This window comes from Salvelinus fontinalis, chromosome 3 (assembly GCF_029448725.1).
Source record: "Salvelinus fontinalis isolate EN_2023a chromosome 3, ASM2944872v1, whole genome shotgun sequence".
NCBI classification, from domain to species: Eukaryota; Metazoa; Chordata; class Actinopteri; order Salmoniformes; family Salmonidae; genus Salvelinus; species Salvelinus fontinalis.
Genome location: NC_074667.1, coordinates 8,564,149 through 8,636,237, shown reverse-complemented (window position 1 = coordinate 8,636,237; position 72,089 = coordinate 8,564,149). Strand labels below are relative to the sequence as shown.

The 72,089-nt window shown below is 43.0% G+C and overlaps 3 protein-coding genes across 3 annotated transcripts in view; 1 reads left to right on the top strand and 2 right to left on the bottom strand.

Annotated features, from left to right (window-relative positions):
- LOC129837912 (phosphoribosyl pyrophosphate synthase-associated protein 1-like) overlaps positions 1-18,217 on the top strand; it is a 28,559-nt gene extending 10,342 nt beyond the window's left edge. Inside the window, exons 3-10 of the mRNA XM_055904440.1 lie at positions 2,758-2,824; positions 6,510-6,682; positions 11,908-12,023; positions 12,163-12,218; positions 12,347-12,501; positions 15,536-15,606; positions 17,437-17,583; positions 17,912-18,217. Of these exons, the coding sequence (XP_055760415.1) occupies positions 2,758-2,824; positions 6,510-6,682; positions 11,908-12,023; positions 12,163-12,218; positions 12,347-12,501; positions 15,536-15,606; positions 17,437-17,583; positions 17,912-18,070 (944 nt within the window). The 3' untranslated portion in view covers positions 18,071-18,217. The remainder of the gene's footprint in view (positions 1-2,757; positions 2,825-6,509; positions 6,683-11,907; positions 12,024-12,162; positions 12,219-12,346; positions 12,502-15,535; positions 15,607-17,436; positions 17,584-17,911) is intronic.
- A 3,313-nt stretch (positions 18,218-21,530) lies between these two features.
- LOC129837927 (GTP-binding protein Rhes-like) lies at positions 21,531-23,303 on the bottom strand. Its single transcript, XM_055904463.1, has one exon. The coding sequence runs from the start codon at positions 23,013-23,015 to the stop codon at positions 22,380-22,382; it is 636 nt and encodes a 211-aa protein (XP_055760438.1). The 5' UTR covers positions 23,016-23,303; the 3' UTR covers positions 21,531-22,379.
- A 22,120-nt stretch (positions 23,304-45,423) lies between these two features.
- Positions 45,424-47,193, bottom strand: LOC129837887 (E3 ubiquitin-protein ligase TRIM39-like). Its single transcript, XM_055904391.1, has one exon. The coding sequence runs from the start codon at positions 47,175-47,177 to the stop codon at positions 45,495-45,497; it is 1,683 nt and encodes a 560-aa protein (XP_055760366.1). The 5' UTR covers positions 47,178-47,193; the 3' UTR covers positions 45,424-45,494.
- Between the last annotated feature and the right edge of the window lie 24,896 nt (positions 47,194-72,089).

The following is a 72,089-nucleotide window of genomic DNA, read 5'->3' as shown; positions in this document are numbered from 1 at the left end:
AACGTTAGCTAGCCAGCCAGCTAACGTTAGCTAGCCAGCCAGCTAACGTTAGCTAGCCAGCTAACGTTAGCTAGCCAGCTAACGTTAGCTAGCCAGCTAACGTTAGCTAGCCAGCTAACGTTAGCTAGCCAGCTAACGTTAGCTAGCCAGCTAACTAACAGTACGCTTTAACTTCCAATGAAAATTATTTTCTGCCAATTAGAAACGGATAATATTGGAAAATGTAGCTAGCTAGGCTCTCTTACCCATATTCATAGATTAACATTTCTCCCTCACGGATGCCGTGGTTCACCTTATTTTGAAGATGTAATCCGGAGACAGGTGTTTTTTTACAACAGCCTTCTGTGCGTTCTCTTTTTGACTCCCTCTGCATATTTGCAGTCAAACGTCAGAATTTTCTCCATTTCCTTAGCTATCATACTCTGCTTCCACTGGGCATTCCACCGATTTCCAAACTGTCCTCACGAAAGTGGAAAACATTAGCAACACTTTTGCAGTCTTTGTGATATCTTTCAAAAAAGGAGCGTTTGAAAGGATTACCTATACATACTGAGCAGCTCATGTTATAGAAACAAGCGTGTCCAGCCCATCCATTATCTCAGCTAATCATGGCTAGCAGAAAGGTTCCTGTCTTTTTCCATAGCTTAACCAACAAGGCTCGTAATTTAACTATTTTATTTGTATTTACAGATGGAATACAATTTTGTTATTAAGGCACTTGAGAGTTCACATTACAGAAATAAGCATTTTGATTAAAAAAAATATCTTTACATACTGAGCAGCTCATGTTATAGAAACAAGCGTGTCCAGCCCATCCATTATCTCAGCTAATCATGGCTAGCAGAAAGGTTCCTGTCTTTTTCCATAGCTTAACCAACAAGGCTCGTAATTTAACTATTTTATTTGTATTTACAGATGGAATACAATTTTGTTATTAAGGCACTTGAGAGTTCACATTACAGAAATAAGCATTTTGATTAAAAAAAATATCTTTACATTCAAATACCTCATGTGAGTAGTGACGCGGCAGGAGTTTTCCTGAAACGAGTCACATTGAGTTGCACCCCCCCCCCCCCCCCCCACACTTTTGCCCTCAGAACAGCCTCAATTCGTGGGCCATGGACTCTACAAGGGGTCGAAAGCGTTCCACAGGGATGCTGGCCCATGTTGATTCCAATGCTTCCCAGAGATGTCAAGTTGGCTGGATGTTCTTTGGGTGGTGGACCATTCTTGACACACACAGGGAAACTCTTCAGTGTGAAAAACCCAGCAACGTTGTACTTCTTGACACAAACCAGTGCACCTGGCACCTGCTACCATACCTCGTTCAAAGGCACTTAAATATTTTGTTTTGCTCATTCACCCTCTGAATGGCGCACATACACAATCCATGTTTCAGTTGTCTTAGGTAAAGAAGGGTTTTTAAGCCTTGTCTCCTCCCCTTCATCTACACTGATTATGAAGTGGATTTAACAACTGACATCAATAAGGGATCATAGTTTTCATCTGGTCAGCCTGTCATGGAAAGTCCTTTAATGTTTTGTACACTCAGTGTATATAAAGTCCACAGGCTTACTATAGAACTATAGTATAGATCCCTTAAACTCAAATCTGGACCTCGAAGCCAGTTCCACTGCATCTTTTCATTGTTCCCCTTTAACCAGGGACTGATTTAGACCTGGGACACCAGGTGTGCAAGTAATTATCAGGTAGAACAGAAAACCAGCAGGCTCTGGACCTCGTAGTGTAAGAGTTAAATGTCCCTAGTATAAATCAAGTTTATTTATTTTTATTTTTATACAGTGTATACAGTGCATTCGGAAAGTATTCAGACCCTTTGACTTTTTCCACATGTTGTTACATTACAGCCCTATTCTAAAATTGATTAAATAGTTTTCTTTCATCATCAATCTATACACAATACCACAATGACAAAGCAAAAACAGGTTTAGACATTTTTGCAAATGTATTACATTTACATAAGTATTCAGACCCTTTACTCAGTAGTTTGTTGAAGCACCTTTGGCAGCGATTACAGCCTCAAGTCTTCTTAGGTATGACGCTACAAGCTTGGCACACCTGTATTTGGGGAGTTTCTTCAATGTTTCTCTGCAGATCGGCTATAGCTCTGTCAGATTGGATGGGGAGCGTCGCTGCACAGTTATTTTCAGGTCTCTCCAGAGAAGTTCGATCAGGTTTAAGTCCGGGCTCTGGCTGGGCCACTCAATGATATTCAGAGGCTTGTCCCAAAGCCACTCTTGCGTTGTCTTGGCTGTGTGCTTAGGGTCGATGTCCTGAGCACTCTGGAGCAGGTTTTCATCAATGATACTTTGGTCAGTTCAGCTTTCCCTCAATCCTGCCGCTGAAAAACATCCCCACAGCATGATACTGCCACCACCATGCTTCACTGTAGGGATGGTGCCAGGGTTCCTCCAGACGAGATGCTTGGCATTCTGGCCAAAGATCAATCTTGGTTTCATCACACCAAAGACTCTTCTATCACATAGTCTGAAAGTCTTTAGGTGCCTTTTGGCAAACTCCAAGCAGGCTGTCAACGTGCATTTTACTGAGGAGTGGCTTCCATCTGGCCACTGTACCATAAAGGCTTGATTTAATACATTTTAGAATAAGGCTTTAACATGAAGAAAATCAAGGGGTCTGAATACCTTCCGAATGCACCGTAGATGATGGTCGGCATACTGTATGTTGGGTTACTTGCTCCTGAAACTGATTTGCTTCTTTTTTTTATATTTACAGAAACCAGGGTGGACGTGAAGGAGTCTGTTCGTGGTCAAGACATCTTTATCATCCAGACCATTCCAAGGTGAGAGGATCCGGGTGTCTTTTCTTCTACACCATCTGAAATGAGTGTGTCTATTCTAGTTGGTTGGATAGGCCGTATCGCCACAGAACCAAATGGATCATTAGAAACTAGGTGAGAGGAAAGTAAATGTATTCCCTTGTGAAATCAGGCAGACGTTGTTGATCCATCGCTGATCAGTCAGAATGGCCCCCGTGGGGCTCTGTCTCCACCAACATCTTTTCATCCAGTGGTTATGTCATTCATTGGTTGGCAGGAGCTGCCTGGTGAAGTGAGAGAGCAATATTAACAGCCAGCTAGGGGGCACTGACCTGTGAAGAGTAACTTTCCTGAACTTTTTATGTATCTTAATCGAAAACCAGATGTTTTTGGCTTATTTATAGTGAAACGCATCAATTCCGGTCTTCATTTTGACAGTTCATTGCAAAAGTGATATTTAGGTATTTTAGTAGTAAATCTAGCTCTTTTTGTATCTAGCGGTTAAATTCAACCATTTGAAATCATAATGTAAAGAAGGCACCTTAATATAGTGCCTCTTCAGCATCTCAAGGGTGGGGTATGAAATCCACTCCCTTCTAGATGTGCTGGGTGGTACCACCTCAAGGCTCACTATTAAAGCAGGTGACAGCACGCCTTATTTGCAATGGTCTTGGTAAGTGGAGTGTGCTAATTTAGTGTGCCAGTTTTTTTTATCCTGACTAAACTACTGACGTTACACAACTCAAAAGGCAGTAAGGCACATTTCCACATATGACCAAATTCAATGTTTTTGATTACCGTTTCATACCTTTCTGTGCTTTTACGAAGAATAAAAACGTGGGCTATGAGGATTTTACGTTTTATATTCGTAGGTATGTCCATCATAACGAGAAATAGATGACAATGGTGGCCATGTCAACTCATATTTTCTCCCAACTGCTATGACTAATTGGTGGCTCATAGTTCAATGGTTGGGAGTTCTAATCCCACATGAGCAAGATATACATTTTTATTTCAAACCCTTAATTTACAAATTTTATCCCTGGTAGTAGTTGTAGGGTTTTACTCGCCTGTGCTGCACCCTTAGGTGAGACAAAAAAATTGCTGCCCCTTCAAGAATACTCCCAGTAAGCACAAATGTTGGAAAGACGTCTAAAATACATTTTTCCAGACGTTGGGTTCAATTTAGGTTCTGAATGAAAGGTAAAAAGACATCTATTCCGGACGTTGAAATAATGTTCGTTTTCGGTTCTGAATGAAAGTTGACAAGATGTAATTCATAGATGTCTGTTTGTTCCAAATAAAGGCTGGTCCAGACCGGACAAAAAAATACGTCCAAAAGGCGTCAGCATCGGTCTGTGCTTACTGAGGTATAGCCTACTGCAGGGATGGGGAACTCCAGTCCTTGGGGGTGGGAGGGGAGTCAAACTTTTTCCACATCCCTAGTCAACACAGCTGCTGAAACTAATTCCATTCTAAACTGAAGATAATGATTAGTTGATTATTGGTGTCAGATGTGTTATCTAGGGCAGAAGTGTGACACGAATCATCCCTGGCCTACAGTATTGTCTAAAATGTAATTTTATGAATGCCCATCTGTGTGGTAGGCCTACCATTGGTAAAAAACAAAAAAAGACGACCGGACCAAAAAAAGACGTCCAAAAGACGGTGTCGGTCCGTGCTTGCTGGGGTGTAGCCTACCATGTCAGCCCACAATGGTGTAGGCCCATCATTTGTGAAACAGGCCGTTGCATTGGCGTTATTAGTCCTTAGTCCTGATTCCTGTGACTAATAAATGTTGCTATTTAAGCTGTATCACCTATCCAATTTTATCAGTAGGAGTTATTCTGAGCCTATTTGCAATGTGTTTACACAGCGGGAAATACAGAATTTTATTTTTCACTATCAGCTTGTAAAAAATGTACGCATACAAACTTGAAACCACTGATCATGAAATTTAGCCCACGGGATGAATGTCCTGGAGAGCAATTCTGAGTAGCCTGATTGTCTATTTTACTTTGACCTGTCCTGTTTTTAGGATATGTTTGTTAATGTCAGTGCATTCTTTATTTGATTGGAATGCTGTTTAGGTTAGGCTATTTGATTGGGATAAACCTGTATGATGTAAAAAGCGTCCGTCTCATTACATTGTCATACATTTTATCTCCAGCCTGTAGGCTACAGAAAAGGCCACATACTCGTTCTACCATATGCTACATGATTTATGTCATTTCCGTTGATGGTATGTTGGTGGAACGCCGCAGCGCTGTCTCTCTCCAACAGCGCCCTGGAGAGGTGCGCTTGGAATGGACAAGATAAATATTTTGCGTCCCTGCCTTTGACAAAGTTTGCACTGCTTATCATAGGGCAGCATCAGCGCTCACTTTAAAAGCCCATATGCCACAGGTTGAGAGAAGTTGTCATTGTTTTTGGGCAGAATTATGTGATGTGTTGTTGGAGGTGAATCTTGGTCAATTTAGCTCAGAAAATAGCACCCTAGTCAATCTGACACCATAGGTGTTCACCTAATCCTACCTAATGAGCGGGCCGGCCCTGGTACCCAAGACTAATCTGTGAGTTAATTTGACAATTGGGAAAAGAGCTACTGTGTAAATAATGTAATACAGGTTGGATTGAATTGAGCCCCTAATCTTCATTTTCAAGCTGACGAATGCATTTGATTCCCAACACAATACTGCAATAAATGTGAGTCCACATTTTAAAATATATATTTGTTTGCATCCCAAGGGGGATTCGATCTTAAACCGCAAGTGGCAATAGATGTCAGGAACTTGGTGACTAACCACTGTGAGCTGACTGTCCAGAGATGTATTTGCTTACAATGCACATCACTTTATTAGATGATGCTTTAGTGAGAAAGTGTTGGGAGCAGGTATAACTGTTTACCCACCCCCGAAATGAATATTTATGAGTAATTCCCCCCCAACCACAACTTCTCCCCCGAATGCATTTTTAGAACATATGAAGGGTTGGGCAAAGGGTGAAATTGGGGTTGAGTTACTCTTTAATGATTGTGGTTGGCTCTGCTGTTTTCAGGATGCTGCCTAGGCCAAATCTACTCTGGCACTACCTCATTGCACTCTTTGTATGAGTTAAGCTTCAAATTATAGTGTTTGTAACAGTGCATCAAGTCCCCAACAAAGTTTGCCTCTGCTTCTCTCATGAACCGGCTGAATCCCCTACAACAATGGAGTCGTTCTTCGATATGATCTTGCGGGGCTTAATTATTTAGAAATGCCCCAAAAGCTTTCAAGGTTATACTTCAGGGTTTAGGGAACGACTATTAGTGTGGCGCTCAAGTAAGTTAACATTGTAGGATACTGACTAGCGTCATAGACTCACTCAAATGTGTAGTGGATGTGTTTCAACAAAGACGAGTGTTCACTCTGTGAGCATAAACATTCTGTGGGGCCAATGTGGTCTTGAGACGCGCCGACATCTTGAATTCTGTACCACGTCAGTTACTACGACATGCACATTTTAAAACCATAACACAGCAGCCAGTTTTATTCAACAGTTTACTGAAATATCTACAATAACTACTCTTGACTCTATCTTACTTATCTTATCTCTATCCAAATATCTACACATACTACTCTTTATCTCACTCTTGCTTATCTTATTACATTATCTTATCTCTGTCCGTCTGTCTCCATCGCCTTTTGAACGGTTCTTTTGTCCTGCCCAGAGATGTGAACACGGCCATCATGGAGCTGCTGGTCATGGCCTACGCTCTCAAGACTAACTGTGCCAAGAACATCATTGGGGTCATCCCCTACTTCCCTTACAGCAAGCAGTGCAAGATGAGGAAAAGGGGCTCCATTGTCTGCAAGTTGCTGGCCTCCATGCTCGCCAAAGCCGGTATGATACTATATGGCTACTGCATGCATCATGTGGTTTTCTTGTTGTTGTGATACCAATATAAACCAAAAATGGTTGCATAAATGGTTACAATGTTTTAGGAAGATGGTTAAAACACTGCTAAGATAAGTTGTACACAAAGGAATCATTTGGTAGGAGTTATACACATAGTTATTATGAAAAAGAATGCTTTACCACGTACTGTGAGGTAACGCAGCCTGGTCTCAAATCAACTTTTATTAGTCACATACACGTGTTTAGCAGATCTTATTGCGGGTGTAGCAAAATACTTGTGTTTCTAGCTCCAGCAGTGCAGTAATATCTAACACGTAAATATTAACAATTTCACAATACACACAAATAAGTAAAGGAATGGAATTAAGAATATATAAATATATGGACGAACAATGTCAGAGTGGCATAGACTTAAGATACAGTATATACATATGAGAAGAGTAATGCAAAATATGTAAACAATATTAAAGTAACTAATGTTCCAATTACTAGTGCCCAATGATTTCAAGTATATTTATTTAGGCAGCAGTCTCTAATGTGCTAGTGATGGCTATTTAACAGTCTGATGGCCTTGAGATAGAAGCTGTTTTTCAGTCTCTCGGTCCCAGCTTTGATGCACCTGTACTGACCTCGCCTTCTGGATGATAGCGGGGTGACCAGGCAGTGGCTCAGGTGGTTGTTGTCCTTGATGATCTACTAGACGTAACATAGGAAATGTAAATCCCGGGACACAGAAGTTGTATGATATGTTACATAAGACAGATGGTCTAAGGCAAAAATTTGATGTCGGGTGGGTGGGCGGGCTTACACGGAATCCAAACCGGCTGCGCGCGTGTGCCATCGTGCATAAATGTATTTTGCCCCCCCACACCAAACGCGATCACGACACGCAGGTTAAAATATCAAAACAAACTCTGAACCAATGACATTAATTTGGGGACAGGTCGAAAAGCATTAAACATGTATGGCAATTTAGCTAGTTAGCTTGCACTTGCTAGCTTACCTTAATTTGTCCTATTTAGCTAGCTTGCTGTTGCTAGCTAATTTGTCCTGGGATATTAACATTGAGTTGTTATTTTACCTGAAATGCACAAGGACCTCTACTCCGACAATGAATCCACACATAAAATGGCCAACTGAATCGTTTCTAGCCATCTCTCCTCCTTCCAGGCTTTTTCATCTTTGAACTTATATGGTGATCGCATCTAAACTTTCATTGTACACTGTTCAAAAAAATAAAGGGAACACTTAAACAACACAATGTAACTCCAAGTCAATCACACTTCTGTGAAATCAAACTTTCCACTTAGGAAGCAACACTGATTGACAATAGATTTCACATGCTGTTGTGCAAATGGAATAGACAAAAGGTGGAAATTATAGGCAATTAGCAAGACACCCCCCAAAACAGGAGTGATTCTGCAGGTGGTGACCACAGACCACTTCTCAGTTCCTATGCTTCCTGGCTGATGTTTTGGTCACATTTGAATGCTGGCGGTGCTCTCACTCTAGTGGTAGCATGAGACGGAGTCTACAACCCACACAAGTGGCTCAGGTAGTGCAGTTCATCCAGGATGGCACATCAATGCGAACTGTGGCAAAAAGGTTTGCTGTGTCTGTCAGCGTAGTGTCCAGAGCATGGAGGCGCTACCAGGAGACAGGCCAGTACATCAGGAGACGTGGAGGAGGCCGTAGGAGGGCAACAACCCAGAAGCAGGACCGGTACCTCCGCCTTTGTGCAAGGAGGTGCACTGCCAGCGCCCTGCAAAATGACCTCCAGCAGGCCACAAATGTGCCTGTCTCCTGGTAGCGCCTGCATGCTCTGGACACTACGCTGACAGACACAGCAAACCTTTTTGCCACAGTTCGCATTGATGTGCCATCCTGGATGAACTGCACTACCTGAGCCCCTTGTGTGGGTTGTAGACTCCGTCTCATGCTACCACTAGAGTGAGAGCACCGCCAGCATTCAAAAGTGACCAAAACATCAGCCAGGAAGCATAGGAACTGATAAGTGGTCTGTGGTCACCACCTGCAGAATCACTCCTGTTTTGGGGGGAGTCTTGCTAATTGCCTATAATTTCCACCTTTTGTCTATTCCATTTGCACAACAGCATGTGAAATGTATTGTCAATCAGTGTTGCTTCCTAAGTGGACAGTTTGATTTCACAGAAGTGTGATTGACTTGGAGTTACATTGTGTTGTTTAAGTGTTCCCTTTATTTTTTTGAGCAGTGTATTACCACGACAACCGGCAACACAGTTCGTCTTTCAATCACCCAGGTGGGTATAACCAATGAGAAGATGGCACGTGGGTAGCTGCTTCTATAAACCAATGAGGAGATGGGAGAGGCAGGACTTTACGCGCGATCTGCGTCAGAAATAGGAATTACTTCTATTTTAGCCCTTGACGTCGCAGACGCTCGTTGGCACGCGTGAGCAGTGTGGGTGCAATAATTGTATAACATGGATTTCTACATTTATTTTGCGACGCTCGTGCACACAACGTGTCCGGTCGGGTCAGCATGTTATAAGGCGAATGTCTAGCATCCCAAAGGTTGCGAGTTCGAATTTCATCACGGATAACTTCAGCATTTAAGCTACTTTTCAACTACTTAGCATGTTAGCTAACCCTAACCCTTTTAGCTAACCTTAACCGCATCATACGTTTTGTAACTTTATAGTACGTTTTGGAAATTCTGAACATATTGTACGTTTTGAAAAATTGTAGTTTATTTTTATTCAACCTTTAATTTAGCTAGGCAAGTCACTTAAGAACAATTTATTATTTACTATGACGGCCTACCAAAAGGCCTCCTACGGGGGCTGGGATTGTAAAATAAAATGTAGGACAAAACACAGCATGGCAGCAACACATCATGACAACAACATAGCAGCAAAGCAACATGGTAGCAGCACAAAACAGTACAAACATTATTGGGTACAGAGGGCAAGAAGGTAGAGACAACAATACATCACACGAAGCAGCCACAACTGTCAGTAAGAGTGTCCATGATTGAGTCTTTGAATGAAGAGATGGAGAGAAAACGGTCCAGTTTGAGTGTTGTAGAGCATTTAACACACAATCCGGGGAAGGGCCAGCTGAGAATAAGACTGTATTGTCTGCATATAATTGGATGAGAGCGCTTCCTATTGCTTGAGCTATGTTGACATATAAACTCAGCAAAAAAAGAAACGTCCTCTCACTGTCAACTGCCAACTAACGTGTAAATATTTGTATGAACATACGAATCAACAACAGACATAAACTGAACAAGTTCCATAGACATGTAACTAAAATCAAATCAAAAGTAAGTCAGTATCTGGTGTGGCCACCAGCTACACTAAGTACTGCAGTCCATCGGGCAGTTGTTGATGCCATCCTGTACCTGTCCTGCAGGTGTAATGTTCGAATGTACCGATCTTGTGCAGGTGTTGTTACACGTGGTCTGCCACTGCGAGGACGATCAGCTGTCTGTCCTGTCTCCCTGTAGCGCTGTCTTAGGCGTCTTAGGCACGTTCACATAGATGAGCAGGGACCCTGGGCATCTTTCTTTTGGTGTTTTTCAGAGTCAGTAGAAAGGCCTCTTTAGTGTCCTAAGTTTTCATATCTGTGAACTTAATTGCCTACCGGCTGTAAGCTGTTATTGTCTTAACGACCGTTCCATAGGTGCATGTTATTAATTGTTTGTGGTTCATTGAACAAGCATGGGAAACATTGTTTAAACCCTTTACAATGAAGATCTTTGAGGTTAATTCGTAAAAATCCAAATAACTTTGAAAGACAGGGTCCTGAAAAAGGGATGTTTATTTTTTTCCCCTGAATTTATAATACAAATTGTAATTCATAACATATCATACGAAATGGGTGATGTACATCCACAAATAAATAAATACCATACGAAACATAACATATTAGATGGAGTGTCTTCGATTTACGAACAGAATAATACGAAATGCTCTGAGACCGGGTAACGTTACACCATAGCAAGTAAACTCTCACCACATACAGCTAGCAGAAAAGCTAACGGTCATATTATGGTATTTTAGTAGGGAAACACTTATTGCATCACCCTGTAAAAGCTAACACCCTGACTAGACCGGGCACATTGCATGCGCAAGCATGTGTACAAAGAAAATGTACACATGAATATTATTCAATCATTTTATCCACATTGCTCTTGTGTGTTAACGAGCGTCTGTGTTGCCGAATGCTAAAATAGAACTTGTTTTGGTTTTCACAAGATACAAACCCACGTGGGTGCTTGAAAGTCTAAACGAGGAGAGAATAATAAAAGGGAAACAGTTATCTTTGATCTGTGGATTAATCGTCAGAGTAGAGAAACACCATTTTGTATTACCGGGCTCTAACATCTAAAAAGAGGACCATATGCATGTCAGGTTAAATTACAATCCAATGTTCATCTCCCAGGCAAACCGAAAAATGTCTGTAAATGTTTTTGTTTCGATCTGCCCCGAAATTAATAGAATTGATTCACACTTGGTTTTCACACACGTGTCTGAGGGGATGGACAAAATTATAATTTGCATGCGGACATGCGCAAGCCAGTCTAGCCGGGGTGTTGCTTTACCCAGTGGTGGATAAAGTACCCAATTGTCATACTTGAGTAAAAGTAAAGATACCTTAATAGGAAATTACTCAAGTGAAAGTCACGCAGGAAAATACTACTTGAGTAAAAGTCTAAAAGTATTTGGTTATAAATATACTTAGCTATCAAAAGTAAATGTAATTTCAAAAATATACTTATGTATCAAAAGTAAAATTATAAATTGTTTCAAATTGCTTATTAAGCAAACCAGACGGCACAATTCTTTTTTTTTTAATGTAAGGATAACCAGGGTCACACTACAACATGCAGGCATAATTTACAAGCGAAGCATTTATGTTTAGTGAGTCTGCCAGATCAGAGGCAGTAGGGATGTTATCTTGAAATTTGCGTGAATTGGACCATTTTCCTGTCCTGCTAAGCATTCAAAATGTAACGAGTAATTTTGGGTGTCAGGGAAATGTATGAAGTAAAATATACAGACATTTTATTTAGGAATGTAGTGAAGTAAAAGTTGTCATATAAATAGTAAAGTACAGATACCCCCCCCCCCCCTCCCCCAAAAAACTACTTAAGTAGTACTTTAAAGTATTTTTGCTTAAGTATTTTACACCACTGGCTTGACCCACTGGTGTTATCACAGGGCTGACTCACATCATCACCATGGACCTACACCAGAAGGAGATCCAGGGCTTCTTCAGTTTCCCTGTTGATAACCTGCGTGCCTCGCCCTTCCTGCTACAGTACATCCAGGAGGAAGTAAGACTACCCAGAATCCTCTCCAGTCACTTGTATCATTATATCATGTATTTGTTGACTAAAGTTTAGTTTTAATCTGGCGTTGAACTGTGAAATCATGTTGGATAATGTTTATTTGTTACTGTTTATTTGTTTCTAGATTCCAGACTACAGAAATGCCATTATCGTTGCAAAGTCTCCTTCGGCGGCCAAGAGGTAACATAAAGGTTGGGAGTTTTCCAGCAAGATGGATAGTGAATGATCTGAAGTGTGTTTTGTGGCTGCAGATTTGTGGGTGATTGTGTTTGCTCTGTATGTATTTAAATCCTTTGTGTGCGTTCCAGAGCTCAATCCTATGCTGAGAGGCTGCGGCTGGGCCTGGCGGTGATGCACGGGGAGGCCCAGTGTTCAGAGTCTGACATGGCCGACGGAAGACACTCTCCCCCTCCAATGTCTTCAGGACGCACCACCTCTGGTCACCCTGGTCTGGAGCTGCCATGTAAGACACTCCCCGACACGCACATGCGTGTGCACACACACACACACACACACACACACACTAGAAAATACTCCTGCCTTTGATCCTAACACACAAAAATCACTGTTGCGTTGCTCTCATGTATATAATCAGCCTAATCAGCAGACAGTGCTGGTTTATGTAACCACTAGTGTCAGGACAGGATGAGTTGAGCCCTGACTGCTGTCTATCTGAGGAATCCATAGAAAGGTAATGAGTCTGAACAGCAGGGTTAAACACCCACTGCTTATGGGGAGTAGACGGCACTGGGATGGGCCTCCCATGTAGCATGCATACACTTGTGAACGGACGTACACCCAGACTCTGATCCTATCCATTGTAGAGCCACTGTAAAACATGGCATTTGGGTCAAAGTGCGGCTTTACAGAGATCGAATGGAACAGTATTTACAGAAAAGAGAACAAACTATTTTACATTTATGGACTGGAAAAGTGGTAATCTGTCCGAATAACAACCCATAGCCGAGAGAGAGTTATTTTTTACAAATCCAATTGTCACAGACATGCTGTAAAAATATCTAGCCCTGAATTCCATAAGGTACCAGTAGCAAAGAGGACCTCCACACATTGTCCTCATGCTGACAGTGTACAACTGGAGTGTTCAGCCAGACAGGGCTGTAGTATGTGTTGGTTCAGCAACAAAGCACTCCTTCTCAGCAGCCTGACACTACTGCAGATGCCTGTGAAATACTGCAGGCAATAACAGGCGTCCGTTCCCCTCTACCCTCCTCGTTTCTCTCCTCCACACAGCCTCTGGATTTCTCTTCTCGCCCTCTTTTTCTTATTTTTTCTCCTCCCTTTTTATACGCCGACTGTATTTATTTTCTCTCATACTTCTCTCCATTTCCTCCCTCCTTTATACAGGAACAGGGTACGGACATTACCAAAACAGCAGCTAAATTCAGATACGGAGCGAAGTGACACGTTTAATCTTTGAGAAAATGAGACAATTTTTCCCCCCTGTGTTATTCTTTATATTAAACTTTATTTTATTGCGTTCCTTGGATAAATAGGACCAGAAGGCCTGTCTTCAGTTCTGGAGTTGTTTGTCTGTATGCTGCCTTTGTTTGTCTGTATGTTTTTTTTATATACTCTCTGTATATGACAGTGTTAACGTATCCCGTTTTATCTTTTGAAGACACAGGGAGGCACCAGGCTTCATTCCCAGGCATAGAGCTCCCAAGTACGACCGTAATGCTCAACTCTCTCTTCCTCTGACCCCCATCCTGTAATACTATCTGTGATCGCTTATACCTGCCTGCATGTGATGTTGATGTCTACTGAGGGAGTTTCCATTTCTAGCAGCACTGACCTTCTAAATTCCCCTTTGTGAAGATCTCAGTTCAGTTAAGTGTTTAGACTGAGGGCGGGGGCGGGGGTCAAACATACGCGGGGGTTTGAGTAAAAAAAACAAAAAAACATTGAAATGACTAAAACCACATCTGAACTGTGTAGAAATGATAATGGTCCTATAATATAATTAGTCTTTTAATTTTTTGCTCCACCTGCTAGCAGTCATCGAAACGAAAGCCAGACAGTCGTGGGAGCATTGGAAATTCCAAAAGCGACGGATAGAGTACTATTTTTTTTTTTAATTGGACGGTGAGGAGATGTAGTCAATTTTAAGTGCGGCCCCCGGACCTCAGTGAAGACCCCCCCCCCCCCCCCCCCCCCCCCTGGTTTCGACTGTTGGCTGTCACCAAATCTGGTATGATTATTGAAACAAGATATCTGTAAAACAGCAGATTTCTTCACCTCCAAATTGGTGTCAAGGTCTTTGAGATCATCCCAAGTTTACAGGGTACGGTATTCCTCACTTGATGCATTTTTGACATTTACATGCCTTTTGTCTAATACACAATTAACTGTGAACGTCCAAAATTCCAATGAAATCATCACATTCAACCCTACCGATAGCAATACGGATTTGCTGGATGCATTCATGCAAGCATCATTGGAAAAATACCTGGCTCTTCCTAATGTATACTTTGGAGTTGCACTACAATTAATATCCGTTTGAAACCGTGTGGCTTGTCAACATTCCCTTCAGCATGCCTCTCATCCTCAAATGTAGCATTTATCTGACCTTTGACCCCTTCAAAGCAACCAACAAAAGGGCTGCTAATGCATATGGCTTACCAGAGGGCACCTACTGTATTCCACTGCCAGGTTGGTGATTGGCATACATTTTATGGAGCCAATCATTTCCCCATAAACATTATGCCATTTGGGCAATTTAACTACGTCTATAACTCCAAATGGAGATGAAGGAAACATTGCAAGCACCTCAGAGGCCGAATGAGGCATGATGGCAAGCTTGGTTGTTCCCCTGCATCCTTTCTCTTGATCAATTCCTAGTTTAGAATTTTTCGAGCTAACTTGCTGTTTCAGCAACGGTATGATTCTTGTTTATTTAAAAACTCACCCCTCTCCCTGAAGCCTTAAAAAAAAATATTTTAACAACATTATTTTGTTAATGTCAACACCTCAGTTCCAAGTAGAGCCTCATGATTCAACCCTGAGAGTTTTTAAATGCGCAGACATCTGGTTGGACGCCTCCGGGCTGACGATGAGGACACTGCTTTGAAGTCGGTTGTGATTTGGCATGGCATGGGGTTGCTGTGGGGATCCCTAAATCCCAAACCGGATGTTTTATTTGTGGGAAGGAAGACAGCTCTATACTCATGAGCCATGTGTTGCTACCATCACAATATGCCTGAAGCTGCCCTATACGTACAGTGGCCCAAATCATTTCACCTAGTTGTCCCGTCTGTCAAAATGAGCGTTTTCAGGATGATTCTGTAGCGGGTTGTAGCTGTCTGTGGACGTTGAGGTAGAGCTGTCGTGCATGGAGGGTCTTTGCAGGTGTTGAACGTGATCCCTTCTTACTCATTCTCCTCAACCCAATCATTTGAATGTCATTTTCCCCCCCCCCTCATTTCCTCTGCACCACTGGTTTGAAAGTAATGATCAATCTCTCTCCTTTTCTCTTTCAGTAATGATGGCCAAGGAGAAACCGCCTATCACTGTAGTGGGAGATGTGGGAGGTCGCATCGCTATCATTGTTGTAAGAATTCTATCGTCTCTCTTCTGTTTAACTTTGATCCCTATGGGACAAAAAAAACTGCATTGTCCAAGCTATTGCTAATAAGCAAGAGTTAAAGTGTTACAGTTGAAGTCGGAAGTTTACATGCACTTTAGCCAAATACATTTAAACTCAGTTTTTCACAATTCCTGACATTTAATCCCTGTTTTAGGTCAGTTAGGATCACCACTTTATTTTAAGAATGAGAAATGTCAAAATAATAATGATTTATTTCAGCTTTTATTTCTTTGATCACATTCCCAGTGGGTCAGAAGTTTACATACACTCAATTAGTATTTGGTAGCATTGCCTTTAAATTGTTTAACTTGGGTCAAATGTTTCGGGTAGCCTTCCATGAGCTTCCCACAATAAATTGAGTGAATTTTGGCCCATTCCTTCTGACAGAGCTGGTGTAACTGAGTCAGGTTTATAGGCCTCCATGCTCGCACATGCTTTTTCAGTTCTGCCAACAAATTTTCTATGGGATTGAGGTCAGGGCTTTGTGATGGCCACTCCAATACCTTGACTTTGTTGTCCTTAAGCCATTTTGCCACAACTTTGGGAGTAGGCTTGGAGTCATTGTCCATTTGGAAGACCCATTTGTGACCAAGCTTTAACTTCCTGACTGATGTCTTGATGTTGCATCAATATATCCACATAATTTTCCCCCTCATGATGCCATCTATTTTGTGAAGTGCACCAGTCCCCTCTGCAGCAAAGCACCCCCACAACATGATGCTGCCACCCCGTGCTTCACGGTTGGGATGGTGTTCTTCACCTTGCAAGCCTCCCTCTTTTTCCTCCAAACATAACGATAGCCAAACAGTTCTATTTTTGTTTCATCAGACCAGAGGACATTTCTCCAAAAAGTACGATCTTTGTCCCCATGTGCAGTTGCGAACCCTAGTCTGGCTTTTTATGTGGGTTTTGGAGCAGTGGCTTTTTCCTTGCTGAGCGGCCTTTCAGGTTATGTCGATATACAGGACTCGTTTTACTGTGGATAAAGATACTTTTGTACCTGTTTCCTCCAGCATCTTCACAATGTCCTTTGATCCTGTTCTGGGATTGATTTGCACTTTTCGCACCACAGTACGTTCATCTCTAGGAGACAGAACGCGTCTTCTTCCTGAGCGGTATGACGGCTGCGTGGTCCCATGGTGTTTATACTTGCGTGCAATTGTTTGTACAGATGAACGTGATACCTTCAGGCATTTGGAAATTGCTTCCAAGGATAAACCAGATTTGTGGAGGTCTACAATTTTTTTTCTGAGGTCTTGGCTGATTTCTTTTGATTTTCCCATGATGTCAAGCAAAGAGGCACTGTTTGAAGGTAGGCCTTGAAATACATCCACAGGTACACCTCCAATTGACTCAAATTATGTCAATTAGCCTATCAGAGGCTTCTAAAGCCATGACATCATTTTCTGGAGTTTTCCAAGCTGTTTAAAGGCACAGTCAACTTAGTGTGTGTAAACTTCTGACCCACTGGCATTGTGATACAGTGAATTATAAGTGAAATAATCTGTCTGTAGACAATTGTTGGAAAAATTACTTTTGTCATGCACAAAGTAGATGTCCTAACCGACTTGCCAAAACTATAGTTTGTTAACAAGAAATTTGTGGAGTGGTTGAAAAATGTGTTTTAATGACTCCAACCTAAATGTATGCATACTTCTGCCTTCAAATGTATAAAAACTATTTATGTTTAACACTCACTGTTCTGAGGAAGTCCTCATGTAAGATGTATTTGGACATACTGTATGACAGAGCTCGTGTGTCATTTAGACGCTAATAACTGTTTCCCTCTCTCAGGATGACATCATAGATGACGTGGAGGACTTTGTGGCGGCGGCTGAGATACTGAAAGAGAGGGGGGCCTATAAGATCTATATCATGGCGACACACGGCCTGCTCTCAGCAGAGGCCCCGCGGCTCATAGAGGAATCCGCCATCGACGAGGTAAGACGAAGGACACAGGCTGTATGCGCGCAGGCTTTTATTAAGCCTGAAATGGCTGTTTTTTTCTAACATCCACACAGCTGACAATTATTGTACGTAGTCTGTGCTGCTCTGATACTTGAAGCTGCTCAAGGTTGGAATTATGTCTCTTTACTGGATAAATCAAACTAATCTGCTTTCTTAAAAAGACAAGTACACAAACCGATACCCAAATACAGTAATATGCAATGCATACGCAAAAAAAATAACTTTGCATTCTTTAACATAGTCACTGCTGTAACCTAGCTCTCCATTTTGTGTTCTTGTCCCCCCCCCCCCCCCCCCCCAGGTGGTGGTGACCAATACAGTCCCTCATGAGGTCCAGAAGCTCCAGTGTCCCAAGATCAAGACGGTGGACGTCAGTATGATCCTGGCCGAGGCCATCCGACGCATCCACAACGGAGAGTCCATGGCCTACCTGTTCCGTAACATCACAGTAGATGACTGAGCTACACGCACAAACACGTTGTGTTCACACTGTGAGACCAAGGGTTTTCAATTCCGTTACATAGGAACTTGTTTCTTTTCATTCCAATTGACTTCCTATGTAGAACAAAATATCTTGCATTCTCAATAAATGTCTACTGTTCATGCATACCAATAGTCCTTTACTGTACTCTGCTATACTATGTGCATGGTAAATACATCACCCATGCAGACTCTCATGAAGCACAAAGTGCACTGATATATCTTGGATTCATTTCATTTAATCCCATGTTGTGTGTGTTGTATGCAACTTGTACAGCATAGCATTTGGTTAATTAAGCCTTTTTGATTAATATGTATTTGCGATCAATTGAACTCCAATATTGAAGCAAGACTGGTACATGGTTAGTCTTTTTGAAGGGTTACTGAATTAGCTTGTAGTTACATGCCCATGGCCCAAAGCCCTTCGCAGCCATTGAACTAGAGCACAGTATTGTAACAAGTGACAATGCCTATTTTAGTCACAGATACTGATACCTCTCTAACTGATATCGGACAAGAATAGACACTTAGACACAAGAATAGACACGTTTTCTGCACACAAAAAACATCATGACTAGGTTATTTCATCTGTCACTTTTCAAATTATGATAGACAAATCACGAGGACCTCAGTCTATCAGCAACTCTGTTTTCATGGGGATTTGATCTCCATTTGCTCATAGATTTAAACAGGGAATATGCATATCAAGGTATTTACTGAACCCATTAACCACACGGAAGTAGACAAGGCCGAGCCTTTGAAGAGAACAAATGCCTAAATCTGCTCTTACATACTTTCATGTGTAGCGATAATCTCTTCTCTCTCGTTCCCTTGAAGCTTTGTGTTCTGTTGAAGTCTGTCATGAGCAAACAACAGTCTGAATGGTGATACACTGGCTCTGTTCTGCAGAGGTGCATTGAGTTGGCCTTGTCTGTTTCTAGATATTGCGTGCCTCTCGTCTCCCTCACACAGCTAAGTGTTTACCATCAGTGGACTGAATAAACCTGTTGAGCTGATTGTTGGAGGGTCAAGCTGAATAGCTCTGTCAGTTGTCTCTTTCTGCCATCTTATTCAATACGCCTACTTCTCTCGTCTTTTCTGATCTACCACACACTCAATGACTCAATGGAAACATTGTCTCTCAATGTTGACGGTGGTTTCGGGTGCGTGTGTAACATCTGGGTTCCTCTATAAATTCAAATGAAGCCTGTCTGATTTCCATGTGAACCGTGTCATGAAAGCAAGTGGCACTGGCTTAAAAGAATGAGGCAAGTGCATGGATGGACTAGGCAACGAGTCTGTTAAAGAAGTGAGGACATGTATATTTTGTAGTTTTATTTATTTTTTCCCCACGTGTGCAAGTGATATCACATAATTTCACTTCTGCTTGTCTGAGGAGACCGCATTAATAGCAACTACGGTATATCGCTAAAAGTAGAAGGACCACAGTTCATTATGGGATAGAATGTGGAGTCAAACGGCACCTGCTAGCTATGTCGTGCAAGCAGCATATTAAGAGAATTTGTATATTGTCTCAACCAGCTTGTTGATCTGTCTTCACAGAACACATCACATTTCATAGCGAATGTTTGAACTTGAGATGCATTGTAGTCGTCAAAAAGAGTCCAGGACCCTGAACTTGTTCTAAACGCCTCAGGATTCTCTGAAACAACTGCTGAGGAGCTTTGACCAAGTCTAGGGGCAGAGACAACCAGAGACACTGGACAATCCATCTGAACTGAGGACACGATATGTACTTTTAACTTATTTCGATTCTCTACAAAAAATAAACCAAGTCATTTCAATACAGTAGGCTGTAGTACTACATTCAGTAAACACTCATCGCAGACAATTATTGCATATGAGAACCAATTTTAGGCATAACAATTAAAACGCCCCCAGTCATGTCATTGAATAACACTATTGTGTCTCAAAGGCCTTTACGTACCTGTTCGTCTGTGTGTATATAGAGCTCTCTTCTCCAGTCGTCCATTCTGTGAATGAATAGGGGGAGAGTACGGAAGAATGTTTTAACTGGACAGAAAGAGGAACTACAGGCCTAACGTTCAACAGGCCACTTCCCCATATGAGAAGGGAAACAATGCATCTGATGAGGACAGGGGGAAGCACATGGACCAACCACAGCTATTGGTGGAGACAGAGTGTGTTGTACTTTACTTCTATGTTGGAAGCTGTGACCGTGTTGTCTGTGTTCATGACATTCAGGGAACATCCGCACACATATTTCTTTCAGTGTTTTTAACATTCCTAATATGCTCAATTACAATGAGCTTCTATTTGATTTATGGTGCAAGGCTATCGAAATAAGCCAGAAATACAATACTTTGTACGGGATATGCCTTGTAAAGTACAAAGGTCCCAAGATGGGCTCACTCAAGTGCAGTATATTGTGCTAAATACCTTATATCAGTTGAGAAAGGTTGCCTATTGTCTCATAATGATGCTAATTTGCATACAGCACTGAGGCTTGTGGCGCATGCCTAGACTGCTCACAGGTGTAACTAATTTAGCCAAATTTTGTTTGTGAGAGCAACGGTCAATGTCTCAAAGGAAGACTGATTTAAATACAGTAATTTTAAAGAAATACAAAGATTTATGCTCATAAAGTTGATCAATATTTTATGAAGGGGGGCGCAGTGAAAGACAACTGTGGTTAGAGGGCGACGTTGGACTGTAATACAGCCTGCACAATTCAGTTCGACGCCTTTTCTGGACCAAGAAGTGGGGCTGTGTGAACTGAATCACAGTAAGCTATATCTGCAATTTCTATAAGCCTATCTTGTTCTTTACAGTTAGAAATGACGGTTTACGCTTAATGTTATTCAATTGTATTCCTGGTAGCCTGATAACGCCAGCATAGTCATCTTTAAACATTTTATCAGAAAGTGCCTTGTGTAATTGTAAGTTATACCCTAGGCCAGGGATGGGCAACTGGCAGCTCTTTTGTAGGCCCGCGGATCAATTTCCCCCACCCCCCAATTTTTTTTTTAGCTTAGGGCCCTCAAAAGGCATGTGTGGGTATGGATGTGGTTATGCAGACCCGTGAGCCACAGTGGCCCCTCATGAGTCCCTACCCCCATCAAAGTTGCCCATCCCTGGTCTAAGCCTTATCCTACAGTGCAAACTTTCACTAGTAGTGGGATTTGATAGTATGTTTTTGTAGTTTGTTTGTGGAAATTTGTTGATACCTGAACCAGACTACAGGTAGTAGATGGTGTCCACGTCATGGTGCACCTGCACATCTATTGGGGCCATGATGATAGATAGACCGTTGCTATTTGATTGACGTGTGCGATGTCTGATGTGTGTGACATCCGTTTCACTCCTCCAGTTTGTGTCTGCGTTGTTCATTCTCTATTGAGAATGCAAATGTGTCTCTCATATTCATAATGCAGTTAGTTATTACAGGAGATCATAGCTTTATTTTATTTGTGTACTATTTATTTAGCTTTATGGGGTAAACATTTCATTGTAAAATGAACACTGGTAAAGCGGTTTCATGTATAAATCATGAATTTAAAAAATGTAAGAATATAAAAACATGTTTAAAATAAAAATTGCATGTAGTAGACATTTGCATGTCACCACTTTTTACACACATTAATCAAGTCATGCTTAATAGCAAATCAATAAAAAAAAATTGAATACAAGCGAGTCTTTTGTAAACAATAATGCTGTGCTACACGTGAATTTCCAACTGAATAGATGGTGTTTTACATCAAACCATTAACTTTGCACAAACCCCAGCATATAAATCTTTCCTTTGAGTCAATAAATACTCTTCTTGTATGGTTGCAATAGTCAAATGTCTTATTACAAGTGAATGTCAAACACACGTTGCAAAATTAGCATCAATTGAATACAAAAGCTATACATTGATCTAAACGGAAACAGCAGAAGCCTGTTAACCAAATAAGCAGCATCACGTTACATTAAGTAAACAACTGAGCAGTTGAACATCTTTGTCACCATTTCACCCTTATCTCCCCACCTTACAATGTTTACATTAGTTGGACCAAGTCCTCTTTCACAACCATTCATTGTCGCCCATCCTCTTCCCATATCAACCACATCGCTTGGACAAGGGAAGCAGACGTGGAATCAAGAGTGTTTGGGAGTTCAGTTCTGTTTCAGCACACTGGCAGTCCCTCACCTCAACCTTTTCAGCCCATACATAGCAAAGTTTCCCTCTCCCTCTTGTCCAGCAGCACTTTAACAGGTGTACTAGCCCACGCCCTTTCCCTCTCTTTCTCCTTCCACCTGCCCTATTAGGAGATGATGCAGGAGTTGGTCTTGTTCATGGGCGGCCGGGAGGCCTTGGGATCTCCTTTGGGGAAGGTCTCCCTGCGGCGCCTCAGAGCAGGGCTCAGCCGGCAGGGCAGGTTGGTCTGCTGCAGCAGCTCCCTGAACACCTCCGTCACGTTGTTGTTCTCCTTGGCCGACGTCTCCACGTAGCTGTTGTTCCAGTCCAGCTCCACCGTTGACAGTACGTCGTCAGCTGCCACCTGCCGGTCGCTTCCCGCTCGGTCTGCCTTGTTGCCCACCACCACGATCGGGGTGTACTTGTCCTCCTTGACCTCCAGGATCTCGTCGCGGAGGCTCTTGACGGCCTCCAGCGACTCTGCGTCGTCGACCGCGTAGACCAGGGCGAAGGCGTCGCTGTTCTGGATGGAGAGCTTGCGCATGGCAGGGAAGGAGTAGCTGCCGCTGGTGTCCAGGATCTCCACGGTGACCTTAGAGCCCCCGATGTCGTACTCCTTGCTGTGCATCTCCTCCACGGTGCGCCGGTGCTTGGGCTCGAAGGTGTCCTGGAGGAAGCGGCGGATCAGGGCCGTCTTGCCCACGCCGGCCGCCCCCAGGAACACCAACCTCACCTGCGTCTTCTCCTTCACCGCTAGAGACATGATACTGCTTTTTGTCTGGATGACGATATGCTTCTAAAAGTGTCTTTAAAACTGGCCGCTCAGTCACTGACAGTCTCTGTCAGTAGACAGGTAGAATAGTAGAACGTAAGACCAGTCAAACTCTTCTGTCTTCTGGTGAAGTTGCTGTCGGTAGAAACAACTGCGCAATTCCACACTGAGTGTAGATTGTCAGAGATTTCTGTCCAAAGATTCTAGCATAAGGTCTCTGATAGTGCTCAAAGTTCTCTTGTAGTAGGTAGGTGCTTGTCTGCCTCTGTGGTTTTCCACGCTCCCTTTTATGTGTGTTTTTGGTCGCAGGGATTCCATGCCCTCTTCTGGCAGGAGCCAATCAGTTCACGGCTGTCTATTGAGGCATAAGATATGAGTGGCCAATCACTGGTCTGCATGCAAATGTGAGTACTAGACAGATTGGAGAGGGGGAAACTAAGTGATATCTGAAAGTGTATAACGAGCTACTGGTAGGAGCAGAAGTCTGATTATCATTCAACGCCGACTCACGTAACATTAGCTCACGGATGAAAGAGCAGCCTGATCATCTTGATATCCTATTTTGTGTTCATATGCACAATAAAAACGATCTATATTTTAGAAATATAGTAAATCCACCTTGAGTAGTGATTACAGTATGGACTTCAATGCAATAGAATGTGTTTGAGAGTGATTACAACAACAAAAGATTCCATCAAGGAGACTATTGCTTGCTGCTTGCTCTGTATTTCCTCATGGTTAAAGTCTCTCAGTCCACATCTAAATTGATTGATAATACATTTTGAATCAAATGATGACGTCCCACTTTATGACTCATGCTTGTCATTTTGTTCTACATGAACAACTCTTTGCCAGTGCAAGGACAGCCTGTCTGGTTTGCTATGGTCCTCCTGGTTAAATAAACCGTTCACCTCACATGACCGTCATGGTAATGTCTATATGTCACTCTAATAATGTATGACATAGATGATTAGCGTGACATAAATATACCCTTTGGCAGTGTTGGTCTGATTATTTAAGAAGCCAAATAGTGAGCTGAATATTATATCAGATGAAGTTAATCACAACACTCTGAATGTTATATCAGATGAAGTTAATCACAACACGCTGAATATTATATCAGATTAACTTAATCACAACACGCTGAATATTATATCAGATGAACTTAATCACAACACGCTGAATATTATATCAGATTAACTTAATCACAACACGCTGAATATTATATCAGATTAACTTAATCGCAACACGCTGAATATTATATCGGATGAATTTAATCACAACACGCTGAATATTATATCAGATGAACTTAATCACAACACTCTGAATATTATATCAGATGAACTTAATCGCAACACGCTGAATATTATATCAGATGAATTTAATCACAACACGCTGAATATTATATCAGATGAACTTAATCACAACACGCTGAATATTATATCAGATGAACTTAATCACAACACTCTGAATGTTATATCAGATGAACTTAATCACAACACGCTGAATATTATATCAGATGAAGTTAATCACAACACTCTGAATATTACATCAGATGAAGTTAATCACAACACGCTGAATATTATATCAGATGAAGTTAATCACAACACTCTGAATATTACATCAGATGAAGTTAATCACAACACGCTGAATATTATATCAGATGAAGTTAATCACAACACTCTGAATATTACATCAGATGAAGTTAATCACAACACGCTGAATATTATATCAGATGAAGTTAATCACAACACGCTGAATATTATATCAGATGAAGTTAATCACAACACTCTGAATATTACATCAGATGAAGTTAATCACAACACTCTGAATATTATATCAGATGAAGTTAATCACAACACGCTGAATATTATATCAGATGAAGTTAATCACAACACGCTGAATATTATATCAGATGAAGTTAATCACAACACTCTGAATATTACATCAGATGAAGTTAATCACAACACTCTGAATATTATATCAGATTAATTTAATCACAACACGCTGAATATTATATCAGATGAATTTAATCACAACACGCTGAATATTATATCAGATTAACTTAATCACAACACGCTGAATATTATATCAGATTAACTTAATCACAACACTCTGAATATTATATCAGATTAATTTAATCACAACACGCTGAATATTATATCAGATTAACTTAATCACATCACTCTGAATATTATATCAGATTAATTTAATCACAACACGCTGAATATTATATCAGATTAACTTAATCGCAACACGCTGAATATTATATCAGATGAATTTAATCACAACACGCTGAATATTATATCAGATGAACTTAATCACAACACTCTGAATATTATATCAGATGAACTTAATCACTACACCTATTCATGTATTTTTTTATGGACAGTCGGTGTAAATGACATGTACAGGTGTGTGTTCTCACGAACTAATCCCTGTTGACCTTTCCACACCAGGTGTCTGTGTTGCTGATGAGTGAAACAACTCTATGGCCATTAGGTCCGCTCTGATGACATTTGACAACATTTCAAAAGCCCTCAATGCGTTCTGAGGGAGATGCCACCACTGTGTTATTACCAGGAGGGAACTGTACCTGGTGAGAGGCTCCATCGTTGGCAACAAAAGTGGTGTTTTGTGTTCCGCGAGGAGTGCAGCCAGGTAGACATTGGAGCAGGTGGTTATTGTTATGCAGCTGTAACACGCTGACTCAATGAATTGAAGTATTAGTGGCACCTCTTTAAGAAATCCTGCAAAATCCAATATCGTCCTCACAATCTTATTTCACTGAGAAAAAGAAAGGTGCTGTTTGTTGAACATCTGGTTTTCGACTCGTGTAATGCTTCCACAAATTAAACGTGTCTTGAGGCACATTTGTCCTTGTTGCCTGACTCTTTAATACATTCTCTTTCCTCAGCGTCCAATTAGGTGTAGGCTAAAGCATTTCATAGCCTTTGAGTGATATGTACTGAATCACGTCGCTCCTGTGTGAGAGCCAGATGCTTTAAAGAAGGGAGACAATTTCCTTCTTAAATTTCCCCTAGGATCTGCAGCGTTTGACGGACTGTGACTGTCCCTGTCCCTGCCTCGTCAGGCTAGTGACAGCGTGGAACCATCGTGAGCTCCACGGAGGGACTCCCTCCCCACCACGGTGTGTACCTGATCTCAGTTATCTTCTCTGGACCACTGGCTGTGTGATAGGCAACAGAGCAGCCTGGGAAATATCATCTATACAATCTATGTTCCAAGACTGCCATGCACTGGTATACTGCAAGGCTGTATGCACTGGTATACTGCAAGGCTGTATGCACTCACAACTCTGGAATTTTAATCAGTGTTCTAGCGTTCTTATTCATTCACGATGTTCTGTCCACTCTGACATGACCTGAGACATTAGTGGGCTTATTGGGGAGCATGTCAAGTGTCCAGAACAACCAATTTCCAGTAAATAGGCCTATCTTCCACTGTGTTTATTAGTGGACCACCTCCTTCCCATGTGACGTGGGCCTAATGGGGGGAATCCTCGTAGTGCTGTAGATAGTATATTATAGTACAGTCTGTCCAAAAGCTGCCAATGTCCCATCACCAGGCAAGACACTGGTTCTCCCTGTCCTGCTGTTAATCTCAGGGAACGTTCTATCCCTGTGCTCCTCTCCATCACAGATGAGTCCTCTGATTGTGCCTCAGCCCTCATCCACCCCAAACCATTTGGACTTTCGTGACCGGCCCCACAGGTGTAAGGACCGACGCCGGAGTAGAGAAGCAGGTACAGGGAGTCAAACATTTAATCAGGAACAGACATGAAACAAGACAGGAACAGCGTCAGCTCACGGGTATACAAAGACATAAGACAATTAATGCTGAAGCGGGGAACAGACAGATATAGTGGAGGTAATGACAGAGGTGATTGAGTGCAGGTGAGTCCAATAATCGCTGATGCGCGTGACGGGGGAATGCAGGTGTGCGTAATGATGGTGGCAGGAGTGCGTAATGTTGGGGAGCCTGGCACCCTCGAGCACCAGGGGGGAAGAGCGGGAGCAGGCATGACAACATGTGTCTTTGTGCTGTCATGGCGGTAGTGATGGAGATGTTTGGGCGAAGGGGAGGCGATCATGTGCACTCATGCAGTCCACTTCTTCTCTAATTGCCCGTGTCCTTCTTCTCCTTGACTGTTTAATGTTCCCAATACAAAGCCCCTCCACCATTGTGGGTAACCCCCGCATAGGAGAGCCCAATTAGGGTGCACGCGCACCCAGGTGTGCCAAGCTCTATCGCTCCTTCAGCTCGAACATTACATGTGCGAGTGCCGGACAGACATTCATTTACTACGGTAATTACACAAGCGTTCATTTACAATCATTATCAAGATCACAGCAACATTCATTTGCAATCACCTAAAACCTTCGATAGACTTTCTAATAATTTCTCATCACCAGAAGCATTACTTGGAGATTAATTAACAATCTTTATAATCTGGGTAGTTTGACTCCTGGATGCTGATTGGCTGAAAGCTGTGGTAAATCACACAATATACCACGGGTATGATGCAAAATTACTTGTTTACTGTTCTAATTTCATTGGTAAACAGTTAGCACTAAAGCACCTCGAGGGTTTGTGGTATATGGCCAAGTGCTGTATCCAGGCACTCCGCATTGCGCCATGGTAACAAACAGCCCTAAGCCGTGGTATATTGGCCATATACCACACCCCCTCGGGCCTTATTGCTTAACATCACCAAAAAAAAACATTTAAAATCCCTTCAATTATTACAGGAACATGCATTACAAAAACCCTTCATTTTCCAATCATTACAAGAACATGCATTTCAATGTAATTGGTTAATACTTTGTGGGCAAATTTTGGGCTGTCCTTGTCTATCTGAAACAGTATAATTGAAACTGATCCTAGCACCCGGCTTGGTTGATACAGGGAAATACTAGCGTGCTATTATTAAAGTGCTGACTATCAGCATCAGAAATAGACAGGCGCTTGGCTCAAAGCCCTTGTGTACTGTGGACGTGTTCAGTGCCATGATTCCCTAAGACCCTGTCTACGTCTGTAGCCCTGAGAGGGACACAACCACAGGAGGTTGGCGGCACCTTAATTGGGGATTACGGGCTCGTGATAACGGCTAGAGCGGAATAGGTGGAATGGTATCAGATACATCCCGGTTTCCATGTGTTTGATGCTATTCCATTCGCTCCATTCCAGCCATTATTATGAGCCGTCCTCCCCTCAGCAGCCTCCACTGAACACAACATAACCCTGCAAGAAGACGGTGGAGATGACAACAGTGATATTTGGCCGAAAATATATAGACCTGTATTATATTGTGTATGTGAGGCACTGAATTAGCCTGCACCCGTTAAAGATTGAATCCGCATTTGGGGAAACAGCGCCATGTTCACGCCATCGTTTTTGTTATTGTTTTTGTTGATGAAATGCAGAACATGGGATGAGTGTAGTAATTATTATTATTTTATTTATTTTTTATTTTTTTTACATATTCTGCTGTTCTTTCGCACATGCAATGATGTTTGAGGGGGAAAAAGTGTTGGTTGTTTGCAGTAACTTATTTGTCGTTGTAATATATCAAACGGATGCGGTGGTTCCACCAATGAAGGATTCCCTCCTTTAAAAAAAATAGTACATTCTCTTGACTGCGCAATCTTCCCGATGTTTCTGATCAGGAAATAACTCTAATTCTCAATGAAAAGGGATTTTGTAATCAAAGATCCAGGCATGCATGGAGTGGAACATGATCAGATAGACAGCAGCATCTCCCAGTGAACATCTTTCCAGTTTTTCAACTCATCAGTCACGCACCTGCTATGATGGGTTTGACAATTCTACCTAGATTGGTGGAAAAGTCCATTCTCTTCATTTTAGTTTTAGTGCTTTGGACTGATTCCAAATTGTTATTATATTGTATTCACTTGTACTCGCCGTGGTTTCCACTCTTCCCTCATCGTAGTATAGTGGTAACTGTTGATATGGAAATGTCATTAAACCAATGTTTTGGTCTTTTGTGTCAGATGTGCTGTTGTTGACCAAAGTCCTGTCATTTACACCATATGACTTCCCTAAGTACAGTCTTAGTTTTCCCCCTCCTCGTATGTTAGAATTCCAGAAAGCAGCACCAAATGCACAATTACCTGAGAAAACAAACACTATCATTTGATCCGGTAATCCAACTCTAGCCAGGCCCATATCTTCTCAACATTATGGCATTCTTATCATGGCTCATCGGATGTTTGCAAGGATGGGTAGTACAGTAAGTCATCGGGGTTCACCTATCTATCCTACTGTACCTAATGTTGCCTTCCGCCATAAACACTGTAGGTCTCTTTTGGCTCGTTCCACACCAACACGCCAGTGTTGATGTCATTCTTTCCCTTTGTTATCCTTTGCAGCTTCTTAACCTTGGCTGACTCAAGACAGAGAAACAAGGGCATTTTCTAAATCTTATCCATGTCCTGCCCTGGTTTGGGTTGATCCACTTCTCCTTTCTTTGGGCTTCAACACGAGTGTCACTCGTGTTTGATTTGTGACGTGGGTTGACTGTCCCTGTCCTCTTCCAAGAGGCTCTCTAAAACGGATTAGGTTTTGTCTGGAAGGCTGCCGAACCCAGGTTACTTTCTCTGTTCCATATTTAGGCTTGTCGAAATAGCATTGTGCTAAAATAGTTTCTCCTGAGCCCACATCCTTTCGTGTTTGTGTTTGGTCCAATGGATGTCTTAGGGTCAAACAAGGTCCCACGCTCCTCTCCTTGCTGTGGATTTATTTGACCAATTTTTCGGCTAAAGAGCCTTTATCAGCGTGTGGCGAATAGGTCGTATTGGTGTAAAACAATGACAGACTCCTGGCATTGACCCACTGTCGGGTCTTTCATGGGCCCATGTTGTAAATAGACTAGTTAACCAGAGGTTATGTCAGCACAACATTTCCCCTCTCCTAACACAACCAAGGCAGCTGAGAAGCCGTGCTGAAGTGCTGTTTAATGCACAGGCGTAATTGGCCAATACCCCCTGCGAGGTGACAGAGAGCAATGCATGGAGGGCAGTGCAGGCCAAGGCAGCTGTAATAGAAAGCAGCGATGGAGACACTGTTGTGCATACTCAACAAGCAACCAGCAGCGGCGCATGGGTAAAATCACTGGGGAAGCCAACAGTAACAGACAGTTACATGACCTACAGCATGGTCAAGCAAGTTAATGTTTCCGACATTTTTGGACCACTAAACAACTATTGATTTAGAACCACGGAGAGTTATTGCTAGTCGCAAGGAAAACAGGAGCTGCCGTCGCTATTCCAGTACCATTTCAACTTCAACATTTCAACATCATCAAATCAGTCTAATCAAATCAGTGCTTAGTCTAATACAGTGAAAACTAAAAGATACCAAAACAATTTAGTCCAATCAACGTATGCTAAATATGATGTGGCTGTCCATGATTCTTTGTGTGCGTGCGTGCGTGCGTGCGTGCAAGTAGAAAAACATGTTGACTCATCCTACTTGTAGAAAAACGGCAATGCCATCCTCCTCTCTTTCATGTTGACGAAACGGTCTGTCATACAGTACACACTTTTATTTTTTGTTGTCCTAGGCTACCTGGCTAAAATGCTTGCTTGGTAGCCCAACTTCCATACATGGGCAACGTTAGCTAGTTAACATTAGCCTTCTACATCTAGCTACATATTGAACTTCCATCCTCTCAGGCCAGGGGCACAACAATGTATGAATTAATAGTTGGATCAGAATCGCCATTATAGTCATTGGCCAGTACAGAGAATTAAGTAAAACCACATGTCCAAATCCCTATCTCCATTCATGGCTAATTTAGGAAAGGACTAATTTCCCACCGGAGGACAACAACACAATGAGATGCAACAATTCAAGTTTTTCTGTCAATGACGTATGCTCTCAATGGGATTTGATAGGAGTGACGCCAACATCTTACCACTGCTACACCTGGTGGAGCCTTGTCTGGCAGCGAAACAGCTCTTTCAGCCTCATTTACTGCTTTAAAAAAAAAATGGGTCGTTCTTACAGTATTCTCCCTCCGCACCAAGTCAGAACCGTAGGCAAAATAAAGGGGCATATCAACAGACAATGAAAGTTGTTACAATATTTGATTATGATATTTCTCTAAAACAGACTATAGGCTACATGTGCACCACCAAGTCAGAACAGTAGGCTAAGTTATGAGGGGAAAAGGGACCAAATTATTAGGGTGAGGCACATGGGCTACTAACAGCTTACTACACAACATACACTTAGTATTACTTTCTTAGCTACAGTATACATGTCTACCTGGCATATCACATCACTTATGCAGCAGCATGCAAGACATTTTTGGACTCACCTTGGGGTGCTGTTCTCACTTGAACAGGAAGGTGGCGCGGCGGTCCTTCGTTGGCAAATGTTGTCATCAAAGCCTGGCATTCTCTGGATTTGTGGTGCTTTCAAGACAATTGGGAACTCTGAAAAAAAGTAGTTTGAATCATGATGTCAGTCATCTTCCGGTCAGAGCTCTAGAAAGAGGCCTGAGTTCCCGACTTGCAACTCTGAGTTGGATGACCGTTCAAAACGTATTTTCCCAGTTGGGCAATTTTGTTTTCAGAGTTCCAAGTTGTCTTGAACTCAATGAAGTCTGATATTTCCCCGTTCCGAGTTTCCAATTGTTTTGAATGTGGCAGAAGTCATGCTGGATTGACAGCATGGCCAATGCTGAATGTTTATCCTTTTAAGCTTGGAAAAGAGACCCTTAAACCCAGACTTGGACCACACACCCACCACTGAATAGCAGGCTAGTGATTGCTTTATAATGCTTGCAGTTGGCCACTGATTCCTTCCAAACCACTCACTGCTGAAATTGTGATTTCTAACTTGTTGTCTAATGTTTATGTCCAATGGCCAATGTGCACCGATAAGTTTTATCTATAATTTCTCTTCATAATTTCTCTTCATATGACAAGGGTTAAAAATAAGATAGTTGATTTTGATTCATTAGGTAGACTTCTAGCTTGCTAGCTAATATTTTGAAAGTATGATGTTGACATGATCAGTCCAATCAATGCTATGGTAGATATAACGTGATTTGATGTAATTTAATCTGTGGCCAATAACCTTGAGCCTTCTCATTTACTACTAATGTAACTCTATGGTAGCACCCAAGGGGCTTGAATCTTTGAGCTCTCCCCGTATATTTTGCGGCGACGTAGTGTCCCCATGAGTGACAGAACACTGAGCCAATCACGGCGCAACTAGAGAACACTGTCGGAACTGGAAGCACAAGCATTTCGCTACACTCGCAATACCATCAGATGACCAATAAAATGTGATTTGATCTGACATTACCAACCTTTACGCTCCGTATTTTCCGCTGGCTTCCCTACTACCACAGACAGCACTGAGCTAGGCTGAAATACCCACATTTTGGAGGTGCCTTATTCAAGAAAGCAAAAAAGAGACCATGTTTGTATGCGGCACTATTATATATATTTTTACATTGTTTGCAAACTGATATGTGACAAGTATTTATGCCAAAATGACATGAAAAACATGAAAAAAATATTTTATATATATTTGTACTTTTTTATTTGTCGCTACCCCACCTGCCCTGAATGACCGGTTGCCCACTGCATGAGATGTCTTTATCAAGGGCTGATTTGACACAGCACCTTTCAAACACTTTTGATTTAATTGAATAAAATCAATTGACGAAAAGCTTTCAAAAGAGGGTCAATGTGCTGTTTTTAGACCAATTTGAATCATGATTTGTCAAAACGTGCACAATTTCTCTGTCCTACACATCGGAGTGCTGCTGCAGACACTTACATGTCTTGACCAATCAGATTCACGGAAATTGCAGGTCTCACAGGCCGGGCACAAAGTACAGTGCATTACGCTCAATACGCGCTCTCCACGTTCGTCCTTTATTTATGTGTGATAACACATCACTTTACGCACATTTACATTGACATTTTAGTCATTTAGCAGACGCTCTTATCCAGAGCGACTTACAGTAGTGTGCATACATTTTATTACATTTTACATACTGAGACAAGCATATCCCTACCGGCCAAACCCTCCCTAACCCGGACTACGCTATGCCAATTGTGCATCGCCCCATGGACCTCCCGGTTGCGGCCGGCTGCGACAGAGCCTGGGCGCGAACCCAGAGACTCTGGTGGCGCAGCTAGCACTGCGATGCAGTGCCCTAGACCACTGCGCCACAGACACAAGCAAAAACTCTTCCAAAAACTCTTTACATGGAAACAAGACTATTTTTTCAGTCTGATCAAGTGTAGGCTACTAACAACAGCAGCTGCGTAGTCTAGCCTACTATGCGCCCTGTCCCTCTGGCAAGGGTAAACAAAGCCATAATGTTGTGTATTTATAGCCCATTTGTTTGTGAGAAAATATGAATGGGATCAAATTTGGTTTATATTCAAACTTGGGCTGACTAGACTTTTTCAAACCCATATTATTAACTGGAATGAATCAATAAACACAATAGCTGACGTAGACTGTGAATAAATGTTTTATTGTGAAATCGTGTTGCTTTGTTTTCTGTGTCTGTGTATAGGAGACCCCCTTCTTTTAAAATATAACTAATATGAACAAGTACAAGGTTGCTGCAGTTTCACGGGGTTTTCATCCTCCCCAAGGCCAGGAGTTTTTCCAGGAGTTAAAAAAAAATGATGTGACCTGTGACCTACAAAAACTCTGGTCCCATCATAGCTCATATTAAACCTTTTTACAACAGATAAATCTCTCATATTAAACATTTTTACAACAGATTAATCACGTCACACCGTATACGGCCTGGAGTTTTACCTGGCTAGGTTACCAGATCAGGAAAAACTACAAGCCCCAGACCCCCCCCCCCCACATTCGATTTGACTGTAAACTGTCATGCATGGAAATGATCTGGAGGCATTGTGTGTTCATGTGTGATCTTTAGATATGGAGTATGAATATTGAATGTTTATCTTGGATGCCCCTCCACTAACCTACTCAATGATGTGCAAATCGGTTCAGACAAGTTTTATTTGTAGAGAAAATTAAATTGCAAGATGGAGATGCCAAAAGGCAGAATAGCATCTTAAATTCATTCCTTATCAGAAGACAAATGTTGCTCCAAGTGCTAAAATGACATGACGGGGGGGATGTTTAACATAGCAGTGGCACAGCTATCAGTCCCTGTTTTTGGTATAGGGCTGCAGCGGCATCATCACTATTTAAAGATGCTCCTATTATGTGGGCTCACAGGCTTTTTTCTCTATACTCGAGTTCAGTGGGTTGAGTCACTGACGTGATCGTCTGTGGAAGAAGCTTGGACCTACTTTTTTGATATTTTCAGTGGTATTGTTAACAAACATGCCTCCATAAAGAATATGAGAATAAAAACAGGTTCAGCCCCTGGTTCGACCGTGATTTTGCAGAGTCACTGCACCTCAAGAATTGCATTTGGCGAAGGGCTCCGCACACGCATACTCAGGCTGACTGGCTCTCGTTCAGGCAAATGAGAAATAAGTGCACTCAGGCTATCCGGAAGGCCAAAGTTAGTTACTTTAATGAGCGGTTCTCTCTCTGTGGGTCTAACCCCAAGAAGTTCTGTAAAATGGTGAAAGACCTGGAGACCTTCCTCCTTACAGCTGCCCATGTCCCTTAATGTGGATAATGTGGTTGTTACTGACAAGGAGCGTATGGCTGAGCTCTTTAATCATCACTTAATTAAGTCAGGATTCCTATTTGACTCAGCCATGCCTCATTGTCTGTTCAACATTTCCTCATCTCCCACCCCTTCTAATGTGACTATCCCCGATGCTTCTCCCTCTTTTTCCCCTGCCCCGCTACAAAGTTTCTCCCTGCAGGCAGTCACTGAGTCCGAGGTGCTAGAGGAGCTCCTGAAACTTGACCCAAAACATCCATCTGGGTCAGATGGTTAGACCCTTTCTTCTTTAAGGTTGCTGCCCCTATCATCACCAAGCCTATCTCCAACCTTTTGAACCTGTCTCTCCTTTCTGGGGAGGTTCCCATTGCTTGGAAGGCAGCCACGGTTCATCCTTTATATAAAGGGGGAGATCAAGCTGATCCTAACTGTTATAGGCCTATTTCTATTTTGCCCTGTTTATCAAAAGTGTTGGAAAAACTTGTCAATAATCAACTGACTGGCTTTCTTGATGTCTATAGTATTCTCTCTGGTATGCAATCTGGTTTCCGCCCAGGTTATGGATGTGTCACTGCAACCTTAAAGGTCTTCAATGATGTCACCGTTGCCCTTGATTCTAAGCAATGTTGTGCTGCACTGTTGCCTTATGGCAAGGTGCTCCATCATGCTGGAAAAAGCATTGTTCGTCACCAAACTGTTCCTGGATGGTTGGGAGAAGTTGCTCTCGGAGGATGTGTTGGTACCATTCTTTATTCATGTCTGTGTTCTTAGGCAAAATTGTGAGTGAGCCCACTCCCTTGGCTGAGAAGCAACCCCACACATGAATGGTCTCAGGATGCTTTACTGTTGGCATGACACAGGACTGATGGGAGCGCTCACCTTTTCTTCTCCGGACAAGCGTTTTTCCGGATGCCCCAAACAATCGGAAAGGGGATTCATCAAAGAAAATGACTTTACCCCAGTCCTCAGCAGTCCAATCCCTGTACCTTTTGCAGAATATCAGTCTGTCACTGATGTTTTTCCTGGAGAGAAGTGGCTTCTTTGCTGCCCTTCTTGACACCAGGCCATCCTCCAAAAGTCTTCGCCTCACTGTGCGTGCAGATGCACTCACACCTGCCTGCTGCCATTCCTGAGCAAGTTCTGGTGGTGACCCGATCCCGCAGCTGAATCAACTTTAGGAGAAGGTCCTGGCGCTTGCTGGACTTTCTTGGGCGCACTGAAGCCTTCTTCACAACAATTGAACCGCTCTCCTTGAAGTTCTTGACAATCCGGTAAATGGTTGATTTAGGTACAATCTTACTGGCAGCAGTATCCTTGCCTGTGAAGCCCTTTTTGTGCAAAGCAATGATGACGGCACGTGTTTCCTTGCAGGTAACCATGGTTGACAGAGGAAGAACAATGATTCCGAGCACCACCCTCCTTTTGAAGCTTCCAGTCTGTTATTTAAACTCAATCAGCATGACAGAGTGATCTCCAGCCTTGTCCTCGTCAACACTCACACCTGTGTTAACGAGCGAACCACTGACATGATGTCAGCTGGTCCTTTTGTGGCAGGGCTAAAATGCAGTGGAAATGTTTTTTGGGGATTCAGTTAATTTGCATGGCAAAGAGGGACTTTGCAATTAATTGCAAATCATCTGATCACTCTTCATAACATTCTGGAGTATATGCAAATTGCCATCATACAAACTGAGGCAGCAGACTTTGTGAAAATTAATATTTGTGTCATTCTCAAAACATTTGGCCACGACTGTACTCTTATAATCTCCACCCGGCACAGCCAGAAGAGGACTGGCCACCGCTCAGAGCCTGGTTCCTCTCTAGGTTTCTTCGTAGGTTCCTGCCTTTCTAGGAAGTTTTTCCTGGCCACCATGATCAAATCATATTGTATTTGTCACATGCGCTGAATACAACAGGTGTAGACCTTAGAGTGAAATGCTTACTTACAAGCCAATGCTTCTAGATTATTTTATTTTTTTGGGGGGGTGGGATTCTGTATAAGCACTTTGTGCCATCTACTGATGTAAAAAGGGCTTTATAAATACATTCGATTGTGTGAATCGCTGTGCTAACAGGAAATAAGCAGCAAGCAAAACAACACTCTCTACACCCTGACAGATAACCTCCATGACTCACGCTGGTGTTGGAGGGAATTCAAATGAAGATCTGATCAATTAATGTATGCTGTTTACAATCGATTTAGCTCTGGAACGGAGACAGTCTAAGATAATTATAGACATAAGACTCTCAGAGGCCAAGGCACTCTGAGCCTTTGGGGCGTGGACATTGGGCACACACACTACTACACCACAGACAGGACAGGAGTGTTCGTGTGTGTGTCTGAAGGCCTTTAGTTTGTCTGCATGTGAGTGTCGGTGGTGATGCGTGCTATGCATGTGACTCCTGTTTTTTTGTTTGTTTGTGTTTTTGAGTCAGTGTTGGTGTATACATGTGCCTATTTCTATATGCGTTTCTGTGTGTGTGTGTGTGTGTGTGTGTGTGTGTGTGTGCGTGTGTGCGTGTATGCGTGTATGCGTGTATGCGTGCGTGTGACTCTACAGCAGCAGTCAGATGGCCTGGCTGCCAGTCTGCGTTGGCCCTAATGGTATGTGACAGGGACAGATCCGTTATGCCACATACTGTGTTATTGGGCCCGTCACATCTCTGCCAAGGGCACGCATGACGAGCTGCCATGTGAGATTAGCTTGGAAACAGCCAGAACATTCCGGAAACAAGAGGTTTATCCTCCTCACTACTGCTCAGCCTCGGCCCAAATTCTCCCGATGCACAGGTACTGTGTTTAGTCACAGCGTCTTTATCACCGAGCGAGGATGAGCGACCTCAATTTGTTGTTTCAGATGAAATCAGTCTAATGAAAATGAAAAAGTTGTTGGGCTCTCCTCTCCAGGCAAGCAGATGCCATAGACACACTCTTTAATGTTAACCGGCATTGACCGCAGACGTTCAGCCAGTGCCTAGCTGAAATAAACTGAATTATTTGTTTGTCCATAATTACACAGTCTCACAGCTTGCTACGGTAAGTATCACAGTATGTGGCGGTGTGCGTTATTGTACACCAGGAAAGGATTTGTTTAAAAAGCAGCAGGACATCCATGTAAGGGCCATTATGCAGTGAAATCCTCTATATGCAAGCAGTAGGAGAGCCCACTTACAGCATGGCCATAAGAGCCCTCTTGTAGGCGTGAGTGTAGTAAGTCATCTCTGTGTAGGTGATATTGTGCAATTCACCCCACATTGCTGACCCACATATTCCACCTAGTCCAATAACAAAAAGAACTCCATTGCTGTTCAGCCTTACCTTTACAAAATATGTTCATACTCAAACCCAGACACGCAACAACTCAATTCCTTGAAAATGCTGCTCCATTTCTGCAGCCCGTGCCCTCTGACTCAGATAGCAGAATCTTGGGCAGATCTCAACCACTGTTACAGTAACCCAGCTTAAATAAACATCATTTTTCAGAGTCAAACTCAGACACAAGACCCCGACGATCAATTCCCCGGCAGAAGTCCTTCTCTTCTTCTGCAGTGCCCCCTGATTCAGGTAACAGAACTTGGTCCATTCTCCACCAGTGTTTCAGTGACCTAAATAAGATCCCAATTAACAACAAGAACAGGTAGGCTCTGACCCAGACACGTACATCTAATGTGTTTGTCACCCAACCCTTATCAGGCTCACTGTGCAGCATCATAATTACATTTTCCCTATTAAGTGGGCTTGACAGATGGGTCACCTTCACCGCAGTTCACTTTGTGGTGGAACTAAACCGTTATCATTCTAGTGTGTGTGAAATTGTTAGAAATTGGTGCACTGCTATTTAACTTTGTCGTTACTGCAAACAACCGCATCTAGGGCATTCTACTGTATAGTGGGGGCACACTGTGCATTGATACGTCAGATATGGTCAGTGTTGCTGTTATGTTATATTATGGGTCAGTTAGACAAGGTGTGGTCAGACTTTTCATATAGAGTGCCTTCAGAAAGTATTCACACCCCTTGACTTTTTCCACATTTTGTTGTGTTACAAGGTGGGATTAAAATGGATTTAATCGTTCTTTTTTTGGTCAAATATCTACACAAAATAGTCTGTCATATTCGCATTTATTTAAAAAAAATGTAACACTAATATACAGTATCTTAGTTACATAAGTATTCAACCCCCTGAATCAATACATGTTGGAATCACCTTTGGCGGTGATTACAGCTGTGAATATTTCTGGGTAAGTCTTTAAGAGTCTTTTGCACACCTGGATTGTATGATATTTGCACATTATTCTTTTTACAATTCTTCGAGCTCTGTCAAGTTTGTTGTTGATCATTGCTAGACAACCATTTTCAAGTCTTGCCATAGATTTTCAAGACAATTTAAGTCAAAACTGTAACTAGGCCGCTCAGGAACATTCATTGTTGTCTTGGTAAGCAACTCCAGTGTATATTTGACCTTGTGTTTTAGGTTATTATCCTGCTGAAAGGTGAATATGTCTCCCAGTGTCTGGTAGAAGGCAGACAACCAGGGGCCTCATTTATAAAACTGTTCTTAGATTTATACTTGAACTTAGTCGAAAGATTATTTCCGATGGTGTGCTTACGTTCGATTCAGAAAAGATACTAAGCATAAAAAAACCTTGCTTACGCAGGTTTTAAAAAGCCCATTTGATCTATAAATCTCAAATGAACTTTAAACTGATGGTACCTGCCCTTCAGCGGTCCGATGGTGCGCTCCACAACGACCTTGTTCTGCTGTTAGGGGACCGGCAAAGGGCGTGAAAGCCACGTTTTCAGTGGATAACCCCGGTCACCTAATAGGGTAAAACCCTTGTGTTACATTCTTTTGCATGGTTAATAGGCTATTATACACTTTTTTTTTTAAAGAACTCACAGAGAAGCTTCTAGACGCAGGCCTACTCTGCTGTGGCATAGAATGAATGAGTTGTGCGTAGACCCTGGCCACTTGGAGCCTACATTGAGTAGTCGCATACGGGCATAACAGCTGATCTGAACATTCAATGAATGGAAATTCTTCCTGTTAACATATACATGTTCATCTACAGACGGTGCGCGTAAGGCAATATGCGTGCAGTCAACTGCACCTATGACCCCTGGGAAATTAAATGAGCAGACAAACTCGGCTTTGACACGCGTCTGTTCGTCGGCTGTAAATGGGAAACTAATGTATCTCGTGGACAATACATGTAGAATCAGCTCGAGCATTTGTGGCAGGATGCGGCTGAATGATGGCTGTGATATACCCGACCTGTCACTCATTTCCCTCTGGAATGTCCCAGTAGCTGTCACGTTCCTGACCTGTTTTCTGTTGTTTTGTATGTGTGTGATGGTCAGGGCGTGAGTTTTGGGTGGGCAGTCTATGTTTTCTGTTTCTATGTTGGTTTTGGGTTGCCTGGTATGGCTCTTAATTAGAGGCAGGTGTTTTGCGTTTTCCTCTAATTGAGAGTCATATTAAGGTAGGGTGTTCTCACTGTTTGTTTGTGGGTGATTGTCTTCCGTGTCAGTGTATGTGCGCACCATACGGGACTGTTTCATTGTCGTTAGGTATTTGTAGTCTGTTCCTGTTCGTGCGTTCTTCACGTTGTATGTAAGTTCGTGTCCAGGTCTGTTTACTTCGTTTTGTTGTTTTGTAAAGTATCAAGTGTTCTTCGTGTGTTTAGTTTCGTCTTGTTTATTAAAATTCATTATGTATTCACAACCCGCTGCATTTTGGTCTTTCGATCCTTCTCTCCTCTCCTCGTTTGAGGAGGAGGATTACGACACCCGTTACAGTAGCGAGGAATCCAAGAGTGGACAGTACTTGGACAGATATGGGTATGACATGATTACAGCGTGTCTTCCTTTCCAGATTAGGGGCTAAATCCACGTACAAATCTAACAGAACATTTCTTGGGAGACGATAGCGATTTATAAGCCATGGATCATCATGCGCATAAAAAAGTAATTCCGGTGTCTGAAAACTCTCCCTTCTAAAAGCACGGTTTTCAATGTCTTCCAATAATGCAAGAACAGCCATGGTTACTTTTTTATAATTTGACACACTATTTATAGAACATCCATCCTGTTTTTAATTCAAAACACCTAGCGTCTGGCAAATAATTCCTCCCACCTTTAATGGATAATTCCTAACAAATTGTTCATAAGGTTAAAGGAAAGTTCACTACAGGCTTGGACGTATATGCGTCCCAATCGGCAATACTCCTACATAACCAGCAGGAAAATCACTTATGTCAAATCTAGACTTTGCATAGAGATAAGATAATTTCCACGTCAAAGTAAGGTTTTATAAATAACTACTTATACGGGGTTTTCTGTGTAAGTCATACTTCAGATCAAAATGGATCGTAAATCCGTTTTATAAATGAGGCCCCTGGTTTGCCTCTTGGATTTTGCATGTGCTTAGCTCTATTCCGTTTATTTTTATCCTAAAAAACTCTCTAGTCCTTGCCTATGACAGGCATACCCATAAAATGATGTAGCCAGCACCATGCTTGAAGAAATGAAGAGTGGTACTCAACGATAACATAACGCTTGAAGTTAATTCTTTGCAGTTTTACTTTAGTGCCTTACTGAAAACAGGATGCATGTTTTGGAATATTTTTTCTGTCCAGGCTATTGTGGAGTAACTACAATGTTGTTGATTCATCCTCAGTTTTCTCCGATCACAGCCATTAAACTCTGTAACTGTTTTAACGCCAACATTGGCCTCGTCAACAAACACCTCAGAGTGTTTTTTTCCTCTCCAGTTTCGGAAGGACGCCTGTGTCTTTGTAGCGACTGGGTGTAGTGATACACCATCCAAAGTGTAATTAATAACTTCACCATGTTCAAAGGAGCATTCAGTGCCTGCTTTTTTTTTTACCCATCTACCAACAGGGGCCCTTCTTTGCGAGGCATTGGAAAACCTCCCTGGTCTTTGTGGTTGAACCTCACTGCTCGACTGAGGGACCTTACAGATAATTGTATGTGTGGGGTACAGAGATGAGGTGGTCATTCAAAAAGCATTTTAAACACTATTATTGCACACTATTATTGCACACTATTATTGCACACTATTATGCAACTTATTATGTAACTTGTTAAGCACATGAACTTATTGAGGCTTGCCATAACAAAGGGGTTGAATACTTATTGACTCAAGACATTGCAGACTTTCATTTTTTTTAATCATTTGTAAAAAATGCTAAAACATAATTACATTTTGACATTATGGGGTATTGTGTGTAGCCAGTGGCATAAAATGAAATGCTAATACATTTTAAATTCCATCTGCAACACAACAAAATGTGGAAAAAGTCAAGGGGTCTCAATACTTTCTGAAGGTACATTAAGCCTGTCACAAAGCCACATCAGTGTCCATAACCTGCATCTTGTTTTGTATTTCAAATACTTTAGGTATGATTGATTTAGCTAACATTCAATGTGTCAGTCAGGTGACCAGTTTGCACTTTTGAATCTATTCCCATTGGTTCCATTGTGCCGGGAAGGCTAAAATGCACCTCAAGTCAAGTTGACCCAGGTTTGTACCACATGCATATGAGCTGAGATTATCATGTGCATGACAATTATAAAAAAAAGAGCTCTCAATCTACATTAAATTAATCACTTAAGCCTTTGCATCTCATCACAAAAATGTGTCCAAGCAGTCCAGTGGCATTTCGCAGTTTGCCAAGCTCTGAGCAAGTTCCACCCCAACCCAAAATGTGCAGTTTCATGGCTAATTCCATATTCTACACATTTTGCCATGCCGCTGAGAGAAAACATTGCTCTTTTAAAGCACATTTCCTGGAATTCTATACATACTGCCATGGGGCAGAGAGAAAAATATGCCGTTTTATAGCTAATGTCATGCTGTTCTACACAGTTGGCGCCGGAGCAGAAGCTAGACGCTTCACGTGCCCTCAACCGATCTGCGTTGTTTGTAACTTTTTTTTTTTAAACTATTTTTGAACATAATGTTGCCGCTACCGTCTCTTATGACCGAAAATAACTTCTAGACATCAGGACTGCGATTACTCACCATGGACGAGCAGAATCCTTTTTCTTCTTTCACGAGCCAGAGGCGGAGGATATACGGCTCCCTCGGGAACAGGCCCCGACCCCAGTGATCTGCGTGAAGAGGAGGCGGGGAAAGAGAGGCCGGAGGGCGGGCTGCCTTCTGAGGAGTAGGAGGCGATCGAATAAACCCCCACTCCCCTGAATTCTGCTCGCAAACATGCAATCTTATAAAATGAAGACAATAAAATGGATGAGTTATTGGGAAGATTAAACTACCAACGGGATATTAAAAACTGTAGCATCTTATGCTTCACGGAGTCGTGGCTGAACGACGACAATATCAACATACAGCTGGCTGGTTATACGATGTACCGGCAGGATAGAACAGCGGCGTCTGGTAAGACAAGGGGCGGCGGTCTATGTATTTTTTGTAAACAATAGCTGGTGCATGATATCTAAGGAAGTCTCAAGCCATTGCTCGTCTGAGGTAGAGTTTCTCATGATAAGCTGCAGACCACATTATCTACCGAGAGAGTTTTCATCTATATTCTTTGTAGCTGTTTACTTACCACCATAGTCAGAGGATGGCACCAAGACAGCATTGAATGAGCTGTATTCCACCATAAGCAAACAAAGAAACGCTCACCCAGAGGCGGCGCTCCTTGTAGCCGGGGACTTTAATGCAGGGAAACTTAAATCAGTTTTACCTCATTTCAATCAACATGCTAAATGTGCAACCAGAGGGAAAATAACTCTGGACCACCTATACTCCACACACAGAGATGCATACAAAGCTCTCCCTCGCCCTCCATTTGGCAAATCGAACCATAAATCTATCCTCCTGATTCCCGCGTACAAGCTAAAATTAAAGCAGGAAGCACCAGTGACTAGATCAATAAAAACGTGGTCAGATGAAGCAGATGCTAAGCTACAGGACTGTTTTGCTAGCACAATCTGTAATATGTTCCGGGATTCCTCCAATGGCATTGAGGAGTACACCACATCAATAAAGCTCATCAATAAGCTAAGGACCCTGGGACTAAACACATCCCTCTGCAACTGGATCCTGGACTTCCTGACGGGCCACCCCCAGGTGATAAGGGTAGGTAACAACACATCCGCCACGCTGATCCTCAATACAAGGGCCCCTCAGGGGTGTGTGCCCAGCCCCCCTGTACTCCCTGTTCACTCATAACTGCCAGGCATGACTCCAACACCATCATTAAATTTGCCGATGAAACAACAGTGGTAGGCCTGATCACCGACAACAACGAGACAGCCTATAGGGAGGAGGTCAGAGACCTGGCCGGGTGGTGCCAGGACAACAACCTCTCGCTCAACGTGATCAAGACAAAGGAGATGATTGTGTGGACTACAGGAAAAAGAGGACCGAGCACGCCCCCATTCTCATCGACGGAGCTGCAGTGGAGCAGGTTGAGAGCTTCAAGTTCCTTGGTGTCCACAATGACAGTCGTGAAGCGGGCACGACAAAACCTATTCCCCTGCAAGAGACTGAAAAGATTTGACATCTGTCATTTGGGTCCTCAGATCCTCAAAAGGTTCTACAGCTGCACCATCGAGAGCATCCTGACTGGTTGCATCACTGCCTGGTATGGCAACTGCTCAGCCTCCGACCGCAAGGCACTACAGAGGGTAATGCGAATGGCCCAGTACATCACTGGGGCCAAGCTTCCTGCCATCCAGGACCTCATTACCAGGCGGTGTCAGAGGAAGGCCCTGAAAATTGTCAAAGACTCCAGTCACCCTAGTCATAGACTGTTCTCTCTGCTACCACACGGCAAGCGGTACCGGAGCGCCAAATCTAGGTCCAAGAGGCTTCTAAACAGCTTCTAACCCCAAGCCATAAGACTCCTGAACATCTAGTCAAATGGCTACCCGGACTATTCGCATTGCCACCCACTCTCAACATCACTGCCACTCTCTGTTGTCATCTATGCATAGTCACTTTAATTAACTCTACCTACATGGTCATACTACCTCAACTAACCGGTGCCCCCGCACATTGACTCTGTACCAGCACCCCCCTCTATATATTGCTTTTTTACTGCTCCTATTTAATTACTTGTTACTTTTATCTCTTTTTCTTATCTGTATTTTTTGAAACTGCACTGTCGGTTAGGGGCTTGTAAGTAAGCATTTCACTGTAAGGTCTACACCTGTTGGATTCCGCGCATGTGACAAATAACATTTGACTTGATTTGATTTTACAATGAGGTTTAGAGAATTTATCATTTTTAAAGATAATTCACTGCTATTCTACACATTTTGCCATGCGGCTGAGAGAAAATGTTGCAGTTTTACACCTAATTTCCTGTAATTCTAAACATTTTGGCCATGGCTTATGACATGTTGATATGCTATTTGGGGAGAAGGGGTTTGGGGCCCCCAGAGCCCGTGAGCCACCCGCCCTGCGGGGGATGCACACCTGCTTGCTGTTCCTGTCAGACCAGATCGGATCAGTTCAATTAGCAATGCCAGGAATGATGTTCCCCACTCTCCTTTGGCAATTTCCTTCAGCCATCAATCCAACATACAGAGACAGATCAACACACACAGTTTAGGGAAGTACAGTACTTTTTCTTTATTTTCACAAGAAAAATTAGAAAAACAGTTGCATTGATACATTTATACCTTGAGATTAGTTACATCAGAGTACACACCATATACATGAATGAAGGCCAGAATTACTAAATCACTGTATCCTCATCCTAAAAAAAACAAGCAACTATTTGTTTATATCGGATCACACCCCTCGCACTGGTGCAGTCATGTGACTGACAGGAGAGATGACCAGTCGGGCTGCGTTTCTTTTACCATCAGGATACCCACAGTTGAAGTATGGATAGAGTTTCTCAGTGAATTTGTAGCCAGTGAAAGAGCAGATGTGAGATCTGGCTGTGGCATCCACATCATAAATGGAGACCCGACCCTCCTCATAATCCACAAACACCCCCACCTTCTGGGGCTTCTTTTTCAGGTGGTGGGGTACTTTGGGGTCATTAGGCACATAGTCATTATCTGTATCCAGGCCAAATGTCCAGAGTCCATCCTCAGGGCTCAGTGGTAACCACCCCTGCCTATTGATCGACTCTGTGGCCACTCCTAAATCCCATTCAGTCATCCCCTTCACCTGTACCTCAAAGTAAGATTTCCCTGAGGAGAACCCTTCCTTCCCCAGGACACTGTATGCATAAGTAAACCTCTTTGGGTTCCTCAAGAAAGTCTGTGATTGGTTCCCACACCTCACTTGTTTCCCATCCACGGACAGGATTAGTTCAGGATGTGCTGTGTCAGGGTCCAGAGTCACATCCATTGTATACTGCTGAATCGTCTTTGTCTTAGCTTCACACAACGTCCTCAGCTCATTCTCCATCTCATTATGAAAACTCTTTACCTTACTCATCAGTTTGTCCTCCAGCTGAGATACAGCTCTTTTCATGTACCCCATGCGCAGGTGGCTTTGAACACTGATCTCAGACCAGTCCTTGGTCTTTACTGGGAGACACCAGGAGGGGGAGCTCTGGAGGAATTGGAGATGGTCCTCGGTGTGTGGAAGCTGCCCCAGCTCAGAGCTTATCCTCTTCAGCTCAGTGATTTCTTGCTCCAGTTCTTTAATAAGACCTTCACCGCACCTCTCTGCAGCTTCTTGCTTCTGCTCAACCACACCAGTGAGCTCAGCCTTAAGTGTCTCAATGGAGTGAACTAGAGCGGTGAAAACCTGCACTTTGCCAGATATATCCATCTCAGTGTGTCTCTTGCTGAGATCTACGGAGTGTTTGATCTCCTTGACCTTCTGCAGACGCTCCTGAATCATCTGCTTCACTTTTGCCTCTGTCTTCCCAAGCTGAGCCTTCCTTTGGTCACATTCTTCTTCCAGAGGTATGCTGTTGTGAGCCTTGTGGTCAGTCTCAGAGCAGAACTGACACACACATGTCTGGTCAGTCCTACAGAACAGCTCGAGGAGTTTGTTGTGCTTCTTACATACCCTGTCTTCAAGGTTCTTTACAGGGTCGATCAGTTGGTGTCTCTTCAGGGCTGGGGCTATCTGATGATGCTCCAGATGAGTGTCACAGTACGAGGTCAGACAAACGAGGCAGGATTTCAGAGCCTTGCGCTTCCTGCCAGTGCAGACATCACAGACCACTTCCCCAGGCTCTGCAGCTGAATCCTCTCTGTTTCTCACTCTCAATCCCTTAAAATGTTCCGCAACTTCTTTAAGTGTTCTGTTGACATCTGGTTCAGGTCTTCTGTGGAATATTTTGTTACACAGGGGACACTGGCACAGATGTGTGCTATCCCAGTATCCTTTGATACAGGCCTTGCAGAAGTTGTGTCCACACGGGATGGAGACTGGGTCAGTAAACACATCCAGACAGATAGCGCACTGGAACTGCTCTTCAGACAGGTGACTGCTGGGGGATACCATATCTGGAACGCATAATGAACAGTTATTGGAATGAGTGAGCTTTGATAGCTTTGCTTACTAAACGTACAGTGCCCTTCAGAATGTATTCACACCTCTTGACTTATTCCACATTTTGTTGTGTTACAGCCTGACTTCAAAATGGATTAAATATTTTTTTTTCTCACCCATCTACACACGATACTCCATAATGACAAAGTGAAAACATGTTTTTAGAAATGTTAGCACATTCATTGAAAATGAAATACAGAATGATCTAATTTACATAAGTATTCACACCCCTGATGTCACGCCCTGGCCTTAGTTATCTTTGTTCTCTTTATTATTTTGGTTAGGTCAGGGTGTGACGAGGGTGGTTTGTGTGTTTTTGTCTCGTCTAGGGTGTTTGTACTGTCTAGTTTTTTTTTGTAGATTTATGGGGTTGTGTTCATTCTAGGTGTTTATGTAAGTCTATGGTTGCCTAGATTGGTTCTCAATTAGAGGCAGGTGTATCGTTGTCTCTGATTTGGAACCATATTTAGGCAGCCATGTTCTTTGGGTATTTTGTGGGTGATTGTTTCCTGTGTCAGTGTTTGTGCCACACGGGACTGTTTCAGTTTGTTCACGTTTATTGTTTTTGTATTTGTGTTCATGTTCAGTTTTCCCTATTAAAACATGGACACCTACCACGCTGCGTATTGGTCCAATCCTTGCTACACCTCTTCAGAGGAAGAAGAGGACGACAGCCGTTACACCTGAGTCAATACATGTTAGAATCACCTTTGGCAGTGATTACAGCTGTGAGTCTTTCTGGGTAAGTCTCTCAGAGCTTTGCACACCTGGATTGCACAATATTGGAACAGTATATATTTTTTTAATTCTTCAAGCTCTGTCAAGTTGGTTGTTGATCATTGCTCTATAGCCATTGTTATGTCTTGCCATATATTTTCAAGCCAATGTAAGTCAAACATAACACTTTGTAATAAGAACATAAAGTTCATTTCTATGCCAATTTCTTTTGTGGTTTTACTTTAGGGACTTATTGCTTATTACTGTCCCTCCCTATGGCGCTCGACGTCTCCGGTATACTAACCACCGGCCCTGGTAACCCACATTGTGTGCACCTGGCAACCATCATTGCGCACACCTGTTCCCATCGTTAAGAACACCTGGACTTCATCACCACCCTGATTAATCTCCCTTCATACAGCCTCAGTCATCAGGCAGGACTGGTTTAGTTACGTTCAGTACACTGCTCCTGTTTTGTATTTTCGTCATGTTTATCATTATTAAACTCACCTTCTGCACCTGCTTCCTGACTCCCTGCTTATACATGATAGAGATTCACTGCATGACTGAGGGACCTTACAGATAATTGTATGTGTGGGGTACAGAGATGAGGTAGTTGCTCAAAAATTACGTTACACGCTATTATTGCACACAAAGTGAGTCCATGTAACTTACTATTATGACTTGTAAAGCACATTTTTACTCCTGAACTTATTTAGGCTTGCCATAACAGAGGGGTTGAATACTCAAGACATTTCAGCTTTTCCTTTTTAATTAATTTGTTAAACATTCTAAAAACATTATTCCACTTTGACATCCATTTCAAATGCTGTCTGTAACACAACAACATGTGGAAAAGGGGTGTGAATACTTTCTGAAAGCAGAGTAGTAATAACTGTAAATTAATTCAGAATTAGAGTAATTCAAATCACATTCTATTGGTCACATACACAGCTGATGTTATTGCGAGTATAACGAAATGCTTGTGCTTCTAGTTCCAACCGTGCAGCAATATCTAACATGTAATCTAGCAATTCCACAACAACTACCCAATACACACAAATCTAAGTAAAGGAATGGGATAAGAATATAAACATATAAATATACATGTAAATATATTTAGTTTACAAATGAGTTTTTTGCCTAAAGACAAGTAAAAACAGGTGAGTACACAGAAAGGGCTGTGATTAACTCTTTACCCACCTTCGTTTGTGTGTATGAATGTGTCTGTGTGGACACTGCTTTCTACACCACTCTGGTCCTAGTAGTGCAGCTGTGTAGAAAACCTCTGAAGATGAGACAAAATGAGACAAGATGTGTTACGTTCCACTTCTATCAACACTCTCTGATGCTCCTTACCGCCAGTCGAGTGACAGAATACCTGCGTTGCAATGCTTTACTGTAAGTCTCTATTTCCTGCTCGTGAAGTTAACCATTCATAGCTCAAGCCCTTAAGTCATATATACCTGTTCTTTTAAAACCCTTTTGCACCAGTCACAATATGGCTTCACCTTTCGGGTATGAAAACCAGCTTTTAAAAGATGAGGGAAGGCTTACCCTTTTACACCAAAACTGTAATATGGTGTAAAAAAATCTGGTGAAACAACTACTTCCCAGTTTCAGAAAAATAAAGAGGATTATGGGTAGAAACAACAGGAAAGAATGACATAGTATAAAAACACTTGTACTTTTGACACGTAATCGATGTGTCAAGGTTTTTGAGGAGAGGAGGTGGGGGTGGATCATTGATACGGCAGGGTGTGTTATCAAAAGGCTTCTGGATTAATGAGACATTGGCATCACTCCAGACCTGAACATGTAACCCATCCAGACTGTCATGTCTATGTCGGGTCTGTCTGCACGTCCCGCCTCCCTTTTACACTGAAGGAATGAATATCCTGATTAGTAACGTGAAAGCCAGTTGAGTGCTGAGTAATGGGGGACGCTGAGTAAGGAGGAAGTATCCTGTTTTTGAGTTTTTTTCCCGGCAGTTTACTGTAAAATACTTCCTCTTTGCATTTGTAGCTGTGGTTATGCAAAAATGTGTTTACAGTCAGTTGAGTCTTGCAAGGCTGTGCAGGATCCACATAGCTACAATTGTCAGTCAGAATTGTCTGACTAAACCTGTTATGTTTACCTCAGGAAAGGTGCAAGAACAATGCTTTTTCTGCAGTAGGCCTCCCCCCATTGTGGGTGTGCTTCAACACTGTCCTCCTAACCTGATCGTAAGGAAGAATACAATCCTCCGGCCGCTCTCAGAAGACTCAGAAATTCTCCTTTGTTTGCTGCTCATGCACAGCTTGACATAACCTCAGGTAACAAAACCTCCAGTCTCCAGTATCCTTCCCCTCTATACCCCCACTATACTCCTATACTCCTTCCCCTCTATACTCTATACCCCATCACCATACAGTCTGATGTATTCCAGCACGGCTTTGTCAGTTTGCCTTTAAACTGACAGGTGCTTGACCCACAAACGCCTGAGGCATTTTGGCGAGGCTGTCAGGAGTCCTTTATGCAGTCAGAACCACCAAGTTATAGTGGATTTCCGTACAATAGGTGGCCATTTACTGATAATGAATTGAAGTAACATAATAGTCGGTCAAAGGAGACATTTGAATAGAGTTACTCTTGCAGTCCATTGGCATTGTAGTGTATTAATATATGTTTTTCTCAGTGAACAGATGTCAGGATTATATGTTGTCCTTCACACTGTAATGTATTAATCATACCAGTCAGATTGTTGTACTTATGGGGGACAGTGATCACAATTGGCAGACACATAAAAATTAATTAAGGGAGTTTTGTATAAAACAAATATATATATATATATATATTTGTGTGTGTGTGTGTGTGTGTGCGTGTACGGTTGCAGGCCCCACTTCTGTATTTCTCTGTAAAAATTCACTAAAAGCAAGAGACATGACAACTAATTCTAATAAATAAAATAAAATAAATAACTTCTGCAATGTGTTCTCTGCATCCCTGATTCCTGACTCCCAAACCTCATTGCTGGCCGGAAAAAGCCACGACAATAAGAACGCGATGTACAAGGGCAGAGAACCGTGAAACCACTCTCAACACCGCCACACTGGTTGAATCAACGTTGTTACTACGTCATTTCAAATGGAAATGGAACCGTGGAACCAACGTGGTTATAGACGCTGAATTGACTTCTGTGCCCAGTGGGTATGTTGAACCTTCTCACCCTACCTTTCAATCAAAACCTCCTGTCTAGATGAATCAGTATCTGGCTCATATTGTCATATTGTCTAGAAAATAAGTCATTGTGAAATTGTGTGTTCCCAAATAAAAATGCCGATTTAGATATTACCCTGCTTTGAGTTGAAGAGAGCTATCCTTTCGGATTAGCCTTCCCACACAGTCCTGCATATGTATATGATCTGACAGGTAGGTAGGGAGAGGCTGGCCACAGGCCTGGGAAACTGTGGCCTCCAGACACCCACGTGCTAAGGAATTACATTGGCATGGTCACCATGTTGCTCACACACACGACCCTCTGCCGCTTCGGGAACTAACGTCAGTTCTTGTGACGCAGGCTCGCACAGCATCTAAAAAATATGGGTAGTGTGTGTATGCTAATCTATGCTGCTCTGTCTCTTTCGCTCCGGTCGTACTGTGGTGGTCTTAGTCTGGACTTAGTCTGGTCCACTGAACCACGAGCTGAACCACTGTTAGGTTAGCAGGTCACCGTCGAAGTTGGATCTGTGACTCGTCCAATGACTGTTAAGAAGTCCACAGTTGCGTTTCTCTGAACACTGCACTATTCTATTACCTTCGTTCCTTCTCCGTCGTTCTTCTCCAATAGCCCAGAGCCTTATCCAATCCCACTGAAAGTCCTGGAGTTGAACCAAAAGACACAGCCAGGAGCCTTGTCTCATCATCATTACTGTCAATGGGCCACGTGCTATTGTGAAATCCACATTGTCAAACTGACTGCTTATTTTTTATAGGCCAATAATCTGTAAATATGCTATTGTTGATATGTTAGGATGGGAAATAGGACCTGTCAGGTTCGAAAGTCCTTAGTGACTCCCACCTCCCTCTTCAGGGCCACTTTATTAAACCTGCGGTGTCAGAAAATGGCAAAAAGAAAGTCAGGTGAAATGGTTTCAATCACGCAAAGGGCTTCGTTGCCATGGTGTTGTCTGAATAGACGAGTCCAATTGCAGTCTGTGCACCTTGAACATAGAGGTGTGCCAAGGTTGCGTGCGTGTGTGTGTGTGTGTGTAGGTGGCACACTGACGGAAGACTTGGTAAGAGGATGCCAGGTGGAGCAGATGTGTCCTCTTACCCAGAAAGCAGCTTGACTAGTCATCTAAGTCCCAGAGCAATGCATGCTAATGAAAGCCTGCTGCTGACTAAATGTTCCCCCACACTCAGTATTCAACACTCAATTGGCTTTCACACGAGACAGACTTTGTGCCATTGAATAACTTGTCAGGAAGGAATCAAAATCAGAAAGATTTGTATGAAGTACAATTTGATCCCTTCTTGACCCATTTTAAATGTTCCCATAGTTTACACTACAGCTGTATGGAATTGCACTGTAAATACGTGCATTGGCTTCACAAATGAGATGAAAGTAAATACATAGGTACCAATTCTCATAGCTTTTAGCCGTACCATTATCCTACTTCTCCTCTGTTCCTCTGGTGATGTAGAGGTGAATCCAGGCCCTGCAGTACCTGGCTCCACTCCTATTCCCCAGGCGCTCTCTTTTGATGACTTCTGTAACCGTAATAGCCTTGGCTTCATGCATGTTAACATTAGGAGCCTCCTCCCTAAGTTTGTTTTGTTCACTGCTTTAGCACACTCTACCAACCCGGATGTTTTAGCCGTGTCTGAATCCTGGCTTAGAAAGACCACCAAAAATTCAGACATTTTTATCCCCAATTACAATATTTTCAGACAAGATAGAACGGCCAAAGGGGGCGGTGTTGCAATCTACTGCAAAGACTGCCTGCAGAGTTCTGTTATACTATCCAGGTCTGTTCCCAAACAATTTGAACTTCTACTTTTAAAAATCCACCTCTCTAAAAACAAGTCTCTCACCGTTGCCGCCTGCTATAGACCACCCTCTGCCCCCAGCTGTGCTCTGGACACTATATGTGAACTGATTGCCCCCCATCTATCTTCAGAGCTCGTGCTGCTAGGCGACCTAAACTTGAACATGCTCAACACCCCAGCCACCCTACAATCTAAGCTTGATGCCCTCAATCTCACACAAATTATTAATGAACCTACCAGGTACCACCCCAATTCCGTAAACACGGGTACCCTCATAGATATCATCCTAACAAACTTGCCCTCCAAATACACCTCTGCTGTTTTTAACCAAGATCTCAGCGATCACTGCCTCATTGCCTGCATCCGTAATGGGTCAGCGGTCTTGAATAAGCATGCCCCATTCAAGAAATTTAGAACCAGGAACAGATATAGCCCTTGGTTCTCTCCTGACCTGACTGCCCTTAACCAACAGAAAAACATCCTATGGCGTTCTGCATTAGCATCGAACAGCCCCCGTGATATGCAACTTTTCAGGGAAGCCAGAAACCAATATACACAGGCAGTTAGAACAGCCAAGGCTAGCTTTTTCAAGCAGAAATTTGCTTCCTGCAACACAAATTCAAAAAAGTTCTGGGACACCGTAAAGTCCATGGAGAATAAGAACACCTCCTCCCAGCTTCCAACCGCCCTGAAGATAGGAAACACTGTCACCACCGACAAATCCACTATAATTGAGAATTTCAATAAGCATTTTTCTACGGCTGGCCATGCTTTCCACCTGGCTACCCCTACCCGGGACAACAGCACTGCCCTCCCCTCTGCTACTCGCCCAAGCCTTCCCCATTTCTCTTTCTCCCAAATACAGTCAGCTGATGTTCTTAATGAGCTGCAAAATCTGGACCCTTACAAATCAGCCGGGCTAGATAATCTGGACCCTTTCTTTCTAAAACTATCTGCTGAAATTGTTGCCACCCCTATTACTAGCCTCTTCAACCTCTCTTTCGTGTCGTCTGAGATCCCCAAAGATTGGAAAGCAGCTGCGGTTATCCCCCTCTTCAAAGGGGGGGACACCCTTGACCCTAACTGCTACAGACCTATATCTATCCTACCCTGCCTTTCTAAGGTCTTCGAAAGCCAAGTCAACAAACAGATTGCCGACCATTTCGAATCACACCACACCTTCTCCGCTATGCAATCTGGTTTCAGAGCTGGTCATGGGTGCACCTCAGCCACGCTCAAGGTCATAAACGATATCGTAACCGCCATCGATAGGAAACAATACTGTGCAGCCGTATTCATTGACCTGGCCAAGGCTTTTGACTCTGTCAATCACCACATCCTCATTGGCAGACTCGACAGCCTTGGTTTCTCTAATGATTGCCTCGCCTGGTTCACCAACTACTTCTCTGATAGAGTTCAGTGTGTCAAATCGGAGGGTCTGTTGTCCGGGCCTCTGGCAGTCTCTATGGGGGTGCCACAGGGTTCAATTCTTGGACCGACTCTCTTCTCTGTTTACATCAATGATGTCGCTCTTGCTGCTGGTGATTCTCTGATCCACCTCTACGCAGACGACACTATTCTGTATACTTCTGGCCCTTCTTTTGACACTGTGTTAACAACCCTCCAGGCGAGCTTCAATGCCATACAACTCTCCTTCCGTGGCCTCCAACTGCTCTTAAATACAAGTAAAACCAAATGCATGCTCTTCAACCGATCGCTGCCTGCTCCTGCCCGCCTGTCCAACATCACTACTTTGGACGGCTCTGACTTAGAATATGTGGACAACTACAAATACCTAGGTGTCTGGTTAGACTGTAAACTCTCCTTCCAGACCCACATCAAACATCTCCAATCCAAAGTCAAATCTAGAATTGGCTTCCTATTCCGCAACAAAGCATCCTTTACTCATGCTGCCAAACATACCCTTGTAAAACTGACCATCCTACCAATCCTCGACTTCGGTGATGTCATTTACAAAATAGCCTCCAAAACCCTACTCAATAAATTGGATGCAGTCTATCACAGTGCCATCCGTTTTGTCACCAAAGCCCCATATACTACCCACCACTGCGACCTGTACACTCTCGTTGGCTGGCCCTCGCTTCATACTCGTCGCCAAACCCATTGGTTCCAGGTCATCTACAAGACCCTGCTAGGTAAAGTCCCCCCTTATCTCAGCTCGCTGGTCACCATAGCAGCACCTACCCGTAGCACGCGCTCCAGCAGGTATATCTCTCTAGTCACCCCCAAAACCAATTCTTCCTTTGGACGCCTCTCCTTCCAGTTCTCTGCTGCCAATGACTGGAACGAACTACAAAAATCTCTGAAACTGGAAACACCTATCTCCCTCACTAGCTTTAAGCACCAGCTGTCAGAGCAGCTCATAGATTACTGCACCTGTACATAACCCATCTACAATTTAGCCCAAACAACTACCTCTTTACCTACTGTATTTATTTATTAATTTATTTTGCTCCTTTGCACCCCATTATTTCTGTCTCTACTTTGCACTTTCTTCCAATGCAAACCAACCATTCCAGTGTTTTTTTTAAGTTTTTATTTTACTTGCTGTGTTGTACTCACTTCGCCTCCATGGCCTTTTTATATTTTTATTTATTTATACATATATCTGTTTGCCTTCACCTCCCTTATCTCACCTCACTTGCTCACATTGTATATAGACTTATTTTTTTATTTTTTTCACTGTATTATTGACTATATGTTTGTTTTTACTCCATGTGTAACTATGTGTTGTTGTATGTGTCGAACTGCTTTGCTTTATCTTGGCCAGGTCGCAATTGTAAATGAGAACGTGTTCTCAATTTGCCTACCTGGTTAAATAAAGGTTAAATAAAAAAATAAATAAAAATAAAATCTATCTATCTATCTATCTATCTATCTATCTATCTATCTATCTATCTATCTATCTATCTATCTATCTATCTATCTATCTATCTATCTATCTATCTATCTATCTATCTATCTATCTATCTATCTATCTATCTCACAGCCCCAGAAAATCACCCCCCCCATCCATCTACCTCCACTACCTACTTCCCATTCCCCCACTACCTACTTCCTCAGATACATACAGTATCTGTCTCTCTCCCTCCCTCTCACCAACATTACTCTCCACTGTGGCTCCGATCATGGCTTTGTGAGACTTCTCTCCATCATGTGGTTAAGGCCTAAGAGGGAAAAATGCCTGGCAGCGGGTTGAACTAGACATCGGTTTGCTCTGTTGTGGTCCAACCCACCTCCATCTCAAAGTTCTAACAGTCCTCTTTATCAGCCCTTTACTTATTCACCAATCACACCTGTCTCTGTGAGCACCTCCCACAAATTAAAGTTGAATTAGCCAACTGTGTGCTGTGTCTTGCTGTGTCTCTCCCTCCATCCCGCTCAGAGTTATTACCATAGAAACAGAATCATTCTAGTTCCGTGTTTATTACAATCCTCTTCATCAGCCCTTCACTCATTCTCCAATCACACCTGTCCCTCCACCTGTCACAACGTGATGAAGAGCTCCACTATGGCATTTCAGTGATTGGCAAAAAGCCACAGCGGGATCCCTGTGACAATGAAGGTCCCATCCCTCATGTCCCTCTATTTGTCCCCCAGGAAAATAGAAGCAATCAGGCCCCATGTGCCAACACACAGGACATAATACACAGATGGAAATCAATCTGAGCGATTACAGTAATAGCTGTACATCCACTTGTGAGCCGGCTCTGGAATGACCTTTGCCATTCCAGAGCCGGCGCTCAGAAGGCATCCTTTGGAAGGAAGTAGGGGTGTCTGTGGAATTTGTAGATCAAGTGTGTAAAGAGACAGAGGAGCCTGCTAAAACCTGTGAATGGATTGCATATCAATTGGTTCAGGGGAACGTGATCTGGGTGTGAACATGGTGGTGTGGAGACATCAGAAGGAGTCAGGGGAAGTGATAGCTCAACTGCCTGCTGTGACACAGGGCTAACTTCATGTATGGGTTTGAGTCCCGGGTTACGTCCCAAGTGGCACAGTATTATTCCCTTTAAACATAGGGCCCTGGTCAAAAGTAGTGCACTACTTTAGGACACAATGGAGCACTCCCTGCTGCTTATAGCTGTAATTAATATCTCATCTTAAACCCCTAACAAGTCCCTTGTTGTTGTCATCAAGTGCAAGTCTTTGATGGAGGCTTGGAAGCTTGCTGCAATGCATACATAATCTAGTATAGTTTGTGTGAGCATTTTATACCAGCCGTGTATACAATACCTGAATGAAGTAAATATATAGGAAAAGGTAGCCCCTGTGGATATAATCACTGCAATATATTTCTCGGGTTAACCAATTACCAATTACCGTATTATCTCCCTTCTCTAGTGGACTTATTTTCTGCACGCTCCGTCATGAAATAAATAGACAAACCAGTCGGGTATTCTACAAGATTAAATGAATGAATAAATCACCCTTTTCTTGACTGAAGGAATACATCCTCCTTTCTTTCCCGTATCCCCTGAAAGCACCTATTGATCCCTTACTGCAGCACCATCAGAAGGCCAGGGGTGTGTCCGACGTGGCAACAGGATGTCATTTCCGTCGCGGCCCGAGCTCTGATCAACAGGAGAGAATCAGTGTGCATGTCACATATGGATACATCAACCACTTTTCTTTCCTGTGGCTCTGATAACCCTGGAATGTCTTACCTCAGAAATGCATTAGCGAGAAACCCATGGTAGCTCAAATTCATCATCACGTTCCCTTCACTCCTCCTCCCCTCCGTATATTTTGTCAATACTTTTTTGTAATCATTTATGATTATTTGTGTACTTGATTGACATTTTACTGCATTGTTAGGAGCAAGTAACATAAGCATTTCACAGAACCCGCTATAACATCTGCTAAACTGTGTACGTAACCAATAAACTTTGATTCGATTTGTATACCCACCTCTTTCTCCCTCTCCTTCGAACAGATAGAGGGGAGAACCACAGAACTGTGCATCACTCAATACAGGTTAGCATTAAGACTGGACATGAACGATAACAAAGCTTCTAACTCAACATAATTAACACATGACTTATCAAATCGAATCAAATCAAACGGTATTGGTCACATAGACATATTTCGCGGATGTAATTGCGGGTGCTCCTAGCTCCAACAGTGCAGTAGTATCTAACAAGTGACTATGTAGTGACTATATGATGATGGGTCCCGCTTTATTTGAAGTGCATCTTATGAAGCCTTCATATAGGCTTCATAAGCACAACAATAAGCATTACAATCATCTGCAACCATATATCGTGCTCCATAAAGATTCACTATGTGGCATAACTGTGTGACACAAACATTTTGCTCACATTTATTAATATTTTATAGAGCATGAAATACGGTTCTAGATGATTTGTGACTCATTCATGCAGTGCTTATGAAGCCTATGTAAATGCTTTATGAAGCCTTCATAAGATGCACTTCAAATAAAGTGGGACCTGAAGATGTACAGTATAGGCCTAATGACTACTAGTCGTAAGAGGCCATGGATTAAATCTTAACATTTAAATGTTTTCTTCTGTTTTTCGTGAAGCTTAAATAAACAAACAAGTAATGAATAGGTTATCCCTGTGTAATTACCATTCTACCATACAATTTCTACGTAAATATCTCTGTTCCATAAAATATATCTAGTTGCTACCCAAGTATTATGGTTTATTGCATGAGCACAGGAGTAAAATAAAGAGGAGAGGGAAATAAAGGGAGGGAACGATCGCAGCATATCCAAGGTTAATAGGTGGATGTCTTTGGCCCGTTTCTGTCTTTCCCTCTGTACTGGGCCCTCGTGCCCCACCTTCCTCGTAGTGCCTTACTTTCTGTTTCTCGCTTCATGGAGAGGGTACTCGTGCCCTACTAGAGATTCTCACGACTTTTGCCCACTCCAAATCAAACAGGCTCTGATCCAAGGAGCAGGATCTTCCTCAAATACACACTAAGTGGTGTAGTACTACTTAAGTAGTTTTTGTTCGTATCTGTCCTTTACTTGATTATTTCAATTTTTTGACAACTTTTACTTTTACTTCACTACGTTCCTAAAGAAAATGATTTACTTTTTACTTCATACATTTTCCCTGACACTCAAAAGTACTCGTTACATGGGGCAGGACAGGAAAATGGTCCAATTCATGCACTTATCAAGAGAACATCCCTGGTCATCCCTACTGCCTCTGATCTGGCGGACTCACTAAACACAAATGCTTCTTTTGTAAATGATGTCTGAGTGTTGGAGTTTGCCCCTGGCTATCCGTAAATAAAATAAATAAAAAAATGGTTCCATCTGGTTTGCTTAAAATAGGGAATTTGAAATTATTCATACTTTTACTTTCAATACTTAAGTATATTTTAGCAATTACATTTACATTTGATACTTAAGTATATTTAAAACGAAATACTTTTAGAGTTTTACTCAAGCAGTATTTTACTAGGTGGCTATTACTTTTACTTGAGTAATTTTCTATTAAGGTATCTTTACATCTACTCAAGTATGACAATTGTGTACTTTATCCAACACTGCACACACCACTGTCAAAGTCCACAGCTGAGTGTATAACAAGCCTCTCTATAATTAGACTGGTGAGTGGTGAATTACCATAACACCGCCACATCTCTCATGCGGTAATGACAGAGATGAGCGTTAGATCCATTTGTCCAATTACAGAGAGACTGTTTCATAAGACAGAGCTTTTGTGCTCAGAAGTAGAAGATAATTTCCCTTAGTATTTGTGTGTGTGTGTGAGTGTGTGTGTGTGTGTGTTTGTCTTCAATTTCCCTCGCATCCTCCTTCGATAGTAATTCAATCTATTGTACTACTCCACATGATTACAGTAGAGAAGATGGTGAGTTTGGTCCTTACAACTGCTGCCAATACAGACAGATGGTGGCTTCCTTGCGTTGTCCTGCCCTGCAAGTACAGCCCCTTTCCAATACAACACAAACACAGAAGGTGCATACTTCACGTAAGCCCAAGAACGCGCGGGCACACACTTGCCAACCCTCTGCGCGAGAATATAAAGCGTGTCACTATGACAAAAGCAGGTGTAACTGGGCGACAACAATTGATTTGATAAGTTATAAACAATCCGACTGATTCTCAGCCGCATAGCCAAGACACATTTAAATGCAAATGATTTGCACTATATGTACAAAAGTATGTGGACACCCCTTCAAATGAGTGGATTCGGCTATTTCAGCCACAGCCGTTGCTGATGGGTGTATAAAACTGAGCACACAGCCACGCAATCTCCATAGACAAACATTGGCAGTAGAATGGCTCTACTGAAGAGCTCAGTGACGTCTTTCCAACAAGTCAGTTTGTCACATTTCTGCTCTGCTTGAGCTGCCCCGGTCAACTGTAAGTGCTGTTATTGTGAAGTCGAAACGTCTTGGAGCAACAATGGCTTAGCCGCGAGGTGGTAGGCCACACAAGCTCACAGAATGGGATCGGCGAGTCCTGAAGCGCGTAGCGCGTAAATGTCAGCACAAGCAATGTCAGCACAAGTGATTCATGAAATAGGTTTCCATGGCCGAGCAGCCGCACACAAGCCTAAGATCTCCATGCGCAATGCCAAGCGTCGGCTGGAGTGGTGTAAAGCTCGCTGCCATTGGACTCTGGAGCAGTGGAAATGCGTTCTCTGGAGTGATGAATGACGCTTCACCATCTGGCAGTTCGACAGACGAATCTGGAGTTCCTGGATACAGCCCTTAGCCATGGTATATTGGCCATAAACCACAAACCTCCGGGGTGCCTTATTGCTATTATAAACTGGTTACCAACGTAATTAGAGCAGTAAAAATACATGTTTTGTTATACCCGTGGTATACCACGGCTGTCAGCCAATCAGCATTCAGGGCTCGAACCATCCAGTTTATTATAACATATAACCCATACCTGATAGGTCAGGGATGAATTGAAACAAATAGGAGACACCTTCAAAGAGAAATCCCATTTAAACTCTCTGCAGAAGACTCAAAGGACAATTTGGGCTAGAATAGCAGCTTTGTGGAATGATTGAATTACAGTGGCTTTTGAGTTACAGTGGCTTTTAAACAGAGTGTCATGAGTGCAGGTAATGGAAACTCAAGGATACTGTTGAAGAGTTTCAAACTGAATGTCGGTTGACTTTGAATCGCTCTCTGTCTGTCCTTGACCAGAGCATCTTTTAACCGTGGCTTCAGAAATAGCCGATTCCAGCTATATTGTAGCTACATAGTCATTGGAAAGCACACCATGGCATACATCCAAGAAATTGATTCATGGGATTGAGGTCGTGTGTCAGACCTGCGAGTGCAGGATTGTAATTCCCCACTGTTTGCTCTAGTATTTTCTTTTGTGATATCCAATTGGTAGTTACAGTCTTGTCCCATCGCCGCAACTCCCATACGGACTAGGGAGAGGCGAAGGTTGAGAGTCATGCGTCCTCTGAAACGCAACCCTGCCAAGCTGCACTGCTTCTTGACAAACCAGCTGCACCAATGTGTCGGAGGAAACACCGTACAACTGGTGACCGTGTCAGCGTGCACTGCACCCAGCCCGCCACAGGAGTCACTAGAGCGCGATGGGACAAGGACATCCCGGCCGGCCAAACCCTCCCCTAACCCAGACGACGCTGGGCCAATTGGGTCTCATTGGTTTCCCGAGTCGCAGCCGGCTAAGACACAGCCCGGGATCGAACCCGAGTCTGTAGTGACGCCTCAAGCACTGCGATGCACAGTGCTTTAGCCCGCTGCTCCACTCGGGAGGCCCTTGAATCATGTTTTGTGTAAAAACACAGCCAATTAGACAATTGTCTTTGGGTAAAACTAAAACATTACACAGACATTCAAACATAATTGTAGTGCAAGAACAATACTATTTTTGACCTGGAAATCTGGAAGGCACAAGAAATTGTCAAAGACTCCAGTCACCCTAGTCATAGACTGTTCTCTCTGCTACCACACGGCAAGCGGTACCGGAGCTCCAAGTCTAGGTCCAAAAGGCTTCTTAACAGCTTCTACCCCCAAGCCATAAGACTCCTGAACAGCTAATCAAATGGCTACCCAGACTATTTGCACTGTCCCCATCCCACCCCCCATTTTTACGCTGCTGCTACTCTCTGTTTATTATCCATGCATAGTCACTTTACCTCTATCTACATGTACATATTACCTCAATTACTTCGACTAACCGGTGTCCCCGCACATTGACTCTGTACTGGTACCCCCTGTATATAGCCTCGCTATTGTTATTTTACTGCTGCTCTTCAGTTTCTATTTTTCTTATTCATTTATATTATGAATTTTTTACTTCAGTTTATTTTAGTAAATACTTATCACTTTTTTTTTTAAACTGCATTGTTGGTTAAGGGCTTGTCAGTAAGCATTTCACTGTAAGGTCTACACCTGTTGTATTCGGCGCATGTGACAAATAACATTTGATTTGATTTGAAATGTGTTCACATCACGGTCCTGGTTGTGCTCATAGTGTCTAAGTCAATGTGTGTTTGGATACAGGCTTTGACACAACATTTGGCACTACTGACCGCACTCTCCCTCCTTTATCCTTTCACCTCACCTCTCTCGCCAGTCTCCATGGCGATGCCAGGAGACCCAAGCCAGCTCCTTAAACGAGCAAGTGGATTGGCAGAGTGAAACACAAACCCATCTGGCCAGAGAGAGAGAGAGAGAGAGAGAGAGAGCTTGTGTCAACCTGGAGCACAACCCCTTCATTAGCTCAAATGATGATTGAACAGAGAGCAGAGGCAGGGTAAACAGCACTGTTTCTATGTGCAGAGCATAGCTGACCGGGGCACCACTCTGAAAATGGACTAGGGAATAACCCTTATGCTTCAACTTTCATATGTCCTCCTCCCTTACTTGACCTTTGAAAGCAGCCTGGGTTTGCAAATGATTATCATTTATTTGTTCTGTATATTTGCTGCTCATGCTGTGCCATCACACCATGTTATTACCAGAATTGCGTGTAATTGCCTGGTTGTTATGCTGTAGTGGGAGCAGTGATCTCTATTAGAGGGCTTTTTAGACATGTGGTTAGGGGCAATTTCTACCTCCAGCCAGTTGACGGCTCATTTACATTTGAGTCATTTAGCAGACGCTCTTATCCAGACCAACTTACAGTAGTGAGCGGATACATTTTCATCCATTTCTCATACCGGTCCCCCATGGGAATCGAACCCACAACCCATGGCGCTGCAAGCCATGCTCTACCAACTGAGCTTCATGGGACTAACCTTCATTAAGAGGAGGTAACAATGCCAAGTTTGGGCCGAGATACAGTGCCTGAGGCACATTGTGCAGTTCATCTCCTTCCATCCACATTCATGCTATCGCTGTCTGATGGCGTCTTAATGATGTCTACAGTTTTTAGCGGTTGTAATAGTACTGCTTGTTTGTAATCCCTGCGGGACTAACCTGTGTTTAAGTCAGGGGTGAGTCTGAGGTGAGGTTCATAGTGCGTCTGTCCTGCCCTTCTCTTGTGCCAAAACACAGCACATCTGTCATCGGCCCAAGAGTCAGACAAAAGCCTCTGCCACCACTCTACCGTGCCCATCTACAGTAGCTGCACCTGTTCCCCTTCTACCACCTGTCCTCAATGCCATGCAAGGGAGACTGAGTGTATGGAGTATTGAAGCAGGTCTATACCAATCATCCACCCCATACCATCCCTCCTCCAGGGTGAAAGGCCATCAGCATGTGTGGGTTGACCACAGTGGAGGCTGCTGAGGAGAGGACGGCTCATAAAACTACTAGGAACAGAGCAAATGGAATGGCATCACATGCATGGAAACCATGTGTTTTTTGTTGTAGAATTTTTTTGTTACTTTTACCCCTTTTTCTCCCTAATTTCGTGGTATCCAATTGGTAGTTACAGTCTTGTCTCATCGCTGCAACTCGGGAGAGGCGAAGGTCGAGAGCCGTGCGTCCTCCGAAACACAACCCAACCAAGCCGCACTGCTTCTTGACACAATGCCCACTTAACCCGGAAGCCAGCCGCACCAATGTGTTGGATGAAACACCATGCACCTGGGACCCTGTCAGCGTGCACTGTGCCCGGCCCGCCACAGGAGTCACTAGAGCACGATGAGACAAGGACATCCCTGCCGGCCAAACCCTCCCCTAACCCAGACGACGCTGGGCCAATTGTCCACTGCCCCATTGGTCTCCCGGTCGCGACAAATCCTGAACTTGAACCCAGAAACTCTAGTGGCACAGCCAGCACTGCGATGCAATGCCTTAGATCACTGCGCCACTCAGGAGGCTGAAACCATGTGTTTTTATTTATTTCATTTTTGTTTGATGTATTTGATACCGTTTCACTAATTCCGCTCCAGCCATTACCATGATCCCAACCTCTCCAATTAAGCTGCCACCAACCTCCTGTGCTTGACCACTGTTGACCTCTGGTTTTGGAGTTAGTAAACATACGACATTACTTACGTTCAGGACTCTCACGTAGAAAGAACAAGTCATGAGTGGCGTGGTAGGTAGGTATGAGCTGGTAGTGCATGTGTTCGCGTGATCTAAAGCCACCTTCCCTGTGCTCTAAAGCCAACTGTCGCTCAGAAAGTGATGGGCAGGTATCTTGCTCTCTTGGCTAAGCAATTGGCTTTGAGTAGTGTGTTGTTGTGCAGAAGGTTGCTGGTTTGATTTCTGCTCGGGGCGGAACGGAATGCACCCTGTTACATGTACTCATGTACTCGCACACCCCTATCCACCCACCATCACTGTGCATGTTCTAAAACATCAGTCAAATTTGACTGCTGAGCTGAGCTGAACGTCAACTGTCAATAAAACTCAATAGTGAGCACTGCTGAGTTCTCTCTTAAGTTTTGAGTATGCCCTCCTATGATCTTTTGAGTATGCCCTCCTATCCGAGGCCTTTCTCTAATTCAATCTGATTGCTTCAAACTATTTTGGGGAAGAGGAGCGGGTTGCTGATTGATTGATTGTGCCTCAAACGTTTTTGAAGACGGTCATTGCGACCCAATAACCAGAAACCCCCTCAGCTCTCCTTTAGCTGTCCTTAGCTGTCGCCCAGCCTGCAGGCTGAATGTTCCCAATGGCACCGCATGTCCTTATTTGTTCAAATCAATTGGGGCTTGTTGTTTTGAGTCCTTTTAGGACATTGATGGTCCTAAATCGCATCCTAGTCCCTATGGGCCCTGGTCAAAAGTAGTGCACTACACAGGGAATAGGGTGCCACTTGAAAAACACCCAATGTATCTATCCATGTAAGGCTTCAACTAACGCAGGATTAAGCAGTCCTTCATTTTCCTGACTGTGTGCCTTAGTTTTAACTTCCAGTATTTCCAATGCCCGGTACTGCGGTACAGATAATTAATAAACAAGCTGAAGCGATAGCTACTCAACCCTTAGTACCAGTATTATCAACCTCCACTATCTATGATATCTGTTTTAATCCAGTTTATGCTCAGCCAATATGTATTCACACCTTTTGGAATAACATATATATTGATTTTTAAATGGTACTTTTGCTGTACAATGCTGATGCATACGTATTCTCAGTCAGCACGTGAGATAACAAAATAACACTGGAACTAAATAACAGTTGAGACAAAGGCTTGAGATACAGGCCGTCAGCCGTTCACTCTTTCCATGGATCAAACGAGGAATCACGACTGATGTTGGTTTCACCGTCTCCCTAAAGACATGTATTTTCTCACACCTGAACCAATATTACCTCATGTCAACTTTTGATATGTGACTAGGAGGAGGGCGATTTGCATTGACACTGCGCCCGGTCCTGTACATATTTGGAACATCAGACAACAACCGAAATGATAAATCAATATTTAGATTGGTTCTCATTGGTCCGGTGGGAATATTGATTCAACCAGATTTGGGTTCTAGGCGCCTCGCTGGCTCGTGCAGTCTCTCTTTCCAAATGCATTGTGCGTTTTTTTTTAGTCTGGGTTTACAGACAGTCGGAAGGCTGAATGTGGGTGTGTTTCCACAAACCCGGTGTCAAAAGGAACAGACGGTGTGTCCGTTTTCTGGGTACATAGCAGGTAGTTGCTTCAAATGGGCGCGTAGTAGCCTGAGACTGCCAAGCAGATCTGCACAGAACAACTATCAGACCACTGAGAGAAACACGAGATTGAACGTCACTCAACTTTCTAGAGTTTTCCCCTGTTAGTTAACACTGCCAACGTTTTTCTTTACTCTGGCAAATGTGATCGAATCAACGCAATATTAACACATTTCAATGCAACATACCCGAAACAAAACAAACTATGCAAGAGATTTTGTTGCACCAGAGTATGATTCTATTGTGCACAACTCAGCCCGTACTCTACACAGACCTGTGCGCATAACCAATCAGAGCTGCAGTAGGCCTGTATGAAAATAGACCATTGCCATATATGGATCTGTGCCCTTTACTTTGAACTGGACTGTGTTTACAGCTATGGTCTTGAGTACATGCGTGCATCATATCCTTTGCTAATTAGTGAGTTATTAGCCCAGTTATAGATCCTTTGTAGTCAGCAATAGGGACTGATTGCTTCCTAGACATCTTTGAAAAGTAAGTCAGGTAAAGAGCTTTTTTTTTTGTCTTAAAGGGGCAGTGTTGTATTTTGAGACAGGCTTGAATAAGCTAAGTAGCCAATAGGCAGAGGATTGCATAATTTGTCAGATTCTCTGTGATAATGGTATGGGAACAATAATGTATTTTAATTTTGTAAAGTGTTTTTTTTGTCATCAAACAACACAAAAACATGTTCAGTCCCCTCCTCGTGTGAAGGACAAGTGGATTAACAGGCTAATGTCAAGTCCTTCATGTTTTTTTTTCAAAAGTCTCATGGAATATAGGCCAACATTGAACACCACACATTGGCTGCTACTGTAGGCTGAGTGATAGAAAAGCTATTTCCATGTTAAAATGTTATGGGATGCATTTTCTTCATTGTTTTTGATGGTAGGCCACTCTGGTAGGCTAACATTATGATCAAATAGCCACAGCAGCCTACTTAACCACTGTTATAACTGTAACTTAAAGCGGGTACAGCCTCACGGTTCACAATAAACACGTGCTGGAAGTTGCACAGAATTTTTAAGTTCAAGTTTGCGCTCAGCAGACCTGAAATTTGCTCAGTGACAAATTTGTTTGAAGGGTACATTGGTTGCTTCCAAATTAAACACTCGCTGGAGAGCAGTATACTCAATGAATCAAATGTATTTTATAAAGCCCTTTTTACATTAGCAGTTGTCACAAAGTGCTATACAGATACCCAGTCTAATACTGTGGACTATATTGTAGTACAGAAATAGACTAGTGACTATCAACACTTGACTAACATGATTTTGACAATGATTTTGTTCGGGCGCCAGGCAGATATTAACCCTTCCGAAAGGAAAAGAGTAGGATAGAGAGAGTACCACTACCAGACCCACACACACCAGCAGAAGAGACTGCCTAGAGTGTAGCCTGCCAGATAAGATAAGACACACCATGTAAAACACACGTCACAGCAAAGGGGTAACCCAACCAATAGGTTATTCCCTCGAATGCTGCACCGACAACTTATGTACACTTCATTACCATCTAAGGCAGTTCATTTACATTTTAGTAGACACTCTTATCCAGAGCGATTTACAGAAGCAATTAGGGTTAAGTGCCTTGCTCAGGGGAACATTGTCGGCTCAGGGATTCAAACCAGCTACTCTTTGGTTACTGGCCCAACGCTCATAACAGCAATATACCAGTAATATCAGGCCCGATTTTACTACTCAACTAATCTTCAAGCCTTTGATTAATTGAATCATGTGCGTTGGTGCTGGGCTGGAACACAATTATGCAACCATTGGAGCACTCAGAGGTTGAGAAACTCTAAATGACTGTTGATGCCTCTTCCCCCTTGCATTTGCCCAGCAAGATAGAGGAGTCCATGCCTAATAAGGAGTTGAATATGAGGGTAAATACCCAAGAATCTCTTCTCCTTCACGCCCTTCCAATCCATTTCAGGGACTCTCTGCTCTTCAAAGGGGCCTCCCACTGTATTTTTCCTACAGTAGTCCGAAACACCACACACACTGTGTGTGAGGGTGTGAGGTTGTGTGTGTGTGTCACTCTCAGCTCTTGGGCAAAAATCTGCAGGGTTGGCCCCATCTCTCTCTCTCTCTCTCTCTCTCTCTCTGTCTCTCTCTGTCTCTCTCTGTCTCTCTCTGTCTCTCTCTCTCTCTCTCTCTCTCTCTCTCTCTCTCTCTCTCTCTCTCTCTCTCTCTCTCTCTCTCTCTCTCTCTCTAATACAAAGGGCTTTAATGGCATGGGAAACATATGTTTACATTTCCAAAGCAAGTGAAATAGATAATAAACCAAAGTGAAATAAACAGTCAAGAATGAACAGTAAACTCTCCATCTCTCTCTCTCTCTCTCTCCCTTCAAAGTCCTATGTTGTGCTGCAGAACACACAGGCAGAGACTCTGGTGAATCAATACAACAATACCGGAGGAACATGCTCTCAAGACAACCTAGAATGTGAGGTTGGCGGAGGAGGGCTGGGTTGCCAGGCGTTACAGCAACATGGGTTACTTAACCGCCTCCCCCTTCGATGAGGAGGAAATGGCCGAAGCAGTGGTGCATGGGAAAGGTGTGGGGGTCTTCCCTAATGAGATCCATCTGCAGGCCTATTCTCTGTGTACTCTGTGTATACATCGACCACATGTCCCCATTCAAGCCAGCACCGGCAGGACTATTGACTCGTCTGCCCACATGAAGAGGACGGCGGTTGGGTCTTTAATTTGAAGGAGCAGAAAGACATACATTACTGTAGACTCTTCATAGATTGGTCAATTTTTTCGTGGAACTAGGAATTGTTGAGGCAAGATGAATCTATAAGTTTGCTCTTTAATGGAGAGGTAGAGAGAGATGCTGTTTGATATGAGCTCATTAATGGTCTATCTTGCTGTGAGAGCGTGTGTGCCCGTGTTCTCAAGGGTCTATGTGTTAGGTAACAGTTAGTGTGCAGAGCAGGTGTATCGATTCATACGGGATCAATGCAGCCTAAGTATTTGATTGGAATGGTGCTTGATTCAGCCTTGGTTAATCCATACGTAGAGATTGTAACCGCGAGGCTTGCTGTTTATTGGTGCAGTCGAGCAGGACTCAGTCCTTGCCATGTGCATTCTGCACAATCACGCAATAAGCTTCTTCATTATTTATATTAAATCATATACCTGTATCAGCGGAGGCTGCTGAGAGGAGAGCGGCTCATAATAATGGCCAGAACGAAGCAATTGGAAGGGCATAAAAAAAACTGGAAACCATGTGTTTTCATGTACAGTATTTGATACCATTCCCCTGATTCTTCTCCAGTCATTACCACGAGCCAGTTCTTCCAAATGAAGGTGCCACCAGCCTCCAGTGATCTGTGTCACATTGATCAAAACCGTTTGATATACAACAGAAAAGACAGGGAGCGTTCAGTGCGTTAGCAGATGGAGGAACACGTGGAATGCTACAGCTGGACTTATAAACAGGGATTTGAACATGATTCTCTCATAGAAGGTTTGAGTATGTGACACATTGGTCCGTATCCAAGAACAACAGATGGAAATCCTTTCTTTTAAAAATGCATGTTTCCTTGCACGAGATAACGTTTAGTTTTTTTTTTAAATCTAAAAAACAGATTTGAATGACGACTTGCTCCCATTTTCATACGTTTATGACCCAGAATAGCAGAGAGTCATCCACACTGGACGGCTGTTAACCCATCCAATGTCAACCCAGTAAACTGCAGTGGATTCTGGGCTTCTGTGTTCCAGTGTGTTACTGTGTAAGTCGGTTAGTGTTAGTGTAACTGTTGGGGATGTTAGCGGTGGTGTCCCTGTGAACACTGTGTATACTGCTGTTGCCCTACTTGCACTCATGGGAGTGTTATCGTGTTGGTGTGCTTGTGTTATTGTGGACACAGTGTTCAGTCTACTTTGTCCGTGTTTCAGTGTGTGGACAGTGTGGACAGAACTGGTGTTGGCCTACTGGCATGATGGGCATCCTTCAGCCTGGCATTTAACCTGAATTATGCCATGTGTGCCCAGCTGCTGCAGAAATGAATCATAGCACGTTGCAAGGCAGGCACGCTGTGGTGTTGACGTGTTAGTCACCGTAGATAAGAAACTCCAATATAATAACACAATCATAGAACTATACTGGAGCAAATGCACTATATTGTCACTAGTCAAACAGTTGATTATCGTTATCTCAATTGCGCCGTTCTCAAAGGGGCAGTGCAGTTAAAACCAGATTTCTCTTGTTTGAAAAATATATATATTTCCACACTATGAGGTCAAAATAACACTCGGAAATTGCGAAAATGATGATAATGCCCTTTTGTGTAAGAGCTGTGAGGGAAAGCGCGGGGTGTTGGGTTGAGCGTGCGGAGATGAACACAGAAACAGGGAGGTTCTAGTCAACAAACACGACTTTACTAGGGCAATAACATAAACAGAACAACAAAATCCCGTAGGTTTGGTCCTTCTTCTCAGCTTCTGCTCTGTGTCGGTCTCTCGGTTCTCCCCCTCGGTGTGCCACAGTGCTCCTTTTATCTGGCCTCTCTGGCTGGTTGGCACGTTCCCCTAATTACCTCTACTTGGAGCCATCCGTGTTGGGGTGCCCAGCCCGTGTACTCCCAGCAGAGGGAGCCACCGTCGCGGCACGTACCTCCCCTCTATCCCCAACCCCCGGGGTAGACCTCCCGGGATACCACAGCTGTTTTGCATTTTTTTTTCAGCCTGTTCAAGTGGGATGTAACTTTTGTCCCACATCATCACATCACAAAGCGATCTGATTATAATAGACAAATGACTGTTCATCTGGGTAAGGGGATGGGCTCTAGATCATCCTATCAGCCAATCAGGGCTGCATATGTTGTCACGAATTCCCCCGATACTGCTGCTCATTCCGTGCACCAGTTCCGGAGGTCTATGTCACCGGCCTCTAGGCGTCACTGAACTGTCTCATTATGCACACCTGATTCCAATTCCCCTGATTAGTAATTGTATATATGTGCCCTCTGTTCACCATTGTCTTGTCGGTTATTGTTCCCATGTCCGTCGGTCTGTGAGTACATGTGCGTTGTTATGTCGGCTTTCGTGCTGTGTGTATTGCTGGTCTCGTCCCGTGTATTTATTAAAGGTTTTACCTCGCTCTTTTGTATGGGTTACATCCCTGTGTTTTTGTATATGCGTTTGTTTTGGGCTTTGTCCCCGTGCCTTTTCATGGCATGTTGTCTATTTTGGGTGGAGTATTAAACCCCCTATTACGAATTCCTATGCCTGTCTCCAATCATTTATACAACGTGACATATGTAAGTATCTTCACATTTGTTTCCTAACGCCCACACGATCAGACAAAGCATTTCAATGGCCAAAGGAGGCTCAGCAAAATAAATGATTAAAAATATATATTTTTGTAATTTTCATGAAATAAACAGTGATTTATTAGACACACAATGATTTAAAAATACAATTACAAAGACTGCATGGGGGCTTTAAACTGTCACATGACAAAAAATGCTTATAGAAGGATATGCATGTTACATATCAGAGGAAAAATGCAGACAGAGCAGTATCCATCAACCCCGCACTACAGATTAGCCAACCGTGTGTGGTCTCCCGTGGCAACAAAGCACAAATGTGCATGTACTGTACTACCTGACAGCTCACTCACACCACGGCACTCCAGTTCTAATTCTATCGCCTAACACTCTGATCCAAATGATGTAGATGGCTTAAAATGGGCGTGGCATCCAGACTAGGACAAACATCCCTGTCCCAATGAGGGAACGAGAACAATCTCAGACAGCTTGGTGTGACTGGGGGGGGGGGGGTGGGTTTGGGGTATGACTTGGTGCACTGAGACATCCACTTGTTCTGGGTGTTGAGTTGAGGTGACATTCAGGATGTTGAACAGCTTGTGCCAAATGTTGTCGACAGTCCCTCTGGGTGGTATTCATTCGGCACCAAACGGAAGGAAACAGACAACAGGGAGGGACTACTTGGGCATGATCCAATAAAAAAAATGCTCGTTTTGGTTTCCTTCCGAATACAACCCAGGTCTCCTGTTTCTGG

Excerpts from the sequence above, each read along its gene's own strand:
- LOC129837927 (XM_055904463.1), bottom strand. The coding sequence starts at position 23,015 with ATGTCTCTAGCGGTGAAGGAGAAGACGCAGGTGAGGTTGGTGTTCCTG.
- LOC129837887 (XM_055904391.1), bottom strand. The coding sequence starts at position 47,177 with ATGGTATCCCCCAGCAGTCACCTGTCTGAAGAGCAGTTCCAGTGCGCT.